General features: G+C 39.2%; 3 protein-coding genes across 3 annotated transcripts; all 3 read right to left on the reverse strand.

Moving 5' to 3' along the window:
- Nucleotides 1-23,945: 23,945 nt before the first annotated feature.
- LOC142176346 (uncharacterized) lies at nt 23,946-24,683 on the reverse strand. The gene has a single exon (XM_075243612.1). The coding sequence runs from the start codon at nt 24,681-24,683 to the stop codon at nt 23,946-23,948; it is 738 nt and encodes a 245-aa protein (XP_075099713.1).
- A 153-nt stretch (nt 24,684-24,836) lies between these two features.
- LOC142176349 (uncharacterized) lies at nt 24,837-26,993 on the reverse strand. The gene is made up of 3 exons (XM_075243614.1): nt 26,558-26,993; nt 25,568-26,262; nt 24,837-25,409 (listed from the first exon to the last, which is right to left on the reverse strand). Exons 1-3 carry the CDS (start codon nt 26,991-26,993, stop codon nt 24,837-24,839), a joined length of 1,704 nt encoding a protein of 567 aa, XP_075099715.1.
- Nucleotides 26,994-27,341: 348 nt separating this feature from the next.
- On the reverse strand, nt 27,342-27,890 carry LOC142176350 (uncharacterized). Its single transcript, XM_075243616.1, has one exon. It carries the CDS (start codon nt 27,888-27,890, stop codon nt 27,342-27,344), a length of 549 nt encoding a protein of 182 aa, XP_075099717.1.
- Nucleotides 27,891-72,089: the final 44,199 nt, after the last annotated feature.

Below are 72,089 nucleotides of genomic sequence, written 5' to 3' on the forward strand. Positions count from 1 at the left end.
CTTAATCGAGTTAGATATGGTAGAATTTGATGTTATAATGGGTATGGATTGGTTGGCTTCTTGTCATGCCAATGTTGATTGTAGATCAGAGATAGTTCGATTTCAATTTCTAGGGGAGCTTGTTTTGGAGTGGAAAGGAAACACGGCATCACCGAGAGGTAGATTTATTTCCTATCTCAAGGCAAGGAAGATGATCAGAAAGGGATGTATTTATCACTTAATTCGGGTTCAGGATGTGGAAGTGGAGTCACCAACCATTCAGTCCATCCCTGTGGTGAATGTGTTTCCCGATGTTTTCCCCGATGAGCTTCCAGGTCTCCCGCCAGAGCGAGAAATTTAGTTTTCTATTGACCTACTACCAGATACTCACCCAATATTTATTCATCCCTATAGAATGGCCCCCGCAGTGCTGAAAGAGTTGAAAGAATAACTAAAGGACTTGCTTGAAAAGGTTTTATCAGACCTAGTACGTCACCATAGGGAGCACTTGTTCTGTTTGTGAGAAAGAAAGATGGTTCCTTGCGAATGTATATTGATTGTAGGCAGATAAATAAGGTGACGATAAAAAATAAATACCCACTCCCGAGAATTGATGATTTATTCGATCAGTTGCAAGGTGCCAAGTATTTTTCAAAGATAGACTTGAGGTCCGGGTACCATCAAGAAAAGGTTAGGGATGAAGATATCCCGAAGACAGCAATCAGGACTAGATATGGATACTTTGAGTTTCAGGTTATGTCGTTCGGTCTCACCAATGGCCCCAGCAGTATTCATGGAATTGACGAACCGTTTGTTTAGGCCTTTTTTAGATCTGTTCGTAATTGTATTTATTGATGATATATTGGTGTATTCTCATTCAGTGGATAAGCATGCTGGTCATCTGCGTACTACGGTCAGAGTTCTACAAGAAGGCAAGTTGTATGCAAAATTTTCTAAATGTGAAATCTGGTTGAAATTTGTAACTTTCCTTGGGAATATCATTTCGGGTGAGGGCATCCGGGTGGATACACAAAAGATTGAGGTAGTAAAGACTTGGCCTAGGCCCACAACACTGACGGAGGTTCGTAGCTTTCTTGGTTTGGCAGGTTATTACAGGAGGTTTGTAGAGGGATTTTCTTCCTTTTTCAACACCTTTGACAAAGTTGACTCAGATAGGAGCAAAGTTTCAATGGACTGATGGTTGCGAACGGAGTTTCCAGGCAATAAAGGACATATTAATGTTAGCACCAGTTCTAACGCTTCCAGAAGGGACCGATGGTTATGTTATCTATTGTGACGCTTCAGTCATTGGGTTGGGTTGTGTGCTGATGCAGCGTGGTAAGGTTGTGGCTTATGCTTCTAGACAACTAAGAAAGTACAAGAAGAACTACCCGACCCACGATTTAGATAAAGTTGCAGTGACGCATGCACTAAATATGTGGAGGCACTACTTGTATGGATTTCGTGTTGATATCTATACGGATCATAAGAGCCTCCAATACATCTTCAAGTAAAAGGAATTGAATCTACATCAAAGGAGGTGGATGGAGCTACTTAAAGACTATGACGTGGATATTTTATACCATCCGGGGAAGGCGAATGTAGCAGCCAACGCCCTCAGCCGTAGATCTATGGGTAGCCTATCGTATTTGCAGCCAGAAAAGAGGGGAATAGCCCATGAGGTTCATCAGCTAGCTTCTTGGATTTTGGTTATTGGACTCAGGTGATATTGGAATTACTATTCAGGATACGGCAACATCCTCTTTAGTAACTGAAGTAAAGGAACGCCAATACGAGGATCATGTGCTAGTTCATTATAGGGATACCACTCTTCAGAAGGAGAAGACACCATTTGAAATTACAGAAGATGGGGTCCTCAGATATCAAGGGAGATTATGTGTGCCTAATGTTGTAGGGCCGCGTCGGCAGGTTATGGGAGAAACTCACTATTCTCGTTATTCTATCCATCCCGGAGCAACAAAGATGTATCATGATATTAGGGAAATGTATTGGTGGGACGGAATGAAAAAGGATATAGCAGAATTTGTTGCCCAGTGTCCTAACTATCAGCAGGTTAAGGTTGAGCATCAAAAACTCAGTGGATTATTGCAGGTTATGGAGATTCCGACTTGGAAATGGGAAGTAATCAATATGGATTTCATCGTAGGCTTACCTCGTACCCAACGTAAGTTTGATTAGATATGTGTAATTGTTGATAGGCTTACAAAGTCAGCCCATTTTCTGCCTGTTAGAACTACATATTCCTCAGAGGATTATGCAAGGCTTTATATTAAGGAGATAGTACGACTGCATGTTGTCCCTGTATCTATTATCTCAGATAGAGGAGCTCAATTTACAGCTACCTTATGGAGGTCCTTCATAATGGGATTGGGGACTCAAGTAAGTCTTAGTACAACATTTCATCCCCAGAGAGACGGACAGGCTGAGCGTACTATTCAAACACTGTAGGATATGTTAAGAGCTTGTGTAATAGACTTCAAAGGTAGCTGAAATGATCATCTGCCGCTTATTGAGTTCGCATATAATAATAGTTACCATTCCAGTATTCATATGGATCTATACGAAGCTCTTAAGGGATAGAAGTGTAGGTCGCTTATAGGGTGGTTTGTTGTTGGAGAATCTGGATTACACGGGCCAGACCTGGTTTCGCAAGCCATAGAAAAAGTAAAGTTGATTTGGAATAGACTATTGACAGCTCAGAGTCGTCAGAAGTCATATTCTGACGTGCGGCAACGAGACTTAGAGTTCGGGGTTGATGACTGGGTATTCTTAAAAGTATCGCCTATGAAGGGTTTGATGAGGTTTGGCAAGAAACGCAAACTTAGACCACGGTATATTGGGCCTTAAAGGATTATTCGGAGATTGGGTCGAGTAGCTTATAAGTTAGAATTGCCCTCGGAATTGGAGTCTGTCCATCCGATTTTTCATGTATCTATGTCACAAAAATGCATTGGCGATCCTACTCGAGTGGTACCCACGAATTATGTACAAATTACAGAACACTTATCATACGAGGAAGTTCCGATTTCCATCCTAGACTGATAAATCCGCAAGCTACGGAATAAGGAGGTAGCCTACGTGAAAGTAATTTGGAGAAACAACAATGTGGAAGAAATGACTTGGGAGGACGAGGAAAACATGAAGTCTAGATATTCCAACTTATTTCCTCCTCCAGATAAGGGTCCGACTGAGACGTCATAATCATAAGGTACGAGTATAAATTCTTTTGTTGGTTATTATCGTCGGTCATGTGAGGCCATTGTCATTATTCATAATCATGGTCCTGTGTATCGTTGGATTATTAAGCTTCTACGGGGAGAGTTGGTAGTGGTGTTCTTATAGAGGTGACCTTGCCAAAGTTATATAGATCACGGGGAGTTGAACATTCGAGGACGAATGTTTCTAAGGGGGGGAAGTATGTTACATCTTGCATTTTGGTACGTTAAAATTTCGTTTTCAGTTAACCAACGTTGACTCGGGGATGAGATCATCTTGACGTTAACGTACTTACGCTATTTATAACAAGCGATAAATAAGTGTTATGAAGGATAAAGGGGTACACGGATTAAAAGAAAACGAGTTTCGTTGAAAGTGGTCAATTTCGAATAAATTACGGGTCGAGCGATAATACCCGACAATTATGAACTAGTACCATGTAAGATACCATATGACCACGATAGTATAATATAGAAAGTATATATGAAGTATTTTAAAATATATAGAATTATAAGTAATGTGTGGTAATTTTTAAATTATGCGGGTAATTGATTAATTACCGGATAACAGAATATTACCTAATTAACTAATAAGCGGAAAAAACTTAACTATTTATGCCCAAAATAAACGTGGCACAAGGCCACTAATTAAGGAAGATGACTCATTAAATAAAGGTATAAGTGTCTAAAGTGACTTAACAAGATAAGTCTCGAAAGGAACTTGATTTAATATCAAAAATCCTTTCTGAAAGTAACAGAAGCTCGAAGCAAAACTTCAAAAACGTGGATCAAGTTTAAACTTTAACTTAAAACCATTCTTTGGTTCACAAAACAGGAAAAAAAAATTCATTTCAGTCCTAGAGTAGGTGTCGTTCATATTTCGCATAAGCAGAAAGCTTCATTTCATTCAAATAATTCAAGGAACATGTATGTTAAGGCCCTCCCTTCTTTATTTTGGCATGATCCAAATTTTACTGAAGAAACGAGAAAATGCACAGTTTCTATAAATTATTCTATTCATAAAAATAGCAGGGGTGTCTATATTCTTGATTCCCCATGAGAATTATTATTATCTTCTGTTCATGAGTCTTAGAATAATACGCAGTTGGAAAAGTTTATCTGGAAGGAATATTGAGATTTTTATGTATTTTTCATTCATTTCACTCATTTATACATGTGCATTGACCTATGACCAGAAGGTGTTATATATGCATATATATGTATATGGGATATGGAAAATGGTTATGGCCTTATATACGCATCACCACCTGATCAGTTGATATATGTTGATGATGTTGGTCATAGTGACCGAGATGATATGATGGGATGCTCTCGGTGGCTATATGATATTATGTACATCCATACCTATGCATGGCATGACATTTATATGCACGTGCATGACATTATAAACGTTTCAGAATTTATAAAGTTATTCAAATTTAAACATGTGTTTCCTTATTCAATGTTTCATCTATGTCTTTTACGTACTAATTTTCATGCCTTACATACTCAGTATATTTTTTGTACTGACGCTTTATTTCACGGGGCCTGTGTTTCATGCCCGCAGGTGCAAGTAGGTAAGCTGACGGTCCCCCTCCTTAGGATCCCTGATCAGCGAGAATTGGCATGCTCCACTTGATCAGAAGCTGCTTTAATTTTGGTACGATACGTTTATATATATATATATATATATATATATATATATATATATATATGATATGAGTAGGTCGGCTTTGTACAGCTATGTTTCTATTAAAGGTTTGTAGACAGTATGTCTAGTTGGGTTGTATATGGCCTTGTCGACTTTCAGTTTTGGATGTATAGTTGTCTATAGCAGCCTTTCCGGCTCGCCCACTGTATTCTGCCTGTATACGTACATATGCCTTGAAGGCAAGCTTCCTTCTTGTATGTTATTTTTGTAATTCAGCATATGTTACTCAGGTTCATATTTTAGACACATGCTTAGGGGTGTTTGATAGGTAGGACTCAGGCTCCCATCACGGACCATCGGTTTGGGTCATGACAATTTTGGACAAGAAAAAGTGTGAAAATAATTAGCAAGAAAATAATCACTATTACTTTAAGCCCCATGGTGGGCGCCAAACTGTTTACCTTTAAAATGGTAATTACAATTAGATTTGATTTTGTGGTTCTAAAAATATGTGATCTATTTTTATGCTAGTTGTTAGGCAATTTATGTTAGGTGAAAGACTCGAAAACAAGATAAGAGCTTGAAAAAAAGATGATAACCGAACCGAATGGCTGATGATCGGGGCCTCGAGCTTGCTTATTCTAGGCCTGGAGGTCGAGTCTTATGTACTATCGAGGGTAGTCGATGGAAAACTAACAGTTATGATAAAATCTATGACGACTCATTATGGCCAATAAAAAGCAATAAATGAAGAACATTAAATGGAACACAATGAATATAAGCAATAAATGAATGTAATGAGATCAAGAGAATATGTTAGAGAGCAGATAGAATGTTCTTATATATTCAATATTGAGCATCAGGTCCCCTGCAAAATGACAAGGATCCCCTTTATATATGAGGGGGAATCCCAACATAATACAAATGCATTTATTACCAATATACATAGTTGATACAGCTAATTAATGTCACGGTACGGTCTTAAGCCAGCCAAATAGACTAGGTCAGCTTTTAGTTATATGCCTTGGGAACTTCCCACTCTTTCACCATAATTATCGATCTGCATTGCCCAGAGGTTGGACGTCGGTAGCCTCTCGGGTGTGAAACTCGACCATATCCACGAGCTTTTGGAAATGTGCTTACGAAGCGTCGTATGACCGAAAATAGAAGTCTCCAATTTAACCGTATACACAAGTCTTAAATGACATTACAGAACTATTACCGGTCTTGAAATTCAATTCGCACCTCGATATCACTAAAACCCACCCTAAACCAAATTTAAAGAACTTCAAAGTTCTTCAAGAACCAACTTCACTATTAGGAGCCAAAACACACTCGGGTCATTCAAAACCCGATCCAAACATACGCCCAAGTCCGAAATCACCATATGAACCTACTGGAACCATCAAATCCCGATTCCGATGTCGTTTACTCAAAACATTGACATAAGTCAAAATTGGCTTTTTAAGCCAACCTTAAGGAACCAAGTGTTCTTATTTCAACCTGAAGTCTTCGAAATCCACAACCAACCATCCCCGCAAGTCATAAATCAGTAAATGCAAGTACGGGAGGTCTTATTCAGAAGAATGAGGTTCTAGAAACCAAAACGACCGAGCGGGTCGTTACATTCTCCACCTCTTAAACAAACGTTCGTCCTCGAACGGGTTTAAATTCGCACTTGAAGTGATAAATAAATGTGGATATCTGCTCTGCATGTCCTCCTCGGACTCTCAGGTCGCCTCCTCGACTGGTTGGCCTCTCCACTAGACCTTTGCCGTGGAAATCCTCTTGGATCTTAACTGGTAATCCCTTCTCCTTTTCATAACCCAAGCTCTCATCTAGCTGAATAATGTTGAAGTCTAGCACATATGACAAGTCGGCATGGTATCTCCGGAGCATAGACACGTGAAAAAACTAGATGAACCCCTGATAGGCTGGAAGGTAAAGCAAGCTCATAAGCAACCTCCCCAACTCGCCTCAACACCTCAAATGGGCGTATAATCCTGGGGATCAACTTGCCCTTCTTTCTAAATCTCATAATGCCCTTCATCGGCAAGACTTTCAAGAGAACCTTCTCACCGACCATAAATGATAAATCACGCGTCTTCTGATCCGCGTAACTCTTCTGCCTGGAATGTGCTATGCGAATTCTCTCTTAGATATAATTTACCTTTTCTAAGTCATCCTTTACCAAATTAGTACCATACAACCTATCCTTACCGGGCTCAAAACACCCGATGGGAGAATGACATCGTCAACAATATAAAGCCTCAAATGGAGCCATCTCGATGTTGGACTAATAACTATTGTTGTAAGAAAACTCAGCCAAAGGCAGGAACTGGTCCTACTATCCTCCAAACTCAATCACACATGCTTTTAGAATGTCCTCCAATATCTGAATTGTCTGCTTTGACTGCCCGTTGGTCTATGGATTAAATGTTGTACTGAGCTCTACACGGGGCTCCAATTTACTCTATACGGTTTTCCTGAAATGTGAAGTGAACTGAGGGCCTCTATATGATATCATGGAAACAGGAACACCGTGCAACCGAACTATCTCCCGAATATAAATCTGGGCCAACTTCTCTGAAGTATATGTTGTCACAACCGGAATGAAGTGTGCCGACTTGGTCAACCTATCGACAATGACCCAAACTACATCAAACTTCCTCAAGGCCCGCAACAATCCAACTATGAAGTCCATAGTAATGCACTCCCATTTCCACTCAGGTATAGTCATCTGCTGAAGTAGGCCACCTGGCCTCTGGTGCTCATACTTAACCTGCTGGCAATTTAAGCACCTAGCCACATACTCAACTATGTCTTTATTCATTTGCCACCATTAATAATGCTGTCTCAAGTCACGACACACCTTCGTAGCCCCTGGATGAATAGAATACTAAGAGCTGTGTGCCTCTTCTAAAATCCTCTCCCTCAATCCATCGACATTAGGAACACGTAGGCGACCCTGGAGTCGCAGAACACCATCCTCGCTAATAGAAACTTCCTTGGCACCACCATGTAGTATTGTCTCTCTGAAAACTACCAAATGCGGATCATCAAACTGTCGAGCCTTGATCTGCCCCAATAATGAAGATTGGGCAACAACACATGCAAGAACTCGGTTGTGCTCTAAAATTTCCAACCTCACAAGTTTGTTAGACAAGGACTGAATGTAGAAAAGCTAGTGGCCTCTCCTCTGCTGAAATGAATGCCAAGCTACCCATACTCTCTACCATCCTTCTTAAGGCATCCTGATAACTAGGGATTTTAGTTTATTTTATGCTCATTTTTGCTTAAGTTTTGGATTTAAAGTGTGTACAAGTAATTCCAAAAGCTAACTTATTGTGCTTGCTTGCAGTGTTTGGTCAAAAAGAGATAAGAAAGTCAAAACCAGCTCAAAAAGAAGTGAAACCTGCACAAGTCAAAAGCTGAGTCAACTGAGAGCGACAATTTGGGGGTTTACAAGTCACCGCTGACCGTGATGATTTTTCGCGGCAACGGTGGACTCAATGCGGTCGCGGTGCATATATCGCCCTCAGATGTAGCCAGATTCAGAGGACCAAGAATGAAGCTAAAAGTTAAAGATTGCGGTCTGCACTTAATTTTATGCGGTCGCGGTAGTCTCAGCGCTGCAGCGGTCCATTTTTTGCTCTCACCGGTAACTCCGTAAGGGCATTTTTGTCAAAAAAATTTAGTTGTGTATAAATACTTCTTGTTCATATTTTTAGGTCATCTTTTGTTTAGCTGAGCTCGTGAACCGCCTACTTTTGGCTTTTGAGTAATTTTAGAGCTTGTTTAAAAAATTAATCTTACACTTTTATCTTGTAATTAATTTTTATGGCTTCTATTTCATCTTAATCTTTGATTTCTTCAGTTATTATGAGTAGCTAGACCCATTAGCTAGGGTTGTGGCTCAACCCTCGTGTGGGTATTTAATGGGTCTTCCATTTTTGGGCTTAGATGTTTATGGGTGATTGATATTTGGCCTGATTTCGTGCTTTTTATGTTGAATTGGTGGTTACAAATACTAATATATGCCTTTTCTACTTAGGATCTTCTTGAGAAAGAGAGCTTAAGTCTAGGAAATTCAGGCCAACAAGGAATTGGGGTGTATTCAAGAGATGAATAGCCCCAATTAAAGGGTTAAACCTAAAGATAGTAATACCCGACTTGAGCCAACTTTGCTTGCACAAATTGAACACCCAATTGGGCTTGAGAAAGCCAATTAGGGCAAAGTCATTCAAACTACCGAGAGGTATAGAGTGAGTAGCTACATGCATTGGCTATATCACGATCTCAACTATAAAAATATTACCCTAAGTTTTAGATCCTATTAGATACTCACCTAAGAGTAAGTCACTTCCCTAGTGCCTTTTTACCAATTTAAAAAACCCTACAAAAATATCTACTTAGCTTAATTTTGTGCATTATTAGTATTAAATTAGCAATATCAAACAAACAAAGAATGATTGTAAGGGCAATCAAGAACATTGCTAGATTAGATAGGAATCCAACTCCAAAAATATCTTAGCTCCCTATGGATTCGATCCCGACCTTTTGGGTAAAAGTTGCATCGACCGCTCTTGCCACTCTATAGTGGTGTAGAGTTGGAGCCGATCACTTTTTGGCGCTGTTGCTGGGGAGCTAAATGGTTTTGGCTATCTATTTGACTAGTTTTGTGTCCTCTTTTTCTTTATTTCTGTGTTACTAACTTGTGTGTGTCATCAATTCAGGTACAAAATGGAAAACAATGATCCTCTTTGAAATGTTCTGCCGAAGGAGGAGGTAGATGATAATGGTGAGAATGAGGTGCCTCTAGTACCTCAAGGTCAAAGATAAGGCCTCCAGGCCAATGACAATATTCCAGACCCTCCCCTGCAAGCTCCAAGAGTGCATATTCGGGTGCTTCCAAATGAAGGATACGCAAGTGCAATTGTCCCACCCCGAATCCGGGAAGGCAATTTTCAAATTACAAATGTGATGTTGACTTTATTGGAGCAGCGATGGAATTTCATAGGTGCTCTCCTTCAGAATGCATATAAACATCTTAAGGGCTTTGTGGATACCTGTTGGGGAAGCAGGCAAACAAATGTGTCAGAGAATGTATTGAGATTAAGATTATTCCCTTTCTCACTTATAGGGAATACTTTAGACTGGCGCGAAAGGCTTCCCAACCATTCCATCACTATGTGGGATGAGTTGGCGGACAAGTTTATAGCTAAGTTTTTCTCACCAGGGCTTATGGAAACTTTGAGTGATGAGATTTTGGCCTTCAAACAGGAACCTAATGAACCACTTCATGAGATCTAGGAGAGATATTGGACAAGGGTGAAAGAATGTCCGAACAATGACATGACCGAAGCAATGATTCAGTAGACATTCTACCGTGACATTAACACGATCAATCAGTGTGTAGTGAACCAGCTAGCAGGAGGAAATTTTATGAACACACCTTATGCTGAGGCGTGTGAGATATTGGATTAGATGGCAGATACTTCCGTAGCTTGGCAAAGTTGAGCCAATGTGCCACAGAGTGACCCCACTGTCATCCACTTGCAAAAAGAGCTCCATGATCATGGCCAGGCAATAGCAGAATTAACTACAACAATGAACCAGTTGGCAAAAGCTCAATTGAAACAAGTTCAAGCTCTTAGAGAAGTAAATGCTATAAAAGGTGTCAACATGTTGGTCAACAAGAGGCAACAAAAAGGTCAACAAGGTCAAGGTAGTCCGGATCAATATGATCAAGGTAGTGGTGGTTTCAATCAAGATGATAGCTATGATGAGCAAAGTGAAAAAGTGCAGTACATGAACAATTATTAAGGCCAAAGGGGCAATGCTCCTAACCAACAACAACAGTGGAGATCCCAAGGAAATTGGGGGAATCAAAACCAACAAGGCAATAACAATTAGAGGAACAACAATCGGAATTGGGGCAACCAGAATAACCAGGGAAACTGGAGTGGCAACAACAACAATTGGAGAGGAAACAACAACCAAGGGGGTTGAAATAATGGCAATTAAGGGAATCAGGGGTAAGGCTTTCAAGGGCACCTCCATTTTCGTCCCAAGGTCCAAACTCATCAAACAATGATATGGGAAGGATCGAGATGATGTTTGAACAAATGATGAAGAAGAATACCGACTATCAATGCTAACTCTCCCTAAGGGGACTCTACCTAGTGATACGGTAGTAAACCCGAAGGGTGGGAACAACACCAGACATGCAATGTCGGTGATTACTACAAGCGGTCAAGGTGGTGATGTGAATGACTCCAACCAAAAGGAAATTATAAGTTATGAGGTTGAAGTACAAGATGATGATGTTCCTATAGTTGAGGCAATTTGAATGCGGAAGTGAGAATTTATATTAATGATAATGAGGCAGAGACTGAAGATAATGTGAACCCATGTAGGGAACACGTAATAGACATACTGGAAATGATAGTGCCCAAGGCTAAGGCTCCCTTGCCAAGGCCTCATCTACCTTACCCTCAAAGGCTTGCAAAGCAAAAGAATGATAACCAATTTAAGAAATTTATTGACAGGATAAAGATCTTATCAATCAATGTTCCTTTGGTGGAAGCTCTTGAGCAAATTTCGGGTTACACCAAGTGCATGAAAGACTTGGTGACTAAAAAGAGATCCATGGATTGTGAGACCAACAAAATGACTCATCAACTAAGTACAATTGTGCACTCGATGGCTCCAAAGCTTGAAGATCTCGGCGCTTTCATCATTCCATGTACCATTGGGAGTGTGGATTTTGCAAAGGTATTGTGTAATTTGGGGGAAGTATCAATTTGATGCCTTACCCCATGTTCAAAACTTTGGGTATTGTTCAACTGAGAGCTACTTCAATGAGGTTGCAAATGGCGGATAGAACAATGAAGAGGCCGCTTAGTATTATTGATGATGTCCTTATTCTGGTGGAAAAGTTTATTTTGCCTGCTGACTTTGTGATTCTGGACTGTGAGGTCAATTATGAGGTGCCGATAATATTGGGAAGGCCTTTTCTTTCAGCATTGGTTGATGTGGAAGCAGGGGAGATCACCTTTCGGGTGGGTGATGAAAACGTGGTCTTTCATGTGTGCAAATCAATGAAGTAGTCGAATAGTACTTAAGTGTACTCTTTTGTGGATCTTGTCACGGAGGTGATAGTTGATGATACTAGTGTAATGATCAATGTAGAGGACCCTCTAGAGGCGGCGTTATTGAACCTTGATGTAAATGAGGATGAAGGTCGGGTGGAGTGTGTCAATGCTTTGCATGGAATGGGCTCTTACTCTTATAAGCCTCGAAAGCTCTCTTTGGATCTTGAGAACAGAAATACTCCACCAACAAAGCCCTCAATTGAGGAACCTCCTGTTTTGGAGTTGAAGCCTTTGCTCTCACATCTCAGGTATGAATTCTTAGGCCCTAGTTCAACTTTACTTGTTATTCTTTCGTCTTGTCTTACTAACGTGCAGGTAGATGCAACACTGGAAGTGCTCCAAAGAAGAAAGAAGGCAATTAGATGGACTCTAGTTGATATTCGGGAAATAAGCCCCGCCTTTTGCATGCACAAGATCATACTTGAAGATGATGCCAACCCCTCCGTGGAACATCAAAAGAGGTTGAACGAGGCTATGCAAGAGGTTGTCAATAAGGAGGTGATCAAGTGGTTAGATGCAGGGTTATGTACCCCATCTCGGATAGTTCTTGGACTCCGCCGGTGCAATGTGTGCCGAAGAAAGGTGGTATGACTGTGGTTACCAATAAGCAAAATGAGTTGATACCTACCAGGACTGTCACCAAATGGCGGGTGTGCATGGACTACTGCAAGCTGAATAAGTGACCCGCAAAGATCACTTTCCATTATCCTTTCTTAACCAGATGCCATATAGACTTGTTGGGCATGCCTTCTACTGTTTTCTGGACGGGTACTCAGGTTATACAAGTAGATTTTGATTGCTCCAGAAGATCATGATAAAACCACATTCACATGTTTGTATGGCACCTTTGCATTTTCTAGGATGGCTTTTGGTTTGTGTAATGCACCGGATACCTTCCAACGATGTATGATGGCTATATTTACCGACATGGTGGAGGACTTCTAAGAAGTGTTCATGGATGATTTTAGTGTTGTGGGTGACTCTTTTGATGAATGTTTTAAGAATCTTGACAAGGTGTTGGCCTAGTGTGAAGATACCAATCTTGTGCTTAACTGGGAAAAATTCCACTTTATGGTCGAGGAGGGCATTGTCCTTGACCATAAGATCTAAAATCACGGTATAGAGGTGGACAAGGCTAAAATTGAAGTGATCTCAAAGCTTCCTCCTCCTACTTCAGTCAAGGGGGTTAATAGTTTTCTTGGGCATGCAGGGTTTTACCGAAGATTCATCAATGACTTTTCTAAGGTAGTGAATCCTTTTTGTATGTTATTGGAAAAGGATGTCAAGTTTGCGTTTAATGAGGAATGTATGAAAGCTTTTGAACTTCTCAAGTACAAATTGATAACCACTCCCATTATTACTATACCCAATTGGAGCTTACTTTTTGAGCTCATGTGTGGCGCAAGTGATGTTATGGTAGGAGCAGTCTTGGGTTAAATAGTAAATAAGATGTTTCACCCGGTGTATTATGCATGTAAAACAATTAATGATGCTCAAGTAAAATTACGCAGTGACGGAAAAAGAGTTGCTAGCAATTGTATTTGCAATGGAGAAGTTTAGGCCTTATCTCATGGGTGCCAAGGTGATAGTTCATATTGACCATGCAACACTCTGCTACTTGATGACAAAGAAGAATTCCAAGGCTCGGTTGATGAGATGGTTTCTATTGCTTCAAGAGTTTGACCTTAAGGTTGTTGATAGAAAAAGGTGTGAAAACCAAGTGGCGAACCACTTGTCCCGCTTGGAGGAGGAGGGGAGGCCGCCTCAAAATTAATGATTCATTCCCTGATGAGATACTCCTCTCTGTATCTGTGAATAGCATGCCTTGGTTTGTGGATGTTGCCAACTTTCTTGTGACCAGTATTGTTCTGTGTGAGCTCTCTTCTAACCAAAGGAGGAAGCTTAAACTGGATATCTTGGATTACTACTGGTATGAGACCTACTTGTTCAAAATCTATAATGATGGTGTGATCCGGAGATGTGTTCCAGAAGAGGAGCAAATGAGTATTTTGGATGCGTGTCATTCCTCCCCCTATGGTGGCCATCATGGTGGGGCGAGGACAGCCTCAAAGGTGCTTAGTTATGGTTTTTTATTGGCCTACATTGTACAAGGATGCGGGTGAGCTTGTGAAGAGATGTGATGAGTGTCAAAGAACAGGTGGAATTTCAAAGAAGGATGAGATGCCTCTCACCACTATTCTTGAGGTTGGCATATTTGATGTGTGGGGCATTGACTTCTTGGGACCTCGTGAGTTTATGTGGAAACACGTACATTCTGGTGGCCATTGATTATGTTTCAAAGTGGGTTGAGGTCGTGGCTTTACCCAACAATGAGTCTCGGAGTGTTGTGGCTTTTCTCAAGAATAGTATCTTTACTCGGTTTTGTACTCTTAGAGCAATCATCAGTGATGGAGGGTCTCATTTCTGCAATAAGGCATTTGACACTTTGCTTGCAAAGTATGGTGTCAATCACAAGGTTTCTACCCCTTACCATCCTCAAGCTAGTAGGCAAGTGGAGGTCTTCAATAGGGAGATCAAGAGCATATTGTCAAAGACGGTTAATGCAAATAGGACTGACTGGTCAAAGAAACTGGATGATGCTTTGTGGGCATACAGGACTGCTTACAAGACTCTAATTGGTATGTCTCCGTACCGATTGGTGTTTGGTAAAGCTTGCCATCCCGATTGATTTAGAGAACAAGGTCATGTAGGCCTTGAGGAAGTTGAATCTTGAATGGGATGTTGCAGTAAATCTCCGGGTGGAGCAACTCAATGAGCCTGATGAGTTCCGGTTTCATGCCTATTCCAGCTCGTCCTTGTATAAGGACAAGATGAAGTACATATATGAAAGTATGCCCGTAGCAAGGAATTCAAAGTGGGCGTCTTGGTTCTTTTGTTCAACTCCCGGTTACGACTGTTTCCGGGAAAGCTTAAGTCAAAATGGAGTGGACCTTTTAAGGTGGTGCTTGTGACTCCGTTTGGTGCTCTTGATTTGAAAAATAAATAGTGAGATCTTCAGAGTTAATGGGAACAGAGTGAAGCACTATCTTGGCAAATTTGATGATGGCCACGTGGTGGCAATGATCCATCTCTAGTGATTGATTGTAACCTGCATCGTGTCGTGACGTTAAATCAGGCGCTTCATGGAGGCAACCCATGTGTTTTTCTTCTTTTTTGACTTTCTTTGTAGTTAAGATTTGTTGGTGAACTAACTGGTTGTGAGATGTGCGTAGGGATGTTTGATGCAGTACAGGTCAAGCTGAAAAAAATTTGCTCTCTGAAGTTGGACCGCTAACAGCGGTGGCCTTATCGCGGGGGCAGAATTTGATGGTGGACGCGGGATTGAAAAGTACAAAAACAAGATTTCTTTGAAGTTTCAACCGCGTCCGCGGTGCCTTTAGTCCGAAGTTTCAACTGCGGCCGCGCTAGGTACGATTGTGTGTGTCACGACCCAAATTGATGGGCTGCGACGGGCACCCAGTACCTTACTTGACCGAGTACCAACGTAATCTACCTTTCTTATTACATAATTATATACATGTGACATATGGGCCTAATAGGCTAACATAGTCATTTATAAACTCAAACATAGGCCGACAAGGTCGTACAATCTTTCACGTACACGATATATGTCTACAAGCCTCTAAGAGTACATAAGTGTCACAAAGGTCGGGACAGAGTCCCGCCCTACCAAACAATAGATGTCTAAATCATACTAACCAAATACGCAACTCCGAAGCAAATGGAGCGCACCATCACCTTCCGCTGAGCTGATAGCCTACTTGTAGGGCTTTTGACCTGTCTATGTGGACCTGCGAGCATGAAACACAGCGTCCCCATGCAAAAGGAATGTCAGTACGAATAATGTACCGAGTATGTAAGGCACATAAATAAATACATAGAGACATGGAAGACATATGGAGTACATGACTCAACCCGTAAGTCTGAATAACTTTGTAAATCATAACTTACTTTCAACGTCATGCATATGCGTATGAATGTCAGGTCGTGCATAGGTATATGTTTCATAACATCATCAGCCTCTAAGGGCATCCCATCATATCATATCGGCCACTGTGGGCAACGTCATAATCGTATACCAGCTGATCAGGTGGTGGTGCGTATATAACGCCATAACCATTCCCATATCCCATATACATATATATACATACATATATACGCGTATATAACGCCGTTTGAATACATACATATATATATATGCGTATATAACGTTATTTGAATACATACCCATATATGCGTATATAACGCCATTTGAATCATATTTCAACCACTGTGGGCAACATCATCATCATATACCAGCTGATCAGGTGATGGTGCATATATAACGCCATAACCTTTTCCCATATCCAATATACATATATTTACATATATATGCGTATATAATGCCATCTGGTCATGTGTCAATGCACATGAATGCAATGCATGAAAAGTACGCCAATAAAATCATCCGGAATGTCATAAGACCATTTTGCCTCTTGAGTAATGTCATAAAGTAACATCTTTTCAACTTTTGTATTTTCTAAGACCCATGAACAACTGATAAAATATTATGACACATGGAAATTAAAGAACAAAGATATTTCTATTACTTCTATGAGTAGAGTCATTCATAGAATTTGTGTATTTGCACGTTTCGTTCGTATCGTATGGATCATGCCAAAAGAAAGAAGGGATAGCCTTAACATACCTGGAATAGGAAAAACTCCGTATAATATTCTTGGAGAAGATTTCACCGTACTTTCTTCAAATGGCAAAACGCCCTTACTAAGATTTTAAGAAATGTTTCGGCATGAACTCTTGAATTCTTGCGTGAAATCTCAATTACCGTTAAATAGCACAAATAGTTTGCTCACGAGGTTGCATCCTCCAATTGCTTACAGCTCCAACTTCTTGACTTCTAATTACCATCAGGTTTAAGTAGTTTACTGTGGGTGTGAAATTTTGGTAACCCATTTGAAGAGGAATTTCGTTCCCCTCACTATGGCATTTGAACCAATTGTCAAAAGTTTAAAAGATTGGAAACTCTTTTAAGATTGAAAATCTGTTGTTGAAGTTTTGTGAAGGTTATCCTGACTTTGAAGGTTATATTATGAAGAGGAGATCCTAAAATACCATTGAATAAGTGTACTTGATGTTGAATAGACATCTTTGAAATGTTAGCTAAAAAGCTAGGTGTCACACTATCTTTATAGATAAGAGTCATCACTTGGAAAAGAGTTTGCTACCACATTCTCATAAATACACGTGGGTTTGCCCCCCTCAATAAGATACAAAATTTCCCAAATAATTCATATATGTCTTCCACCTTAAATTTTTCAAATTTTATGAAAGAGTAAGTTCAAAGACAATCTGACAAAGTACAATGTCCCCATGACGTCGAATTAGATTTTAAGTTGAAAGAGCAATAGTATTTTATTTTTTTTAGATTACAAAAGATTATTTGTTACATTGCCTACTCACAACAAACATTTTACCTTGGGCTTAAGCAAGATTAAGTGGACATACTGGGCCTTCATGTTTTTAATTGGGATCTTTGCATAAATAGTCGATCATGTGGTACCTTGTATGGTACTATTCATAAATACCGAGTATTTTAGCTCTAATTGTATTTTATCCTAATATGCCAAACTTAGACGAAAATTCATTTTCTTTGACTTTCTTCCCCTTTCACCTTTACGAATTTACTTATTATTTGTTTGAAATAGCATAATCCTTATAATCTCCAAATAATCCTTTCCTTGGACTGGTGTCAGTTACCTTACGACAAATTCAACGTACAACATAACAGGGTGAAACATCGTCGTAATGTAGTACTGCGGGACATGCCATCTCACTTCCGGTCTCTCATTAATTTACTTATGGCGTATTTTTATGTACAAAAATATGGGGTGTAACATCATTCCCCCCTTTGGAACATTCGTCCTCGAATGTTGATTGATGCAATTATCGTCCTCACATCCCATAGCTCTTGCGAATACTTTAGTAGTCCTTTTGCCATCTATGCAACTGTTCTGTGAATAAATCCAAAGGCCAGGGCATTCCCCCTTTTAGGCCTCTTTCCCACGCTATGACTTGTGATCGAATTCCTTCCAATCTCGTAGCTGTTGCTACCTCCTACCATGTTGCCTCTATGATACTGACCTTTTCAGTGTGCCTATGCAACTCTTCTCTCCTTTTTCCTCTAGCTTTTAGCCAATCTCTAGGTCTTACTTTGTAAACATATACAAGGTTTAATAGGATGCCTCTCCGGGCATCTACATGTGTACTGAAGTTCTTCGCTCGATACTTTGTAGAACTTGCGAATATGGCTATATCTCATTTCATTTACCTAGTTATCCATCTTTATGGCTTTACTGCATCTACATAGGTCATACTATTCCATAAACCTTACTTCGATTTATTGTTACTAAGGTCCGCGACTAACTTCAGGTTACTCTCGTTGCTTATCCTTAAGACTGATGGTCTAATCTCATCTCATATTGTTGATCTTTTATCTATCTATTGTCGATTTACCTTAAGGTTGATCCATCATCTACCACCATAACTTGATCTCTTATGTAACACCGCCACTGGGGCTCGCGTCTTATATGGACATTCGGAGTAATTAGATTGATCCACCTAGGGGTGATACTATACTTCCATAACCATATTTCATAGCATTCCAACGTGACTCACCTTATATGGGTATTTTAATCTCGTACAATCCATTAAATCCTTTCCAAATCATTACTCACTCGAAGGCCTAAATGCCATCCTTTATCCATCCCAATTACACTGTCATTGTACTATCAGGGCATCATTCCATCTTTTCTACATGCTACTAGTTTTAGACTCCTTTAAGTTCATTCAGGCTATACTAGGCTTTCTATAACTTAGAGAAACTATCAGCTCTTCTTGTTTTCATGGGCTTAATCCCGAGGACTTATCCATTTTTGTCACCTTCTCACTCGCCTTTTCTTATCCTTACTCCTGTCTTCCTAAAACCTTGTCGCTCCACCATACTTTAGCTTGCAACCTATACATATCCATTTATACTACTTGCAACCTTTCTTCAACTTGCTTGCACCATAGATTTCCTTGTGCTATTTGGAAACATCAAGCGAGACATCACATCGTCTCTAACTCTTCTATACTCTTTTAACTACACCTCTTGATACGTAGAAACCATAGGCTAGAAGATATGCCACTAACGATACCGCTATCATTCCTGGATATTGAATCCTCGCGCTTATAGCCTTCTATCCGAATATTACCTTCGATCTTTCTCCACATTCATTAGACACGGTAGGTGTCACTTTCTTTTAGAGGACATACAATTTTTGTTGTGAGACTGCTTTTACATGACCATTTCTCCTTTAGGTCGTTGTGCTTAGGTTGAAGCCTTCTTCCTTATTTACTCAGCTAGTCTTTCATTGTAGTACTTAGGGAGAACCCTTAACTCTCGTAAAGTTGTAAGCTTATTACCGACCTTTTTGATGTCCTCCCTTGCTATAATCATCCGTAATTGCTTACCTTCGTACCCTTGTGCTTGTAAGGTTGCTTCTGAACTGATATTTTGACTGCCTTCCCAGTGGCACTTTCTTTTATCCTTGTAACACTCATATGATACATTTAACTACTCTGACTCATATTTGAATATACCTCAAGTATTATAATGACATTACTGCGAGGCTAAATTTTCCATGTTGGGGTTTACTACATTTATCTTGCATGAGTTGTTGATTTGTCTGTTGTCACACCTCCTTTTTCCGCCCACATGAGGGTTGAAGGAGTTTTTCCAATTAAAGGACAATCGAAATGAGATTTGTTTATTTATTTCAGAGTCGCCACTTGGGAGATTTAGGGTGTCCCAAGTCACCAATTTAATTCCGAATCGAGGAAAAGAATGACTCTGTATTACAGTCCGCGAACCAGAAATCCGGATAAGGAATTCTGTTAACCCGAGAGAAGGTGTTAGGCATTCCCGAGTTCCTTGGTTCTAGCACGGTCGCTCAACTGTCATATTTGGCTTGTTTATCTGATTTTATACAATTATGAGCTCATGTGAAAATTTTAACTCTTTACCGCTTTTATTATATTTTTAAAGGAATGTGAACATCATTTAAAAATATGTCTTTGGATTGCGTCACATGAAATGCACCCGCAATCCAGAACATATTTTTATTCAATATTTTGGGATTTGGATTTGGGTCGCATGAAATGCACACCCGAGTTTAAGAAGGTAAGACTATTAAAATGCGCGCCTAAAGTGATTAGCATGTTATTATTTCTGGGTAAGGCCGTGGAATTTAGCTAAACGGTCCATCCCGAAGTCTAAGCAATTTTAAAGCAAATAGTTACCGAGGGCCCCGCAATTTTGTATTTTTATTCGGCGAGGCTCATCTCAGTCTTATTTTTTAAAGGAATTTGCAACGTCATGGACATGCATCTCGGACCACGTCACAATAAATGTACCCGTGATTAGAGACACATTTCGACTCCGTTGAGATTTGGATTTGGGTCACATAAATGTGCACCCGAGTTTTCAGAAGGTAAGATTAATTAAATCGCGCCTAAAGAGTCTAACGCGTTATTATTTTTGGGGAAGGCAGTGAAATTCACTAAACAGTCTATACCAAATTCTAAGTATTTATTATGACCAATTATTGAGAGCCCCGCAATTTGCATTTTTATTTGGCGAGGCGCAAGTCAGACTGACTGTTTCCAGTTGCGCTTATTCAATTGACTCGTTCTTGTACGGTTCCTGCTGTTTCGGTGGAGGGGACGAAGCGAAGGAGATCCAGTTTACGGTTCCTTTGATTGCGTAAGGCTCGTCTCATTATTTTTTTTAAAAAAAAGGGATAATCTTAGAATGACTACATTTTTTATTTTTCGTTTTTCTCTAAAATAAATGAAGAAAAGGTCCTACTTTATTTACATACTTTCGAGTTATTATAGTTAAGTTTCGAAAGTGAGTCGTTTAAAGAGTTTACATGGGTAGCGCATAGAATGTTCTACATACAGACAGTAAAACAAAGAAAAGACTACATTAAACTACAACTTCAAATCTTTCTCATTTTTTTGCATTCATGCTTCGAGTAGCTTACAAGACGAACCAGTGTATCAATTTGTGTACCTGGTATTTTGAAATCAAGGAAAGAAGATGAAGATCAGTAGAAGCAGCAGTAGTGTAAATACACAGCAACAACAGGTTCAGCAACACAGCAAAACCAATGACGACCAGTAGAATAACCCAGAAACAGATTGAAAAATCAACAATACCAAAATGCAATCGCAGTCAAAGCAGAAGAGAGACGGATACAAGATGCAGTAGTTTATTGATTTTGGATAACACTCAAGGAAAGGCAAACGGAAATTATTCAAGTAAAAGTTCAAATTGTCTTTCTCTTTTGCTCTCAAATTCTGGTTTCTCAAAATTCAGTCAACTCTCTCAACCTTTTTCTTCTTCTAAAAGTCTCTTCCTTTTTCTCTCTATGTCCAAGTTCTTCAAGTCCTCTTTTTGTGTCAAAGAATGACTCTATTTATAATAAGACTCTTGTCTTGAACCACTCCCCGAAATATTCCCCTCATTGCATGCTTTGTTTCCCACTACCTTAAATAAATGAATTATTCCCCACTATTTTATGTCTTGTCCCCCCACTATATTAAACTAAAGAATTATTCTCCCTCCATTATGTCTTGTCCCCCATGCTTAACTTAAATAATTATATTATTCCTCCACTACATTATGTCTTGTCCCCCACTATATTAAACAATTATATCACCTCCCACTAATTTATGTCTTGTTCCCCACAATGTATTATTTTAATATTGTTAATGCCTAGTGGACAAAGCACTCAGATTAAATAATTGTTCAAATGTTCAATTCCAAAAATACCCCTCCTATCTTACTGAAATTACCATTTTACCCCTGAACGTACTGCAATTTACCAATCTACCCCCATCAACTATAACCAGTTCACCTAATCAATTCCAACAAAAATACAGCAAATATGACCAATTTCTAAACAAATTCAAACAACAAATCTCATGAACACAGATTGAATCATACAACATCAAATTAATGGGAATAAGTTAACCATATTGGGAACCAATCCTGGTTAACTTAGACAAAAATGAATGAGCAAAGAGACAACAATATTAACAACAAAAATAAACTGGAACAACATGAATCACAATTAACGGAAACAAAAATGCAAACTGAAATCATATGATGAACAACAAAGAGCAGGAAACCAAACAATACACAAAACGAAACCATTTGAACCAATACAATAATAAACAACTCATGGGAATAGCCAACAGTTTAAACCAAACATTTGAACTTCCTAACTTGAAATATGCAATGATACAAAGAAGGAGAAAAATCAGAATAAACCAAACATTTAATTTTACCCGGAACGAGAATTGAACAAAAGATGAACGAAAGCTAACAACAACACAAAAATAGGTCAGAATCCTACCATATTAAAAGGTATTGGGTTCGAATGACAACCTCGACGCACTGTAACTCGACATCCTCGACTGTGTATAGACTGCTTCGACAAACCCCGACCAAAGCTCGAACAAACGAGATGGTTGAGTCTCATTTTTTTGGACTGAAGGCGACGAAAAAAGGGTGAAGCAGTAGCGATGGGGTTTGTTTGGGAGCAGCTGCTCGACGTCTTGGCTGGATGCAGCTAAAGCAGCAGAAACGAGCTGGAAACGAGTGGTCGACGACGTTTGTTTGGACGTAGCAGAAGATGAAGCAACAGGGAGCTAGCCATGGTAGCCATGGCGGCGGGTTGACGACGAAGACGCAGCAGCAGCAATAGAAACGAGCTCAATGGAGGAGAAAAATGGCAGTGGAAAAGAAGACGCAACAACAGCCATGGGTGTCGAGCTCAAGCTCGAGCTTGACGAAGAAGATAAAGTAGTGGCAGCGGGGTCTGTTTGGATGTAGCAGAAGCAACAGTGGTGACGCAGGGGTGCTGGTTCATATCTTCCATGGATGTCGAGACAGAACTCGAAGGTGGTTGCTTGGTGACGATGGAGATGGTGTTGGTTGTTTGTTCGAGCTGGGGTCGTGAGAGCGATGAAAAACGACGTGTGTGTGTGTGTGTGTGTGTGTGTGTTGAGGGTGAGTTGATTCCTTTGCTCTCCAGCATGTGATGTCTCCCATGCCTTCCCCATTAAACCTTGTGTGGATATTAAAATATTATTTAATCCGAAAGTGGATTGTAGCATGCGTTAATATAACATATTGGCCTTTGTTGCTTGCCTTTCTCGAAAAAAAAATATTTGTTGCACATGCTAGTTGTGTTTCCAATGCCATTTGCTTCTTGTTGTGATCGAAATAAGGAGTAATCATTTTTATATTCCTAGATCCTATTTCTAAATGAACCATGCGTGTGATATTAAACACTTCTGCACCATGCTGGTTGTATATCCAATGAACTGAAAGCTTGCTTTCACCCCATGCTGGTTGGGTTGCCAACGCCATTAGTCTTTTTTGTTGTGCTCTATTATTGATGTGTTTTTGTTTTTTAGCATTAGTTATCTCAAAAGTTGCATCATGGAATGCCATAAGCATCGTAGTTGCACCTGCATTAGAGAAAAGATAGTTAGAAATACCAACCATTATATCCTCCTCCCTTAGGATTTGAAAATATTGGTCGATTAATTTGACATGTCTCTTGTTCTTCCTTATCTCTTTGCTTCCTATATCTTGTTCACCTTCACCCTTAGATTTGGACATTGCAGCTTATCTTCATTAACCAACCTCCTTCCCTGTGGATCTAGATGCCAGAATTGTTGGCATTCTATTTCTCCTTGATCTAAAGCATAGTTAGCCAAGTGATCTGCCAGCTTGTTTCCCTCCCTATGAATATGAGTAACTGTGTAATTGCCCCCATTCATTAGTTACATCATTTCCTCTACCTGCTCAGATATGGTCCATGGTGGTTTCCAGATCCCATCCATTATCTTTTTTAATAACATTGAGTCAGTTTGAAGCCATACATGAGAGTATTGTTGTACTCTGCAGAACCTTAGTGCTTCTACCAATGCCTTCGCTTCAGCTACTGTGTTTGTTGTCTCCTCAATCTCTATCCCTACTGACTTGACTATGTCACCATTTTCATTTCTTATACAAAAACCTATTGATCTCCTTCCTGGATTTCCCCTCGATGCACCATCCGTATTAACTTTTAGCCATCCTGCACTTGGAAGTTCCCATATGACTTTTGTAACCTTAAGTTTAAGAGTTAAATTTTCCATCATAGCTAATAGATCTTGCCATTTGTGAGGTACCATGTCCATCCTAGGCTTTCTCACTTTCACCAATGCCTGGAGATGTGATGAAACTTGATAAATCACCCTGCTAGTTGTCACGGCATCCCCATACTTCATACTATTTCTTCTTTTCCAAAGTTCCCAGACTACGCATGAGGGGAGTGCTTGCATTACTGGTTTTAGCCTTAAGCACACATTTGCAGTCCAACATTTTGTAATTGCTTGGTGCAATGTAAGTCCCTCCACAACTATTCCTGCCCTTGATAGAAAATACTTCCAAGTTGTCTTTCCAGTTTCTGATCTAAAAAACAAGTGCTGAAGAGATTCCTCGTCATTCTGTACACAACACCAATATTTTGATGGCATTCAGTAGCCTACCCTCTTCAAGAAATCATCTAAAGGTAGCTTTGCTTTCCACACTTTCCACATGAAAAATGCTATTTTAAAAGGCAGTCCCTTTACCCAAATTATTATATAAGCTGTTCTTGGTTCATCTCTTTTTCTCGTATACTCCCATGCTTACTTAACTCTGAAATATCCTCTTGTTTCCAGCATCCAACAAGGCATGTCAAGAACCTGCAGCTTTGAAGGTGGTTTGATTTTCTCCAGAATGTGTACTGCTAAGTCTTCAGGAAGCATTTCAAATAGCCTGTCCACATCGCACTCACCATCTAAGGTAACATCATGTACATTATGTACATTTTCATCAATGCCAAATTCCTGAGGAACTAAAAAATATAGTGCCCCAAGACCTGTCCAGTTTTCATACCAAAATAGCGATGATCCCATTTTTGTTTGCCAAAGTATTTGATGTTCAATCATATCTCTGCATTCCAACATTTTTCTCCAGATGTGAGACCCCCTTTTCCACAGAACAATTACAGAATTTAATTTTTTACAGTATTTCTGACATACGAAAGAGCTCCATAAGCTTGGTTTTGTTCTGAAATTCCACCACAACTTGCTGAATAATGCCTTTGCTACATCATGCAGTGACCTGAAACCTATTTCTCCTTCCTCAACTGGCATGCATAAAGTATTCCATGACGCCCAATGCCTACTAGTTCCTCCTACATTGCTGCTCCAGAAAAACTGAGCAAACAATTTGTGCAACCTATTTATCACATACTTTGGAGGGTTTACAGCTGATAGTAGATGCATAGGCATGCTTTGCAATACATGGTATATGAGAACTGCCCTGCCCCTACTGATAATAACTTGCCCTGCCATGATTGCAGTTTGTCCATTACCTTAGTAATTAGGGGCTGATAGAATTCCAGCTTTCTCCTTGCATAAAATATCGGACAACCTAGATATATGATAGGGAAATCATCCCTATGAATGCCTGTGATCCTTTCCACCTTGCTGACCACTTCCATGTCTGTTAAATGATGCAGGTACACAGCTGATTTGGTCTTGTTAACAAGCTGCCCAGATGCAGCTTCATATGCCTTCAGCACTTGCATAATCAGCATCAGAGATGTTTCATCTGAGGATGAGAAAATAATCATGTCATCTGCATACGCCAAATGATTGATCTTTGGACTCCACTTTGGCATCCCAAATCCACAAAAATACAGGTTAGTATGTAGTGCATTAAGACCCCTAGATAATGTTTCTGCTGCCAATATGAACAAAGTTGGAGATACAAGATCACCTTGTTTTACTCCCCTTGAGGACTTAAAGAAACCATGAGCTTGACCATTGATTAGAATAGAGTACCAATTGTTTGAAACTAATCCAAAGACAATCCCTATCAACCTTTCTGTGAATCCCATCTTTCTCAGTACCTTGGTTAGGAATAGCCAAGATACTCTATCATAAGCTTTGGTCATATCTAGCTTCAGGATGACATTAGGTCCAGCCTTAGTTCTAAGCCAAATATCAGTCACTATCTCCTGAGTTAGAAGGATGTTTTCTACTATATTCCTTCCCTTGACAAAACCTGCATGTTCCTCCGATATCAAACTTGGGAGAAATTTCACTAGCCTTTCATGTACCACCCTTGATATAACCCTATTTGAAAAATTACTGAGGCTTATTGGTCTTAAATCATAAAAAGTAGTAACTTCTTTTTTCTTTGGGAGCAGAACTAGGTTTGTGTGTGTTACACACTTGGGTACCTCATGACCATTGAAAAAAGCCCTCACCATGTCGTACATGTCATCCCCTATTAAGTCCCAACAAGAATGATAGAATTTTCCTGTCATACCATCTGGCCCCCCCCCCAACACTATCACCATTAAGTCCAAGTACTGCCACTTTAGCCTCCTCTTTTGTTGGCTGCCTAATCAATTCTGCATTTTGCTCCGTGTTAATCAGATTAGGAATATGCTCTAAGATATCAAATGATGAAGGAGTATCTGCTTCTGTGAATTGTTCCTCGTAGAATTTGATAGCCTCTTCTGCAATTTCTTGTTCTTCTTCAATCCAGGTACTCTTTTGAATTCTGTTAAGCTTAAGTCTTTTCCTCCTACCTCTCACTTGTGCGTGGAAGAACTTAGTGTTCCTATCCCCTTCCTTGAACCAAGTCATGCCTGCCTTTTGTTGCCAATATTTCTCTTCTAGTGCAAGACATTTGATCAATTTTGCCTGAACCTTTTGTAATCTTTCCCTGTTCATCCCTGTAGGATTTGCTTCAAATTCTGCTTCATGAACCATCACTACCTCCTCCATACTTGCTATCTTTTGGAAAATATCTCCAAATGTAGCCTTACTCCACAATGAAAGGGCCTTTCATAATTTTTTTAACTTGTGATTATAAAGAATATAAGGATTTGCACTGAAATCAACATTCCAATTCTCTTTCACCACATCTTTAAAAGTCGTATGTTCCACCCAAAAATTCAAGAACTTAAAAGGTTTTTTTATTGGTGGAGTCTCAATATCACACTTCATTAACATTGGACTATGATCAGAACCAGTATTTGACAAATGTTGCACCTCTATTCCTGGAAATGTTTGTTGGAACTCAACATTTGCCAAACATCTGTCTAGTCTTTTGAATATACAGTCTTCCTCTGCTCACCCATTCCACCATGTAAATATGCTGCCTTTAAATCCAAGGTCGAATAGATTGCAAGTGTTGATGCAGTGTCGAAAATCATCAATTTCATTCAATGACACAGGTAACCCACCAAACTTCTCTTCTTCGTCCCATATTACATTGAAATCACCTCCTACAAGCCATGGTGCATCCATATCCCTTGCCATTGCATATAATGAATCCCATAATTCTATCCTCTCAATTGCATCACATTTTGCGTATATCAATGTTAGGACAAACTCCACATGCGATTCAGTATGAAATAATCTTAGTGTTAATTGTTGCACCATATTGTACATAACAGTTACCTCAAATACCTCATCTATGAAAGCCCAGATTTTGTTGGAAACATTTGAAATTGCCTGTGCAAGTCCTATCTTGTTTCTGTACCTTTCCAGTTTTTTTGCTTGTTGCTTTGGCTCCATTAATCCTAGAAAATCATAGTGATTTTGCCTATGCATTTTTGTCAACCTTTCAAAGGCCTGCTGTGTGTTGACTGACCTTATATTCCAAATGAGAGCATTCATCACTGATTGTTGGATTTAGTTATCGTTCTCTTTGTGTGCATCCCAGCTTTGGTTACTGCAAAATTATCTTTTTGTTGCTTCTTCTTACCTTTTGCTGCTGATTTTGCCTTTTCCACTTGCGTAGGTGATAAGTCACCTTGCCTTGCCGCATTCATAAGGTGTTGGGTAATTGATTCTTGATCCATATCGTATCCTGATTTACCAGGTTCTTCTTCTTCTTCATTGTCTTCCTTCCCTCCTGATGTAGCTCCAAATGTATTAATTTTATGGACCAAGGCCTTCTCTTCTCCTCTTTTTAACAACTGCAACTAATTTTTCTCCAATGTAACAGTAATATTTACTATTTCTATTTTTTGTTTTGGTTGTTTCTCTTTCTCTGTTCTGTTGTGTCCTTGTGGGTCTTCTTGTGATATCTGAATTTGATCATCTTCTGTTCCTCCAGGACCATTTACCTCTGGGCCTCTTCCTTCATAGTTTCTAATTTATATGATTTCAGTTGTGTTATTGTCATTGGCATGGGGCTCTCCATTTACACTTTGCTCATCTTCTTCTTTATCCTTCTCATTTGGTTCCTCATCAGCTTATGCTCCTGGTGGTACTTCGTTCTCCTCTGAATCGTATTCCCTTTGTGTATCCCATAGCCTGCCTCCATATTCTTGCACTCTTTCTTTAAATGTAGATGATTTTGACCCTTCTGCATGAGAATTTGGTGTTTTATTAAGTACCTTGTTCACTAATGTATCTTGTGATGGGATTTCCTGGCATGGTTTATTGATCTTCACTATTCCTTCTCCTGTTTTATTCTTGAAGTTCTTTCTACCCATTGTGCAGTATCATTTTTTTGCTTTTGATGCCTCCTTTCCATTGACTAGACCATTAGTCGAAATAATCCCCGATGAGTTAAGATTAAAAACTTGTGCTGCTGGATTTAACTTTCCCTCATTATTGACCATATTTTTTTGTTTTTGCTTTGTAGATGTTTGGTTATGAAGTGCTGAACTGCTTGTTGCTGCATTAGCTGCCACCATTGCCAATTGATTAATATGTTCTTCCTCTTCCTCCATCCCTTGTAATATTGCAAACTTGTTAGCTACTTGAACATGATCATTATCTTCATTGTCTACTGCCACCAATTCCTTACCACTGTTGCTTTGTGCTTCCTCTTGTCTCTCTACAATGCTTGTACCCTCCTTATTGTTATTGTTTTCAAACTGCTTAGCTGGTGCCATCTCCATTCCATTATTACTGAGACTAGTATTTTGATTTACTACATTTTTAAATTTGTTGTCCTTCACTTCCTTCCATTGCTCTTTTGCTGTAACATTCATATTACCCACGATCTTTCCACTAGATAACCTCTTTATAGGCTGTGAGTTCCATGTGTCATGTTTCTTAGCTGTATCTGCTTGGTCATCATTCTCCTTCTCCACATATAGTTCAGGGTGTATCCTCCAGCATTCAAATTGATCATGCCCTTGAAGTTTACAATGTCTGCAATATTTAGGCAGCATGTCATATTGAATTCTCACCCATTCAGTTCTTGTTGTTCCTTTAACTTCATTGAATATGTCCATCCTCACCTTTTGAGGCAAATCTTCAAGTAGATCAACTAGTACCTTCACCCTAGCACAACTAGGTCTAGTTTTATTAATTATTTCCATGTCTAGATGCATAGGTTTACCTACTGCTGAAGCTAGCGAAAATAGACATTATTTTACAAAAAAGGTTGGCAATAGACCTGGGAATGAGATCCAAGCCATTGCCTTGGGTGTTTCTTCATCTGCTCTAAACTTTGAGTCATAAATTAACGGCCTAAGCTGATATTGATAGCCATCCCTATCCTTTATGTAATGAGTTTTTTATGAGAAATGAAGATAGTCCTGCCTTAACGTCATTCTAATCAAAATATGTCTATCCCTTAGAAATCCAATGTTACATTCACCTTTAATTCCACATTGAATTGGTATTAACTTACGCAGTTGTTGAATTTCTGGGCTGCCATAAGAACATTTACCAACTATTGCTTATTGTAATCCTTCGATGATATCCATCCTTTCTACTTCTGCTTCTGTGAACTGAATAACAGTTCTCCATTCAATATTGTAGGTGTGCGAATATGAATTGGCTCAACTTCCTGTTGCTCCTGGATTACAGCATTTAAAGTGCAAGGTTTCAGAAATTTGGAGTAATCCATCGGCTGTTTGTTGTTATTTGTGTTCCCTGATGTTTGTGCAATATTTGGAGGAAGTTGTGTAGGCAGCGCAGCCACCAACTGTGGATGGCCACCTGCCTGTGTGTCCATTACAGTTGTAATTCTTTAGCACTTTACTTACATGACAAAGGTGCAGTATCTTTGCAAGAAAACGAGGCTACTGTAATTTTAATTAGCTTCACGCAAGCTATTGTGCTTAACAGTAGTGCTGGTTAGCTGAATTGCTTAAATTGAATGAAGAACTCTGTCTGTTACAGTAACTCGTGAAAATGAAATTAAGATCTACAAAAATTGACTATAGATCTGAGGTTGAAACCAATTGGGTATTATTCGTAAGGAAATTATGTATCTTTTGACACCAAGTATGGTTAGTTCCACCACCGAATTTCGGAGTTATGACCGGAAAATGATGACGAAATTACTATTCCTTCTCTTCCTAGAGAGAAGGCAGAGAAAAAAAGGTTTTTGTTAACTGATTGGTTTAGGTTTAGGGTTTTTTTTTGTTTTGTTTTGTGAAATGTAAGATAGGGAGATGGGGGTGTTGGGTATTTGGGTTATGGACTGGGCCGACCCGGTTTGAAATGGACCAGGTCGTAGGGGAAGGTTGGGTATAAGTGTTTTGGGCCTCGGTTAAAAATTGGAGAAGAGTCAATTCCGATTTTCTTTATATTTTTGCTCTCTTTTCTTCTTTTATTTTTCTTAAACTAAATTCTAAAAATCCTTAAATTGTCATATAGAACTAAATTAATTTATAAAAGCGCAAATTAACTCCCAATAACAATTAACATACAATTAAGTAATAATTAAGCATAAAATTGTACAATTGGACATTAAATGCTAAAAATGCAACCGATGCATATTTTTGTAATTTTCATTCTTCTAAAACAAGCTTAATTATTTCTAATTGCAGAATTAAATCCTAAATGCAAATGCAACATCTTTTTACATTTTTATCATTTTAACAAATAAACATGCACAGACAGATACAAATAATTATCCAAAAAATGTCACAAAAATTATCAAAGATTACACTTAAAGGAAAATCGTTTTATTTTGAATTTTTTAGGAGTAATTCTTTCATAGGGCAAAAATCACGTGCTTACAGCTGCCCCTCTTTGCCCGAAGACACGAAGGGTTTTCGTGCAAAGATAAAGTGAGTGATTTTTGCCCATCCGAGTACTCCGTGTGAAGCATTTTATTTTTTGAAAAAAATTTAACCGAACCTTTACTTCAAAGGTTTCCTACATATCTCTGGCTAGAAGGGAATCAGGTTAATGTAGTTCGGGAAGTTTTGGTAGCTGGGACTACCATGGGACTGTGATCTTGCTGTTACTGCTGCTGTATGTTATTACCACTGCTTTACCGATCTCTTTATTACACCGTGCTAAAAAAAAAGGCTAGGCTAGACTATGGATCATAAGATCTCATCTATCTTCAACTTGTTATTGTTGCCTTGCTTTCTTGTCGGCATGTGTTTCTTCCGGTGCTTTTCTTCCGAGAACTTGGGGATGACACTAGCCTTTTGCTTTTTCGAATACTAGTTTTCATCGTTTTGTTCGGTCCGCTGGGGATATGGCTTCCTTCATTAAACTTTTTGGTGATTCCAATGGGGATACGACTTTCTTCATCAAAATTTGTTATGCCGGGGATTTTTGTTGTAACCTTCTACCTTCCGGTGGGTTACCGATTTCAAGACCTGAAGCATAAGACTGAAAAGTATTCATCTCGTTATACACATGGGCGCCTGAATGCAAAAATATGAAATGTATTCCCTCGTTATACTGGTGGGCGCCTAGGTCATGAAATGAAAAAACAAAAATGTATTCCCTCGTTATACTGGTGGGCACCTAGGACATGAAATGAAAAAAAAACAGAAATGTATTCCCTCGTTATACTAGTGGGCGCCTAGGACATGAAATGAAAAAACAGAAATGTATTCCCTCGTTATACTGGTAGGCGCCTAGGACATAAAATAAAAACAGAAATGTATTCCCTCGTTATACTGGTGGGCGCCTAGGACATGAAATGTAAAGACTGAAAACTATTCCTCTCGTTATATAGGTGGGCGCCTGGGACATGAAATGAAAAAACAGAAATGTATTCCCTCGTTATACTGGTGGGCACCTAGGACATGAAATGAAAAAACAGAAATGTATTCCCTCGTTGTACTGGTGGGTGCCTAGGTCATGAAATGAAAAAACAGAAATGTATTCCCTAGTTATACTGGTGGGCGACCTAGGACATGAAATGTAAAGACTGAAAAGTATTCCCTCGTTATACTGGTGGGCGCCTAGGACATGAAATGAAAACAGAAATGTATTCCCTTGTTATACTGGTGGGCGCCTAGGACATGAAATGTAAAGACTGAAAAGTATTCCTCTCATTATACAGGTGGACGCCTGGGACATGAAATGAAAACAGAAATGTATTCCCTCGTTATACTGGTGGGCGCCTAGGACATGAAATGTAAAGACTGAAAAGTATTCCTCTCGTTATACAGGTGGGCGCCTGACTTCAACAATAACCTTGAAAATAAAATGCCATTCCTTTCTTTAGGCTGGCGAGATTTCAACAACTTTTAAAAATAAAACGCCTTTCCTCTCTTCAGGCGGGCTCCTGACCTCAACAACAAAAATAAACCGCCTTTCCTCTCTTCAGGCGGCTCCTGACTTCAACAACAACTTTGAAAATAAAATGTCATTCCTTTCTTTAGGCTGGCGAGATTTCAACAACTTTTAAAATAAAACGCCTTTCCTCTCTTCAGGCGGGCTCTTGACTTCAACAACAACTTTGAAAATAAAATGTCATTCCTTTCTTTAAGTTGGCGAGATTTAAACAACTTTAAAAATAAAACGCCTTTCCTCTCTTCGGTGGGATCCTGACCTCAACAACAACTTTTAAAAATAAAACGCCTTTCCTCTCTTCAAGCGGGCTCCTGACTTCAACAACAACTTTGAAAATAAAATGTCATTCCTTTCTTTAGGCTGGCGATATTCAATATCCTGTTTGAGGGCGGATGAACCCAACATATCCTATTTGAGGGCGGATGAACCAACATATCCTATTTGAGGGCGGATGAACCCAACATATCCTATTTGATGGCAGATGAACCCAACATATCCTATTTGAGGGCGGATGAACCCAACATATCCTATTTGAGGGCGGATGAACCCAACATATCCTATTTGAGGGCGGATGAACCCAACATATCCTATTTGAGGGCGGATAAACCCAACATATCCTATTTGAGGGCGGATGAACCCAAAATATCCTATTTGAGGGCGGATGAACCCAAAATATCCTCAAAACTTGAAAATGTCTTACCTCAAAACTTGCTGGGGATTATTTTGCTAGGGATGAATTTCCTCTCCTTCCTTCCCCACTCTGGGTTGTCCGACCCTCTTGAAACTTGGTCGAAACTCTGTTGAGGATGCTTCTACATCTCAATGATCTGCTGGGGATAACCCTGCGAACTGCGGAGTAACACTGCTGGGGATAACACTGTTGAGGATAACTCTGCTGAGTAAAATATGTTATCTTACTCCTGCCAAAACTACTTCCTTTTGAGTAGGATGTTTCATTTCTATGCAAGCTGTTTCCTTTTGCAAAACTGTTTTTTTTTTAATTTTATTTTTATTTTTCCTTGTTTTGCTAGCTTTTCCCTTCGAAGACTACCTCCCTTAAAACTCGTTTTGCCTTTCCCCGAAAAACCGCTGAGGATACCGATTTTCACCAAACTTGTGTTGGACTCCTCGAAAATTTTCGAAATGAATGAAAAAATTTCTGCCCCAGTTTGACAATCTTTCTTGCGGTGCATCTTTCTGTCATCGGTAGCATTCCCTGTCCCTGCTTCAAATCAAAGAAAATTTGGTCAGTTTAAAATGTGGCGGTTGGTTGTGATACTCCTGCTGGGGATGCCATCAACCATTCTCCATCTATGCGTTGTCTCCCAAAAACTTGTTGGGGATGATATTATTTGCTGGGGATGATCCCTTTCTGTTGGGGAAATCCCTCTTCTTTTGTGGCATAGCTCGGAAACTGGCATTTCCCCGACCTCTTAGTCTCGTATGGATTTCCCAAATCATGCTCATTACTTTCCTTGATTTGTCCACGGGCCTTCGCCTTGAGGTTTATAACCTTTGATTTCGGCAAGGGTATCCCTCTTGACACTCGTCAATCCTTTTGTCAATTCCCTTTTACTGGGGATATCTTTCTTGACACTGGCCCCGCGCTTGTTCCTTGCTGACTATACCACTTGGATGTACTAGCCAGATCTCATCTTGCATAATTGGAAAGTTGATGGCATATTTTGAAGTCATTTCTCACTTGTTCTGACCAAACAGACTCTACTGGGGAATTTTTCTATGAAAGGAGAAAAATAAAAAGGATCAGAATAAAAGACAAAGGAAAAAGATGACTCTTTAACAAAAGAAACTATAAATAAAAACCTATCAAATGCAGATACCGACTCTAATGGTCATGACATGCACATGTGGCCTATCCTCCGCCGTCAATCGTCTTTCAAGATCTTCATTTGGCGATTCCCCATCTGATTCTCAATCTTATTCAACTTGTAGTGCCCGAAGGGTTTTCACTATCAAGTCTCTCTCATTTTGGTTTTTCTCTCAATTTTCATCGCCTTATGGTATCCGTGAAGATTTTCACCGATAAGACTCTCTCATTTTTATCATTTTCCAGCTGGGGATTTGGAGTGTTGCCGATTTGACTCTCTCTGCTGGGGATTCTTTTCGGCTATCAATTCATTTCCAATCCATGATCCTTTTCTCTGTTGGGATTCGGGGTGCTATCCCTGACATCCGTTTGTAAGACTTGGCATCTTTCGAAAACTGGTCAAAAGGTCTTTCTTTGGACCGTAATGTGGGGTTTTAGATAGGCTAGAAATAAAGGGTATTAAAGGCTCAAAAACAAATCAATTTGGGGTTCAAAATTACAACCTTCGGAACCATATTTGTTTACAACAAACGCAACCCTTGCCCCAGTTTCTTTCTTGGGGATTTTAAATTTTTTTTTTTTATTACACTATGACCGAGCCGTGAGGCGCCTACGTATCCTTTTTGAGGAATCAGGTCAAACGTAGTTCCCAATTCCTCTTTATTCTTCTGACTTTCTTTTGTTTTGTTTTTTTGTGATCATTTTTCTTTACTTTTCTCTTTTTTTTCTTCTCTTTTTTTTCTTTTTCTTTTTCTTTTCTTTTCTTATCTGTTTATGTTTGTTTTTCTACTCTTTTCTACTGATTCCGAAAGAGGGGTATGAAAGAAAACAAATAAGGCTCAAAGGGTTAATGAAGGATAAAGTGTTTAGATAGCAGAATAAAATGCCTTCGTCATTCCAGTCTTCAAAACATGCCAAGTGCAAACAACATAATTTAAACAAAGATTTATAGCCTCATCTAATGGTGCTGGACTTGACAATTATATTCACACATTATCATGAACGACCCTTATGTCAATTTGGTGAAACTTGCCTTTAACGGTTTTCTTTATGTTTTACTTGTCCCAGTTCCACATGACTCGAGCTCCGAATAATCTCAAACCGTCCTTATTTCCTTTAAATGTTCTGATAACCTTTCCGGGGTTTTATGATTAACTTTTAAGATTAGGCCCAAACTATGTGCGCATGTCCTGTCACTTGAATCGGCGCTGAACAAAATGATAAATGGACTAAACAAAATGATGACTGGAAATAATAAAAGACCGGATTTTGCATTAGACTAATGGTGAAATGGTTTGAATAACAAAGTAAGCAAAGCAAACTAAAGTACACCATAAAACAAACCTGGACAAAACTAAATAAACCATTGTGGCGAAAATGGAAGGATAAGAGGGTTTGACACAAGACAATATCCGGATTACAACCCTAAGAATAATCTAGAGAACAGAAATGACAACAAAACAAGCCACCAAAAGCTTCTCTCCTGCTAACCAAGGAATGGAGCGTCCTCCCAATTCTCGAACCTGGCATCTTGGCCACTGAGCTTTGCATCAATATTGCCAAGACCATTACCAACTTCAATATCATCAACCTCAGTAGACAAGTTCCCAATAGGATTCGAGTGCTCCATGTCACTGTCCTCGATCATAATCAGATTTTCCTAGATCATCCTTTCTATTTCTCTTTTCAAATTACGACAGCTCTCAATATTGTGCCCTCTGACGTTGGAGTGGTATACGCATCGTGCAGCAGGATCAAATCTTCTTGCACGTGGATCTGGAGTATATGCGGGGAGCGGCTCAATCAGGCTAGCATGCCTTAGCCTTTCAAACAGACTTGCATAAGATACTCAGATAGGGGTGAGACCCTTTCCTCGCTTCAGCAACCTCTTGTTCCTAAATGCTTGATTGGGCCGGAAACCTGATCCAAGGGGCTTCCGGTAGGCTTGTGAGGGTGGATAGGCCTTTTGTGGAGCTGAGTATTTGGAAGGTGAAGCATGTCTTTGGGAGTCTCGTGGAGAGAAGTAGTGTTGGGTAGGGGAGTAGCGTTGACGAGTGATGGAGCTACTCGGGTAGCTGGGAAAACTACTATAAGTGGGTTGGAATTGTGAGTATGGGGGATCATCCGTTATGGTGTTGGGTGTTTGGGTAAGGACAGAGTTCAAGAAGCTTGGCGGTGGCGGGGGTGGTGATTTCCCAGTCATCCATGCCTGATACATGTCTGTCACATGCTGTCTCAGCATTTTCACTTCTTCAACCAACCCGTTGTTCCGTTCGACCAGTTTTTGTCGGTCATTGGTACCGACCCACTCGGTTTTGAAGTTCTGCGTCATTGTCCTTTGACTTTGCTTTGCAGGGAGGAGTTACCACAACCAACCACTTTTCTATATATGAACACAGCAAAGTGAAGCCATCGCGTTAGTGTTATGGCATTTGACAGATAATCATATATCAGAGATGCAGTGCACCTAAGCAGTTAAACCGTTCTATCACGCATTCCCTTCAGTTACGCGCGTCATTCCGGCTTCTTGTAATTGTGCCCCTTTTAAAATCTCCCGCACTTTCCTTTATTTCTTTTTTTTTTTCTTTTTTTTTATTATTCCTTTTTTTCAGTGGTGGTCGAATCTTATGGAGATTGCCTACGTATCATGACCCCGCATGAATCAGACCTTGCGTAGTTCGGACCCATAAAAAGTAAACAACAATAAAATATTTTTGGAATTATTTAAAGACGAACAACAGGCTCGAAAGTCAAATGGCTCACATTCTCTAATCCAAAGAAAATACAAATTCAAGTAAAATAAAATGACAGATTCCTCCCCTTATATGCTGATTTTGACCAAACGGCTGTTTTTGCAAACATGGCCCCTTCCCAATTTCAAATGAATTTTGAGGCCGGGAAGATTATTTTATGACATTTCACAAACTTGTCCGTTCTTTTACGAAAATAGCCTTCTAAGGCTATCTCGGCAAGAACGGTTTAGGACACTGCCGAAATTGGCTCGGTTTTTTTTGACTAAAAATCGAAACATCATTCACCTGGCCACTGACTCTTTATTTATTTTTTAATTAAAAGAAACCTGGTGTTGCAAACACAGCCTTTCAGCGTCTCGGGGACAAATATTTTAAGGTTGCGTTAGCTAACCAGCCAAAATTTTAAAAATGACCCAAGGTGGTTGTTTATACAAAGTCAACCTTCCGGCGTCCCTTTCGGGAACATTTGGCTATTTTTGACAAAAACAGCATCACCCGACTTATTTATGACTCTTTTTATTGTTTTTTCAAAATAGAAAACTCAATATTGCAAACACGGCCTTTCAACGCCTCAAGGACGAAGATTTTTAAGGCTGTGTGGGTCAACTGGACCAAATCTAAAACATGACCCAAAGGTGGTTGTTTATGCAAAGTCAGCCTTCCGGCGTCCCTTTCGGGAACATTCGGCTATGTTTTGACAAAACAGCGTCACTCGACTACTTTATGATGAAATTAAAATTTGGCATATTTTTTGGCTATTTTAGCAAAAGGGGAGGTTGAACCCGATTAGGGCTGCCTAAGTATCTCACATCCGGTGAGAATCAAACCAGCGTAGTTCGTGCGATCATGAATAAAATAAATAAACTAACTTTTTATTTTATTTTATTTTATTTTTTGAAGGAAAGACTTATAAAGAAGAAAGGGAGCATTTTTGCAAAGAAGGATTTCTAAAGAAAAAAGATTTTAAATTTTTTTTTTTGAATTTCAAAAGAAAAACTTCTAAAGATGAAAGAAAATATTTTTCGAATTTTACTTTCAATGAAAGAAATGCTTCTAAAAATATTTTTGAATTTTGAATTTTCTTTTCAATTTTGAAAGAAGAATGAAAATATTTTCGGATATTTTGGAAGAAATTAAAAGAAATTATTTTTATTTTTATTTTTTAAAAAAAAACAATTAAAAAGTCTTTCTAAAGAAATCAATAATGGGAAAAATTTTGAATTTTTTTCTTGAAAATTGGGGGTCTAAAAAAAACTTTTCTAGAAAGAAAATAAAGAAAAATACTTTTTGGATTTATATATATATATATATATATATATATATATATATATATATATATATATATTTTGCAACAAATAATAAAACCACGTTCAACGCACGACTCTTTTTATTTTTATTTTTGGCATTTTCATAAACAAATAAAAAAAATATTTTAAAAACAAGACTCTTTTTCATTTTCATTTTTTCATGGCAAGACAAACTATTTTTCTTTTCTTTTTTTTTATTTTGAAAACAAGACAAAGTGAAGATTTTTTTTTCTTTTTCGTTTCACCAAAATGACCAAACTATTCTTCCAAACTTAAAATAAAAAACTCTTTTTTTTTCTTTTTGAGTGAAATAAAATAAAATATTTTTCTTTTCTTCATTTTTTCCAAGATTTTCGGCAGAATTTCGACAGTATTTGGGTATTTTTTTTTTCTCTTTCTAAAATAGGAAATTAATTCTCTACACTATTACTTCGCTCTTTTTTTCCCACAATTTTCCAATATTCCTGATTTTTCGAAGCCGGTCAGCATGCAAGTCTGAAGCAAATAAATGCATAAAGCAAACAGGATGCAGCAGGATGGTCTTTTCATTTCAGGTTGCTAGTCCTAGACGGACCCAACCCCTGTGTTGAGTCCCTTAAGTCAAATGCAACATGATGCAGATAAGCGTTCCTACTAGGGATCCGGCATGAAGTTGAGTTATTCTAGGTTCAGAACCTGGGTGTTTGTTCTAGACCTGGCTTACCCAAGCGGACAGCTCGAGCCGAGGGGGAGGCAGCAATCCAGGAATACAGAAGCTTTGTTGGCTTTTCAACTTATCCAAACCTCGTTCTAAATTGGGATTTGACACTATACAAAAAAGAAGTCGTACGAAGTACACCCTTCTTCATGATTTAGAAGACTTAGAGAGGAGATGGGTTTCGATACAGTTTATATACAGTTCACAAAATATCAAAGCGGTAAAAGCAGTTAGTTAGCACATTATGCACAGATCATGTAACAAAATCAGATAAAACCAAACATAACAATTTATTTAAGCTCGAATTTCTAACGCTGAACCAGTGGTTCTGGGTCTCTCTTCTCCAGCAGAGTCGCCACAGCTGTCACACCTCCTTTTTTCGCCCCCGCGAGGGGTGAAGGAGTTTTTCCAATTAAAGGACAATCAAAACGGGATTTGAGTATTTATTTCAGATTCACCACTTGGGTGATTTAGGGTGTCTCAAGTCACCAATTTAATCCCGAATCGAGGAAAAGAATGACTCTGTATTATAGTCCGCGAAGCAAAAATCCGGATAAGGAATTCTGTTAACCCGGGAGAATGTGTTAGGCATTCCCGAGTTCCGTGGTTCTAGCACGGTCGCTCAATTGTCATATTTGGCTTGTTTATCTGATTTTATACAATTATGAGCTCATGTGCAAATTTTAACTCTTTACCGCTTTTATTATATTTTTAAAGGAATGTGAACATCGTTTAAAAACATGTCTTTGGATTGCGTCACATGAAATGCACCCGCAATCCGGAACATATTTTTATTCAATGTTTTGGGATTTGGATTTGGGTCGCATGAAATGCACACCCGAGTTTAAGAAGGTAAGATTATTAAAATGCGCGCCTAAAGCGATTAGCGTATTATTATTTCTGGGTAAGGCCGTGGAATTTTGCTAAACGGTCCATCCCGAAGTCTAGCAATTTAAAAGCAAATATTTACCGAGGGCCCCGCAATTTTGTATTTTTATTCGGCGAGGCTCATCTCAGTCTTATTTTTTAAAGGAATTTGCAACGTCATGGACATGTATCTCGGACCACGTCACAATCAATGTACCCGTGATTAGAGACACATTTCGACTCCGTTGAGATTTGGATTTGGGTCACATAAATGTGCACCCGGTTTCTAAGAAGGTAAAATTAATTAAATCGCGTCTAAAGAGTCTAACGCGTTATTATCTTTGGGGAAGGCAGTAAAATTCACTAAACAGTCTATCCCAAATTATAAGTATTTATTATGACCAATTATTGAGGGCCCCGCAATTTGCATTTTTATTTGGCGAGGCTCGTCTCATTATTTTTTTTTAAAAAAAGGGATAATCTTAGAATGACTACATTTTTTATTTTTCGTTTTTCTCTAAAATAAATGAAGAAAAGGTCCTACTTTATTTACATACTTTCGAGTTATTATAGTTAAGTTTCGAAAGTGAGTCGATTAAAGAGTTTACATGGGCAGCGCATAGAATGTTCTACATACAGACAGTAAAACAAAGAAAAGACTACATTAAACTACAACTTCATATCTTTCTCATTTTTTTGCATTCATGCTTCGAGTAGCTTACAAGACGAACCAGTGTATCAATTTGTGTACCTGGTATTTGGAAATCAAGGAAAGAAGATGAAGATCAGTAGAAGCAGCAGTAGTGTAAATACACAGCAACAACAGGTTCAGCAACACAGCAAAACCAGTGACGACCAGTAGAATAACCCAGAAACAGATTGAAAAATCAACAATACCAAAATGCAATCGCAGTCAAAGCAGAAGAGAGACGGATACAAGATGCAGTAGTTTATTGATTTTGGATAACACTCAAGGAAAGGCAAACGGAAATTATTCAAGTAAAAGTTCAAATTGTCTTTCTCTTTTGCTCTCAAATTCTGGTTTCTCAAAATTCAGTCAACTCTCTCAACCTTTTTCTTCTTCTAAAAGTCTCTTCCTTTTTATCTTTATGTCCAAGTTCTTAAAGTTCTCTTTTTGTGTCAAAGAATGACTCTATTTATAACAAGACTCTTGTCTTGAACCACTCCCCGAAATATTCCCCTCATTGCATGCTATGTTTCCCACTACCTTGAACAAATGAATTATTCCCCACTATTTTGTGTCTTGTCCCCCCACTATATTAAACTAAAGAATTATTCTCCCTCCATTATGTCTTGTCCCCCATGCTTAACTTAAATAATTATATTATTCCCTCACTACATTATGTCTTGTCCCCCACTATATTAAACAATTATATCACCTCCCCACTAATTTATGTCTTGTCCCCCATAATGTATTATTTTAATATTGTTAATGCCTAGTGGACAAAGCACTCAGATTAAATAATTGTTCAAATGTTCAATTCCAAAAATACCCCTCCGACCTTACTGAAATTACCATTTTACCCCTGAACGTACTGCAATTTACCAATCTACCCCCATCAGCTATAACCAATTCACCTAATCAATTCCGACCAAAATACAGCAAATATGACCAATTTCTAAACAAATTCAAACAACAAATCTCATGAACACAGATTGAATCAAACAACATCAAATTAATGGGAATAAGTTAACCATATTGGGAACCAATCCTAGTTAACTTAGACAAAAATGAATGAGCAAAGAGACAACAATATTAACAACAAAAATAAACTGGAATAACATGAATCACAATTAACGGAAACGAAAATGCAAACTGAAATCATATGATGAACAACAAAGAGCAGGAAACGAAACAATACACAAAACGAAACCATTTGAACCAATACAATAATAAACAACTCATGGGAATAGCCAACAGTTTAAACCAAACATTTGAACTTCCTAACTTGAAATATGCAATGATACAAAGAAGGAGAAAAATAAGAATAAACCAAACATTTAATTTTACATGGAACGAGAATTGAACAGAAGATGAATGAAAGCTAACAACAACACAAAAATAGGTCGGAATCCTACCATATTAAAAGGGATTGGGTTCGAATGACAACCACGACGCACTGCAACTCGACGTCCTCGACTGTGTATGGACTGCTTCGACAAATCCCGACCAAAGCTCGAAAAAACGAGATGGTTGAGTCTCGTGTTTTTGGAGGGGAGGCGACGGAAAAAGGGTGAAGTAGTAGCGATGGGGTTTGTTTGGGAGCAGCTGCTCGACGTCTTGGCTGGATGCAGCAGAAGCAGCAGAAACGAGCTGGAAACGAGTGGTCGACGACATTTGTTTGGACGTAGCAGAAGATGAAGCAACAGGGAGCTAGCCATGGAATCCATGGCGACGGGTTGACGACGAAGACACAGCAGCAGAAACAGAAACGAGCTCAATGGAGGAGAAAAATGGCGGTGGAGAAGAAAACGCAACAGTAGCCATGGGTGTCGAGATCAAGCCCGACCTTGACGAAGAAGATGAAGCAGTGGCAGCGGGGTCTGTTTGGATGTAGCAGAAGAAACAGTGGTGAAGCAGGGGTGCTGGTTCATATCTGCCATAGATGTCGAGACGGAGCTCGAAGGTGGTCGCTTGGTGACGATGGAGATGGTGTTGGTTGTTTGTTCGAGCCAAGTATGGTTAGTTCCACCACCGAATTTCGGAGTTATGACCGGAAAATGATGACGAAATTACTATTCCTTCTCTTCCTAGAGAGAAGGCAGAGAAAAAAAGGTTTTTGTTAACTGATTGGTTTAGGTTTAGGGTTTTTTTTTGTTTTGTTTTGTGAAATGTAAGATAGGGAGATGGGGGTGTTGGGTATTTGGGTTATGGACTGGGTCGACCCGGTTTGAAATGGACTGGGTCGTAGGGGAAGGTTGGGTATAAGTGTTTTGGGCCTCGGTTCAAAATTGGAGAAAAGCCCAATTCCGATTTTCTTTATATTTTTGCTCTCTTTTCTTCTTTTATTTTTCTTAAACTAAATTCTAAAAATCCTTAAATTATCATATAGAACTAAATTAATTTATAAAAGCTCAAATTAACTCCCAATAACAATTAACATACAATTAAGTAATAATTAAGCATAAAATTGTACAATTGGACATTAAATGCTAAAAATGCAAACGATGCATATTTTTGTAATTTTCATTCTTGTAAAACAAGCTTAATTATTCCTAATTGTAGAATTAAATCCTAAATGCAAATGCGACATATTTTTACATTTGTATCATTTTAACAAATAAACATGCACAGACAAATACAAATAATTATCCAAAAAATGTCACAAAAATTCTCAAAGATTACACATAAAGGAAAATCGTTTTATTTTTAATTTTTTGGGAGTAATTCTTTCATAGGGCAAAAATCACGTGCTTACATCTGTAACTTCTTGTCTAGCCATAGCTAGGCTCTTCCTGAATCAACTACTAACTATTTATCGGCCCCGTTCCTGTATCAATATCCCGCGTAGTCTCTCTTAGGTTATTTTCTTTGTCTAACTTACCTCTTGCACTGGCTCCTTATTTATCAATAAACTTCTGGGCAGGAACCCTTACTTCATTTTGTTGACGTTGTTCTTACATAATGTTCTGGAATCATAGCATATCTGTAGGATTCGGATAAGTGCAATCTCATACCTTTCTCATTTTTATCGTATTCTTCCTTTATAATTCCATATTTCCCCTTTAGGTGAGTACTAAGACTTGGAGCTACGACGACCTACCTATATATGTTTTTCCTCTCCATATTTGGTGTCCTTTTGCATCATCAATGACCCTTACTCGCCTTGCGGTAATCCTTATATACCAAGGATAACAAAATTCCTCACTTGCAATGTTGGAACTTAGTGTAACTGGCACATATAGTCCCTTGAGCTTAACTTTGCTTACATTGCTTGCTTTAGGGAACCTTCTTCTTGACTGACCATCCTCTGAATTCATCATGGATATTCTTCTGTTGTCCATTCTATTACTGTCGTACCGCAATCTGAAATTCTCATGATGTTGACTATTATCAAATCACTCAGTTCCTCATTTATGTTTAGTTTATCTTGTTTACCAGTCCATACTGATTTCTATTACTCTGGGAATTAATTCTCCCCTCTGGTAGTCGCATTGGAGTCACGAACTTATTTCTCAGAATGAGGATATAACCTTATGGCCTATATTCTTTTGTTGTCTCAAGGCCCATCGCCTTTTGTCTTTTCCTTCATTGACTATAGGTTCTGTAACATTCTACCATTTTCATCCATGTATCACACCTTATTCATAATGCTTCCTTATCTCTCTCTCATTATTCTGCTAATATTTCTGCATATTCCTTTTCTTGTGAAAACTTCAATACGACATTCTTTGGCTCTTAGCTTCCCTTTGCTCCATCCAGTGGCTCTTCAAGTGGCTTAACGTTCTCGCTTTACTAGGGACACGAGCAACACTAAGGTATTATTTATCCCTTCAAGGCTTATAGTGCATGTCTTTGTAGTACTCATATTTGGCTGCACTATTTTAAAGTGTACCATCTGGGTATCTCACAAGGAGATCTATTAGCACATTTGTCATATCCTTCGAAAATGTCAACTAACACAAACAATTCATCCATCATATCTTCTTATACTATTTTTATTAACCCTCATAGGTCATATCTGGAATGGGTGCGCCAATTGTATATACCTCTATTACATTTGAATATAACTCAAAAAGCTTATGTTCCTCTGCCTGAATTATAACCACTGTTAACCTTTGTTAATTGGGCGCCTTGTACCCTTCTTCATCTTGCTTCTTTTACTTGCTGAAACCTGTACTTATCTTCTTAATTTCTCATTGTCCTTTACCATAAAGATGTGATAGGCATTCTTGCCTTGATGCTTCTTATCAAGAGGCTTACACCTTTCAGCACACACATGATCTGCTGAAGACCTCATATTTACTTATCATAAGCATCATAAAAAGTTGAGCTCCACTAATCCAACACTTTCACAGCTATAGCTCTTATCGATCATCTTTCTGAACGTAGGCATTGTCTTATTACGAATAAAAATAGAAGCTCGGGACTTGAATTCTTATAAGTGAGCTCTACCACACGATATAGAGTAAGAAGAAAGAGTGACAGTCTTAAATGCCTTGTAGCCTCCTGCTTATAAGTGTGGTGCATGACACACCCATAAACAAGACTCTACTAGACACGGCTTGTAGACTTCCTAGGACAGAACTACTCTGATACCACTTTTGTCACGACCCAAACCGATGGGCCGCGACGGGCACCCAGTACCTTACTTGACCAAGTACCAACGTAATGTACCTTTCTTATTACATCATTATATACATGTGACATATGGGCCTAATAGGCTAACATAGTCATTTATAAACTCAAACATAGGCCGACAGGGCCGTACAATCTTTCACGTACACGACATATGTCTACAAGCCTCTAAGAGTACATAAGTGTCACAAAGGTCGGGACAGAGTCCCGCCATACCAAACAATAGACGTCTAAATCATTCTAACCAAATACGCAACTCCGAAGCAAATGGAGCACACCATCACCTTCCATTGAGTTGATAGCCTACTTGGAGGGCTTTTGACCTGTCTATCAGGACATGCGAGCATGAAACGCAGCGTCCCCAGGCAAAAGGGACGTCAGTACAAATAATGTACCGAGTATGTAAGGCACATAAATAAATACATAGGAGACATGGAAGACATATGGAGTACATGACTCAACCCGTAAGTCTGAATAACTTTGTAAATCATAACTTACTTTCAGCGTCATGCATATGTGTATGAATGTCAGGTCGTGCATAGGTATATATTTCATAACATCATCAGCCTCTAAGGGCATCCCATCATATCATATCGGCCACTGTGGGCAAAGTCATAATCGTATACCAGCTGATCAGGTGGTGGTGCATATATAACGCCATAACCATTCCCATATCCCATATACATATATATACATACATATATATGCGTATATAACGCCATTTGAATACATACATATATATATGCGTATATAACGCCATTTGAATACATACCCATATATGTATATATAATGCCGTTTGAATCATATTTCAGCCACTGTGGGCAACATCATCATCATATACCAGCTGATCAGGTGGTGGTGCGTATATAACGCCGTAACCTTTTTCCATATCCCATATACATATATTTACATATATACGCGTATATAACGCCATCTGGTCATGGGTCAATGCACATGAATGCAATGCATGAAAAGTACGTCAATAAAATCATTCGGAATGTCATAAGACCATTTTGCCTCTTGAGCAATGTCATAAAGTAACATCTTTTCAACTTTTGTATTTTTCTGAGACCCATGAACAACTGATAAAATATTATGACACATGGAAATTAAAGAACATAGATATTTCTATTACTTCTATGAGTAGAGTCATCCATGAAATTTGTGCATTTGCACGTTTAGTTCGTATCGTAGGGATCATGCCAAAAGAAAGAAGGGATAGCCTTAACATACTTGAAATAGGAAAAACTCCGTATAATATTCTTGGAGAAGATTGCACCGTACTTCCTTCGAATGGCAAAACCCCGTTACTAAGATTTTAAGAAATGTTTTGGCATGAACTCTTGAATTCTTGCGTGAAATCTCAATTACCGTTAAATAGCACAAATAGTTTGCTCACGAGGTTGCATCCTCCAATTGCTTACAGCTCCAACTTCTTGACTTCTAATTACCATCAGGTTTAAGTAATTTACTGTGGGTGTGAAAATTTGGTAACCCATTTGAAGAGGAATTTCGTTCCCCTCACTATGGCATTTGAACCAATTGTCAAAAGTTTAGAAGATTGGAAACCCTTTTAAGATTGAAAATCTGTTGTTGAAGTTTTGTGAAGGTTATCCTAACTTTTAAGGTTATATTATGAACAGGAGATCCTAAAATACCATTTAATAAGTGTACTTGATGTTGAATAGACATCTTTGAAATGTTAGCTAAAAAGATAGGTGTCACACTATCTTCATAGATAAGAGTCATCACTTGGACAAGAGTTTGCTGCCACATTCTCATAAATACACGTGGGTTTGCCCCCCCCCCCCCCCAATAAGATACAAAATTTCCCAAATAATTCATATATGTCTTGCACCTTAAATTTTTCAAATTTTATGAAAGAGTAAGTTCAAAGACAATCTGACAAAGTACAATGTCCCCATGACGTCGAATTAGATTTTAAGTTGAAAGAGCAATAGTATTTTATTTTTTTTAGATTACAAAAGATTATTTGTTACATTGCCTACTCACAACAAACATTTTACCTTGGGCTTAAGCAAGATTAAGTGGACATACTGGGCCTTCATGTTTTTAATTGGGATCTTTGCACAAATAGTCGATCATGTGGTACCTTGTATGGTACTAGTTCATAAATACCGAGTATTTTAGCTCTAATCGTATTTTATCCTAACATGCCAAACTTAGACGAAAATTCATTTTCTTTGACTTTCTACCCCTTTCACCTTTACGAATTTACTTATAACTTGTTTGAAATAGCATAATCCTTATAATCTCCAAATAATCCTTTTCTTGGACTAGTGTCAGTTACCTTACGACAAATTCAACGTACAACATAACAGGGTGCAACATCGTCGTAATGTAGTACTGCGGGACGTGACATCTCACTTCCGGTCTCTCATTAATTTACTTATGGCGTATTTTTATGTACGAAAATATGGGGTGTAACAGTGTGGGTCCCAGGGTTTTTCTAAAAATAGAACTTCAGGGCATCTTTTACATTTTTCGCTCATTTCACTCTCAAACAAAATACACCACTATTTATCCACACCTTAGTTTGCACAAACACAAGAGCTAGACTTCATTTTTCACCACTTATCTCACATCTGGTAATTCCACTAATTCCTTAGTCATTAATTTTGTAATTATTTACTTTTAATTGATAGTCCTTACTTCTTCTTCTTCGTTTTTCTTTTAATTTTGACTTAGGGTTCCGTAGTATTAACTAGATTAGGCTTAAAATAGTTAGGAGTTATTAATGACTACCTAGTGGAATTTAAAAATGTAGAGAATATTGCTAAATGCATGATCAACTGAAACCCTAGGTTTGCTGAGCCCTAATTTGACGTCCGCGACCGCGGCTGATTTTCCACGGTCATATGTTTTATCTGAGATTTTTAGTCCTGATAACCTCGGTCAGCGGTTGAAAATTCCGCTGACAGCGGTGCCTCTCCGCGGCCGCGATGCATTTTCTGCGGTCCGTAGTGCTCAAGTTCAGAGAGGTCTAAACAAGTGTCTGCGGATAGCGGTGCAGCTACCGCGGCCTCCCTGCTTTTTCTGTGATGCGTAGTGTAATAGAATCATAGGGTGAGCAGTCTGATCCCCACACCTCTACGGCCGTGATGCATTTTCCATTGTCCGTGGTGCAGCCTTCGCAGTCGCGCTCCCTTTTCTGCGATCCTCAGTCTGCTGTTTTGTTCAAGCACCGTCAATTGTTCTACTGCTTTTCTGCGTTGCTTCTTCTAGTATTCGTACTAACAATTTTCAACTAATTATACTTGCAGACAATGGGTAAATCTAAAGGAGGTGGTGAAAAACAAAAAGGGAAAGCGGAGTCCTCCCGGGGCAGGGGACGGAGACAGATTAAATTGACCCCAACAGTTCGAAAATCAATTGGGAAAATGAGTAAGAGCATCAAAGATGCAGATAGAGTTGCTTCCCATTTCGAGGGGAGTGAGTATTTGTCCTCCCAGGAGGCCTCAAAGTCTGATTTAGTGCCTACTCATGTTCCTGACTTCTCGGGATGATTCTGTTTGACAGATGAGCCTACACCCCCACTCTGTCCTACCTATCCTGCTACCTCTGCTACTGAGTCATCTGATAGCTTAGCAGAGGGTAGTGAGTCTTCAGCTTCAACCTCACCTACAACATCGTCACTTGGACAGGATCCCATAGATGATGAGGTACCGAATGACAATGAAGGGGGTGAGACCCAAACTGGGGGTGTGGAAAGGATAAGAAACCCTGAAGTATGGCAAAGGAGGTTTGTCGGTAAGCTGGTATATCACAAGTTCAGGGAGTGGTGGCTTCAAAAATCGCTTATTCATGAGCGCCAGCTCATAGAACGGGATCTTCTTCCTCATAACCCCAACGTGAAGCAGCACTTTAATGAATGAGTGGGGTGGGATTAATTCACTAGTAAGGTGTTGGATACTAATGACCACCTAGTCAAGGAATTATACACCAATGCCTCCCACATCAAAAAGGACACAAAAGTGACTAAAGTGCGGAACTTGAAAGTCAAGTTTGATGGGAAAACAATCAATGAATACGTGGGATTCAATGATGAAGATGAGACATTGTACTTGGAGAAGATGGCGATGGATGAGGCATCCCGCCCATGATTGGCATCATACCTGGCTCTCCCGGATACCACTCTAGCACGGTGGACAGTAGGGGTTCCTATCTTGAGGAACAGGGGTTCCTATCTTGAGGAACACCCTGAACTTTGAGGAAAAAGGTTGGGAGACCTTTGTATGCAGCAGACTAGACCCCACTACTCACGAAAACACCTTACCGGTCTCCCAGGCGATTATAGTGGTGGCTATTATGGTGAGGTTCCCGATCAATATTGGGAATATTATGTCTAGGGTGATTACTAGAGTGGTCAATGAGGGTGATAGATCGTACCCCTTCCCGAACTTCCTCACCATGTACTTGGAAGATCATGAGGTGGAGAAAAGAAATTTTGATGTCAAGGTAAAAACCAAGATGCCCTTTTCATGGTACAGCCTTAAGGGTCCAGACAACCCCAAAGCTAAGGGATCCAATGGCAAAGCTACTACTTCTCTTGTCTAGTGTGATGAGACAGTAGTGGTAGTCACTACTTCACAGCCTCCCACTATTATACCAAATCCTGTCTTCGGACCATCTACTTCCATGCCTTCAGAAATTCTATCCTCCTCAACATACCCATTGACTACCCACAAATTGAGCCAAACACTCTCCAGTATCAACAACTGGATGCAGGCAGCAACCTCTAGGTTGTCTGTGCTATCCAGTTCTGTGGTAGCCCAATCAGTTCCCCCATAGCCACAGGTGCCAGCTTCGGTAGAGGAGTCTCTTAAGGAGCTTCTGGACAACCAGAAGAAGCTCCTGGAGAACCAAAACCTCATAATGGATACTCTAGCAGTTCAAGGAAAATCACTTCAGGAGCTGAGCAAGCACACAAAAGAGCTGAAAAAGATTCGGGCCTCGAAGGAGTTTGTGAAGGAATTGAGGGGGGAGGTGTAGAAGATAAAGGCAGCATACCACTTACCATTGGAGCTACTATTACATGACCAGCCTCCAGTGGCTCAGACAGAGCAGGTTCAGGAGCAGGGGATTGAGAGAGAGCCCAAGAGGAGGATAGTGGTGCCTCGGGTTGATGATGTAGAGACTAAGCTGGCAGAGATTGAGGAAATTGCTTCTGTCCAGCCACAGGCCCCCGATACAGGTGATCCAGGCACCCAACCACAGAACCCCATGCAGCCACAGGACCCCATGCAAACATAGGACCCATAGGGAGTTTCCTTTACTCTTTATCCTTCTTTTTGAGCTTATTTTTGGTTAGTTAGCATTGAGGACAATGCTAGCTTTCATTTGAGGGGGTGGCCCTACTTTGATGATTTGGTAGTTGGTTTGTAATCATGATACTATTTTCTTTCTTTATTCTTATTTTTCACTTTTGGTATGTATATAACTTTATCTTTTATTTCACTTTTCGTTATTTTTTGATCTTGGTCTGTATATAAAGTTACTCTCTCATTTACATATTCATTCCCTCTTATATATATTCATCCAAACCCCCTATTGTACATATTTAGTTTACTTTCCGCATTTTGCGTCATAGCTTTTTTTGCAATTTACCTTAATAGCATAGCTTCTTATTTTATTTAATAGCTTCTTTTTCGGTACGTAGCTTCTTCTTTTACAAATTTCAATGATCAATAAGCCTTTGGTTTTCTTAATGTCACAGTTCTTTCCAAAGGTGGAGTTTGTGTGAACCGGGTGGCTCTTCCCGATGATGGATAACATGACAACCTTCTTAAGGGTTTGAGTCTGTTTTTCTTTTTGTTTTGTGTAAATAGTAGCTAGTGAGCAATGGTGCCTCAGGTAAAGCTTCACTTGGGCCTAACATATTTACCTTTGACCTTATGGTTAAAAATAAATTGGTGTGTATAGGATGGTGATAGTTGTGACCTTGAGACTTTTGTGTTGACTAAACAATCATCGAGTGGTTTCTCTGAACCATTTGTGTTGCTCAAATCTTAGATAAGTTTGTTGTGGGCCCCCGACTCTATTTCTTTAGAAATCTTATAGCTTGTGTGGTGAGGTATTGATTTGCAAGTCCAAGTCTCGGGCCAATGAGTCTAGAACTTTTCCTGAATGTTTGTCTAGGTGAAATCCTAAGTGAAGCTCGACTTGAGAAATGATTATAGGCTCTCCTTGATCCTAATTGAGACTTGAAAACATCCGTAGCCTACCAATGATGATATCTCTAGTCAACCCCGCTGAGCCATAGCCCTTATTCTTTCAATAACCATGATACAAGTCTTTATTCGTTCTAAAATGATCCTCTTTTGGCACCCTATCTTTCCTTAGCACTAGGAAAAAGTATAAGTTTGGGGGGGAGAGACGAGGAATGCAAAAGTTATAGAAGGTACAAAATGAAGAAAAGGAAAGGCAAAAAGAAAAAGAAAGAAAAGTCAAAAATTCAAAAAGAAAGTGAACAATGTAGAAGAAATAAAGGGAGTCAATAAAAGCAAAAGATGAAAGGCATGGAAAGATTGGAAAGGAGAAAAAGGATTGAAATGAACAAGAAAGAGTAACAATGCATCTCTCTAGCCCCTAAAGATGAAGTAAATGACTTAAAGAGTAAAGAAAATGTGTGCCAAAATGAAGCAAATGAAGTGCTTAAGGGAAGATAAAACCTTCTTAGACCAATAAAAGCCTTCATTAGATCACCACAAAAGCCATATATGATCTTGAGTTGGGTGAGCTTACATTAGTGATGACTCACAGAAAGGGGAAGCTTATGGTACTTAGAGTCTAACTTGTGACCTTCCTTTGAAAGAGATAAGTGTATTGTCCACAATCCTCGTTCTGAGTGCTACAATCCAAAAGTGAGGTTTGTTTATGGAGAGTTGAGGAGTATGAGTTTGGGTTCCACAACGACCAATGTAACAGAAAGAGTTTTCTTTTGATGAGTTGAGTTAACTCTTGATGCTTTTGTGTTGCACTATAGCCATGGTGCTAAAAGGTTGTGTATTGTTGATAATGCATTTGAGTTGAGGGTAATTGTTAGTCCCAATTGATTCTTGATGAGGTTACTTTAGGATAGCTGAATTTTCCTTTCTTTTATCTTGAGGAGGTGGGAATTACTTTGTTTGCTTGAGAACAAGCAAAAGCTTAAGTTTGGGGAGTTTGTAACTAGGGATTCTAGTCTATTTTATGCTCCTTTTTGCTTAAGTTTTGGATTTAAAGTATGTACAAGTATTCCCAAAAGCTAACTTATTGTTCTTGCATGCAATGTTTGGTCAAAAAGAGAAAACAAAGTCAAAACCAGCTCAAAAAGGAGTAAAACCTGCACAAGTCAAAAGCTTAGTCAACTGAGAGCTACAGTGGAAAATCAATCGCGGATGTAGAGGATCCACCACTGAGGCGGTCTTGATCTCACGGTCCACGGTGACAAATATTTAGAGAGCTACAATTTGGGGATTTAAAAGTCACCGGTGATCGTACTGATTTTGTGTGGCAGCGGTGGACTTAATGCGGTTGCGGTGCATTTATCGCCCTCAGTGGTAGCCAGATTCATAGGACAAGGAATGAAGCTAAAAGTTGAAGACCACGATATGCGCTTGATTTTATGCGACCGCGGTAGTATCAGCACTGCAGCGGTCCATTTTTTGCTGTCAGTAGTACCTCCATATGGGCATTTTTGTTCGAAAAATTTAGATGTGTATAAATACTTCTTTTTCAGATTTTTAGGTCATCTTTTGTTTAGCTGAGCATGTGAACCACCTACTTTGCCTTTTTGAATAATTTTAGAGCTTGTTTAACAATTAATCTTAGACTTTTATCTTGTAATTAATTTTTATGGCTTCTATTTCATATCAATCTTTGATTTCTTCAGTTATTATAAGTAGCTAGACCCATTAGCTAGGGTTGTGGCTCAATCTTAGTGTGGGTATTTAATGGGTCTCCTATTTTAGGGCTTAGAGCTTTATGGGTGATTGATATTTGGCCTGATTTGTCCTTTTTATGTTGAATTGGTGGTTGCAAACACTAATTTGTGCCTTTTTGACTTACGCTCTTCTCGAGAAAGAGAGCTTAAGTCTAGGAAATTCAGGCCAACAAGGAATTGAGGTGTATTCAAGAGATTGATAACCCCAATTAAAGGGTTAAACCTAAAGATAGTAATACCCGACTTGAGCTAACTTTGCTTGCACAAATTGAACACCCAATTGGGCTTGAGAAAGCTAATTAGGGCAAAGTCACTCAAACTACCGAGAGGTATAGAGTGAGTAGCTACGTGCATTAGCTATATCATGATCTCAACTATAACAATATTGCCCTAAGTTCTAGATCCCGCTAGATACTTACCTAGGAGTAAGTCATTTCCCTTGTGCCTTTTTACCAATTTAGAAAACCCTACAAAAATATCTACTTAGCTTAATTTCGTGCATCATTAGTATTAAATTAGCAATAGCAAACAAACAAAGAATGATTGGAAGTGCAATCAAGAACACTGCACATTGCTAGATTAGATAGGAATCCAACTCCAAACATATCTTAGCTCCCTGTGGATTCGACCCGACCTTTTCGAGTAAAAGCTGTATCGACCGCTCTTGACACTCTATAGTGGTGTAGGGTATGTGCCTATCACATATGCGACCACATTTTCCTTACCCGGATGATAAAGGATGGTGATGTCATAATCATTCAGTAACTCAAGCCATCTACGCTGTCTCGAATTGAGATCCCTTTGCTTGAACAAATGTTATAAGCTACGATGATCAGTATAAACCTCACATGATACCCCATAGAGATAATGCCTCAATATATTAAGATCATGAACAATTGCGACAAACTCCAAATCATGCACACGGTAATTATTCTCATGAATCTTCAGCTGACGTGAAGCATATGTAATAACTTACGCCTCCTGCATCATGACACAACCTAAGCCAGTACGTGAAGCGTCACAATAAACTATGTACATTCCCGAACAGGAAGGCAACACTAGAATTGGTGTTGTGGTCAAAGTTGTCTTGAGCTTTTGAAAGCTCGCCTCACAATCATCGGACCAACGGAATGGAGCACCCTTCTATGTCAATCTAGTCAAAGGTGACACAATGGAGGAAAAGGCCTGCACAAATCGGCGATAATAACCTGCTAACCCCAGGAAACCCCTGATCTTAGTCACCAATGTGGAACGTGGCCCACTCTGAACTGCCTCAATCTTCTTGGGATCCACCTTAATACCCTCTCCGGATACAACATTCCCCAAGAATGCCACAGACTCTAGCCAAAACTCACACTTGGAGAAGTTAGCATATAGCTTCTGTTCTTGCAATGTTTGAAGCACCACTCTCAAATGTTGCTCGTGCTCCCCCAGGCTACGCGAGTAAATCAAGATGTCATCAATGAAGGCAATAACGAATGAATCAATAAAAGGCCTGAACACCCGGTTCATCAAATCCATAAACGTCGCTGGGGCGTTAGTCAGGCCGAATGACATCACTAAAAACTCATAATGGCCATATCTAGTATGGAAGGCAGTCTTTAGAACATCTGAGCCTCGGATCTTCAACTAATGGTACCCCGATCTCAAGTCGATCTTAGAAAACACCCTAGAACCCTACAACTGGTCAAATAAATCATCAATATGCGGCAGCGGGTACCTGTTCTTGATGGTAACTTTGTTTAATTGGCGGTAATCAATGCACATCTGCATAGTTCCATCTTTCTTATTCACAAATACCACTTGTGCACCCTAAGGTGATACACTCGGTCTGACAAGCCCCTTTGCTAATAACTCCTCCAGCTCATTCAACTCTTTCGGAGCCATACAATACGGTGGGATAGATATAGGTTGGGTACCTGGAGCCAAATCAATGCAGAAATTAATATCATAATCTGGCGGCATGCCTGGAAGGTCAGAAGGAAACACATCAACGAACTCCCGGACTACTGGCATTAAATCAATCGTCGGAGACTTTGCGGTGGTATCCTAAACATAAGCTAGATAAGACAAACAACCCTTCTCGACCAAATGTCGAGCCTTCAGAAAAGAGATAACCCAACTAGATGTACTAACAGAGGAACCCTTCCACTCCAATCTCGGCAACTCCGGCATCGCTAAAGTAACAGGTTTTTCATAACAATCAAGGATGGTATGATATAGGGATAACCAGTCCAAGCCCAGAATGACCGCAAAGTCGATCATATCAAGTAATAGAAGGTCCGCTCTAGTCTTGTAACCAGAGAATGTAACCACACAGGACCGGTAGATACGATTCACAACCATAGAATCGCCCACAAGAGTGGACACAAAAATAGGAGTACCCAAGGATTAACAAGGAATATCCAGGAAATGAGCAAATAGAGATGACACATATGAATAGGTAGACCCAAGATCAAATAATACCGAAGCATCCCTACTGCATATAGAAATAATATATGTAATCATGGCATCTGAGGCCACTACATCTGGTCTGGCAAAAAAAGCATAGAATCTAGCTGGAGCGTCGGCTGGATGGCCTCCACCTGGCTGAACAATAGCTGGCTGACCTTCCCCTGGCTGTCCTCTACCTCTAGGATGGCTCATACCAGCCTGTCCCCTACCTCTGGACGGTCGGGTGTCTAGTGCTACAATCATGGGTTAATGACCCTACTGTATTGCCTTGACCCGAAGTCCGGGGCAGGTCCTCTTCATGTGACCCGGAACTCCACACTCATAACAACCTCTCGGTACCATAGACGATTGTCTCGAATCATGACCTTGAAGGCCTGAATACCCACTAGAAGAACCCGGAATGGTTGGTGGGCAGTATGAACTCTCTATAATGGCACTGAAATAGGCAGTGAAAGAACCCTAATGAACTGGTGGGTGATACAACCCCTCTAGCATAGAACTGAAATAGGGTTGCAATGGAGCACCCCAAGGAGGAGGTGGTGGTGCTAGATACGTGGGCCTGCTAGGCTAACCCCTCCCAAACTGACCTCTGCCCCTAACCGGGGCACCTCTAAACTTTCCTGAGAATCGGATCCTCTTGTCCTGCCACATCTGCTTTCTACCCCTCTGGCGATAGCCCTCAATCCTTCGAGCAATCTCCATCACTAGCTGATAATCAGTACTCATATCAGCCTCTCGGGCATGCTAGCTTGAATACTAGGGTGCAAACTTATAACAACCGCACTCTCTCTACGTCTGTAAGAAGTATCATAAGTTAATGGCGAGACAACTCAGAAAATCTCGCCTCACTAGCAATCACAAACATCTGACCCTTCTCGATTTGTTCAAACTAACACTGCAACTCTTCCCTCTAAGAGGGTGGAATATACATGTCCAATAGAAGCCCTTTAAACTGGTCCCAAGTCGTGGGAGGAGAACCCGCTGGTCTGCCAAGAAAGTAAGACTACCACCGTCTACGGGCCCTGCCCTCCAGCTAGAAAGTAGTGAAATATACTCTAGGGGACTCTAATATCCTTATGTTGTGTAGTCTGTCCCTGCACCGATCAATGAAGTCCTGGGGGTCCTCATGCCGCTCATTCTCGAAGATAGAAGGGTGTAGCCTAGTCCATCTGTCCAATAGCTTATACGGATCACCGTCCATAGTTGGTTTAGGTTCAGGTGCAGCTGAGGCCACTAGCTAGGCACCGCCCACGGATAGTGTACCCGGATTCTGATATACTGTAGTTGCGTGCCTAGGAGCCTGAGCAGTAGGGGTTTGTGCTCCCCCTCCTGCCTGATATGTGGCTGGGTCTGCTGGAAATAAACTAGCCTGAGTCATGAATCACAACATACAGTTCATGACCTCCTGATAGCTTGGTGCTATCATGAAATCTATCGGGGCTAGCTCTAGAACAGGCACCTCGCCCTGCTCCTCCATAATGGGATCCTCCACTGGATCCTCTGGTGGTGCTACTGGGGCATCTCTAGGATGCCCTCGTGCCTTCCCTCAAGCCGGTGCCATCCCTCGACCTCTGCCTCGGCCTCTAGCAATGGGGGGAACAGCTTCTCTCAGATCTGGAATGTCCATTGTACGTGTCCTCACCATCTGTGAGAGAATAGAAGAAGGAAATTTAATATACCATCAACTGCACAATAGGAGATAAATAAAGAGTAGTTTCCTAACACCTTATTTCCTCTCGAAGATAAGTATGGACGTCTCCGCACCGATCCACAAGACTCTACTAGGCCTGCCTATAACTTGTGAGACCTACGTGAACCTAGTGCACTGATACCATGTTATCACGACCCAATTCCATTATAGGCCGTGATGGCTCCCAACACCGTTGTTAGGCAAGCCAACACTGATCAACTAGTGATTTTCCGTTCTAAATAATTTAGTAAGTAGTAGCTTTTCCTTATTTAAAAAAAAGATAAGAAGTTTGCAATTTTAGCATAAATAAATGGAAGCAATGTGTACGAATCGTAATCATGAAAGCAAACCAAATCATAAGTCTACTAGTGTGTGTGCCAAGACCCGGTGTCACAAGTATGCGGGCAATCTAGTAAAATATACAAAACAAATGCTAGCCTACTGTCTGAAAGGAAATAGACAGAAAGTAAAAGCATAAGAGAGACTCCAGCTGCTGCAGAACTGCCCAAAAGGGTAGCTAACAGTAAACTCAGAACAGGAAAAGAATAACTAAACAATTCTTCCATCATACTTAAGAACAACAATAAAACACTTCCTTTATTAATAACAAGTGATATCTCAACAACAAATTTATACGAATTGAGATTAGTTTCCAGTTCTATTATCACACACTAATACCACCGAGGACGTTGGGCCCGATCCAACATAAATGTAAATTGTGCATTGCAGAGGGTCAAACGGCGCGAACCATAGATGCATCTATTCACTCTGCTCGCGAATCATACATGCGACGCGGTCAAACATAAAGTTAAAGAATTACCCAATTCGCGGATCATACGTGCGACGCGGTCAGGTCTAAAGTTAATCATTTAAGTCATAATCCTTTCATGAATCATTTGAAAATAAAGACGATTTAACATGAAACCTTTAAATCCTTAGGAATCCTCAACTAAATCACATTTGTTACAATTAGCAAGTATAATCAAATAATGGTGTCCACAAAGCATAGTGTAAACCTAGAACTACCCGGACATGACAAGCATAGTAGCTACGTACGCACTCTCGTCACTTCGTGCGTACGTAGCCCCCACAACTAATCACATACAGATTAAGTTCACCTATGGGGAAATTTTCCTCTTACAAGGTTAGAAAAGAAACTTACCTCACTGCAAGTCCTACTTTCCGGTCCAAGCTTATACCCAAACCCTCAATGTGGCGTCAAACAATCCAAAACTATCCAATTAGTGTAAAAACTAATCAATATAGGCTTAAAATTTCATATCCCAACTATTTAAGTAATTTCCCAACTCTAAATGCAAGATTCCTAAAATTCATCCCCGGGCCCATGTGCCCGTATTCCGGAAATATTCCAAGAAAGTTGTTACCTATAACTTTAGAAACATAAATATATGATTTTCATTTAGTTCCATAACCATTTTCGTGGTAAAACTCCATTTTTATCAAAACCTAGGTTTACCTCTAAGCCCATAATTTTCACTAATTTACATGTTATAATCTACCCATAAACTATGTATTAAGGTTATATTAGGTAGAAATTACTTACCTCACAAATTTAGGTCAAAATCCCATCCTTAAGAGATCTCAAATTGCCTAAGAGTATAATAACTGGCCCTAAAAATGCCTATATCCGATTTTAAACTCACTGCCTAGCTGCCTCCTTCTTCGCGAACGCGAAAGAGGCCTCGCATTCACGAAGGCAATTGACTCAGGCCCCCTGAAGACCTTTCACCGCAAACACAACCAAGGTCTCGCGAACGTGGAGGATGCCTTGGCCTACCCTTCGCGAATGCGAAGCACAAAGCGGCCCCCAGCCCAGCCCAACTACTCTACGCGAACGCGAGTCACCTCATGCGAACGCGAAGGTCACTGGAACCAAACCTTTGTGAACGCGGACTAGCTATCGCGAACACGTTGCACATTCCCGCCCCAACTCCTTCTATGCGAACGTGATGGTCCCTTCGTGTTCGCGAAAAAGGAAACCAGAATTGGGCATTTCTGGTTTCTTGCATATTGCTCCGAGGAGTCCGAAACTCACCCATGCCATTCGAAACCCCGTCCGAAGGCACTAATACGGACTTGCTCAAACTCTTGAAACATGAGAAACAACAACGAAACCAAGAATCATACCCCAAATCCAAATTGAATCAAACTTTGAACTGCAAGTTTTTCAAATTCTCCGAATGCGCTGAATCATACTTAGACCATCTCGTAAGTATTACGGAATTTTGCATGCAAGTTTAAATAACATTACGGAATTATTCTCCATCTCGTAATTCAATTCTAACCTTGATATCACTAAAACCCTCCCCAAACAGAATTTAAAGAACTTCAAAGTTCTTAAAGAAGCAACTTTCACTATTAGGCGCCAAAACGCTCCCGGGTCATCCAAAACCCGATCTAAACATACGCCCAAGTCTGAAATCATCATACGAACCTATTGGAACAGTCAAATCTCGATTCTGAGGTCGTTTACTCAAAATGTTGACCAAGGTCAAACTTGGCCTTTTAAGCCAACCTTAAGGAAGCAAGTGTTCCGATTTCAACCGGAATTCTTCAAAATCCTGAACTAACCATTCCCGCAAGTCATAATGCAGTAAAAGCAAGCATAGGAGGTCTTATTTAGGGGAGCGGGGTTCTAGAAAGTAAAACAACCGGTCAAGTTGTTACAGTGGCGTGCATCCTCGATCCACAATAAATAAATAAGCTCATAAGGCCTGCTGCGTCGTGCATCCCGATCCACAATAAAGTAGTAAAGACAATATGCATGCTGCGGCGTGCAGCCCGATCCACAATAACACTCACAACGCGGCTCTCAGGCCTACCTCAATCATCAATCTCTCAAGTCTCAAGGGCTCCCATCTCATACCACTCAGCCCAGCAACTCCACATATGGTGCAACAATGATAACATGTGATGTAATGATGAATGATGAAAAGAGACTAAGATATGATACAAAATGACGAATCATAAAAGCAAGTAACTCAAAATAGCATAATTAACCTCATTAGGTCTCAACTGAATAAGTACATAGCATAAACATGATTTCTAACATGAATCACAATCCAATTACTCTAACAGGTAAGGATTTCACGGATAGAACAAGGCTAGATAACAACACGGTACAAAAGAATCAACCGGATCATGATTACACGGCGCACGCCCACACGCCGGTCACACAACATACATAACACATTTTCCAGGGATAAATACCCTCAATTCCAAGTTTAGAAGTGTTACTTACCTCAAAGAGCACAAATCAATGCTCCAACAAAATGCTCCAACAAACCCTTGCCTCGTGAATTGGCCTCCGAATGACTCGAATCTAGTCACAAACAACTTAATATAATCAATACAAGCCATGGGAATTGATTCCATACTATAAAGCTATGATTTTTAACCAAATTTCAAAAATTTAACCTCGGGCTCACACCTCAGAACCTGACAAAATTCACAAAATTTGAATACCTATTTAGTTACGAGTACAATCATACCAAAATCATCAAATTTCATCCACAAATCAACCCGCAAATCCCCATATCTTACTCTCCAATACATAGATCCAAAATCCCCCAAATTGCACCTCAATTACACATAATCTAGGTGTAGAAATCAATAGATATTCAATATATATAGACAAAAGTGATTAAAAGTCACTTCACTCTTGAATTATAGTGAAATCCCTCTCAAACATATCCCCTAGCCGAGCTCCACAAGTCTAAAAATGAGATAAAGCTCGAAACTCATCGAAATATGACACTGCCAGGCATTTCACATCTGTGATCCATTCTTCGCATCTATGAAACTGCTTCTGTGGTCCAATTTTTCGCATCTGCAAAACTCAGTTAAACTCCGACCCACTGCATCTGAGGTCTAAATCCCGTATATGCGGGACCATACTAGCGGAACTTCTCCGCTTCCACGACTCATGCTCTCCAGTCGTCTTCCGCTTCTGCGGAAACAAAATGCATATATGGGCGCCAAACTTTAAAGCCGTTAGTAAAATATGAGGAGATCAAAATAACACTATAATTGTCTATGTCTCACGGTCGGCGCCAAACTGTTTACCCGTAAAAAGGTTCTATTGAATTTGTATATATGATTTATAGACACGTAAATTAAAATGATCTAATTAGTAATTTAACGAAGAATAAAAGAAATAAAATAAAGATAATTTAGTAAAGAACAAGCTTGGAATTCAAATTGATACTACCAGAATCAAGGGTAACTCGAAAGTTTCGATTAAAGCCTTGTATAACAACAACAACAACAACAACAACAACAACATCCCAGTATAATCCCACAAGTGAGGTCTGGGGAGGGTAGTATGTACGCAGACCTTTCCCCTACCCCGAGGGGCTCGATTAAAGCCTTGTATAAAACATAAGGAAATGAGAGGAAGAGAGATAGCCTTTGTGATTCTTGCATTTAGTGTCCTTATAATAAGTACAAATATTACTATTTATAGTTAAATACGAGGAGACAAGATCCTCAAATCACGCACTCTTAAAGATGAATAAAAATCCCTCTTGATGTTGCATAATGTTGTGAATAAATATTGTGATTTTCTGTAATGGCTTCTCTTCTAATGCTACTCTCTCCAACCACTACCTTACTTCCAAATCTCTTCCCCGATCTTTGTTTCCTCGGAATTTGCACAATGCAGGTCATATGACTGTATCTGGTATTAACTATCTGCTGACTCATTTCCATCATGTCATCACCGCCATATGTCTGCTCGAGAGATGTCCACCTATAAACTGTAAATTTTATCCAATACAGGTTGGTATTGACTTGACATGATTAGGGCTGGGCATATATTGGGTAAAATCGATAATCCGAACCGTTAATTATTTATTGGGTTACTGGTATCGGGTTATTGGATTAACGGTTCGGTAATGATTTAGAATTTTTTTACTACTGGGTTATCGGTTCGAGCCTCGGTTTGCCAATTTTGTTAATGGATTATCCGATAACCCAATAAAAATTAATAAAATTACGACTTTACCCTTAAGTATATACATATGCTAGGGCTTCAATTAATTCTCTCATTTCTCAGCCGCACTCTTCAGTTGCTTTATCTTCATTCTCCATACACCTTACTAGTTACTCCTAGCGTAAGTCTTTAGTCTTATACATTAGGCTTTTAATTTCTATAACAAAATTCATCTTCATATTGGTATTTTTTAATGTTAATGATTATTTATTTTTTTATTTTCGTTTCTTAATTTTGTGAGCTCGCGTTGTGCTGCCTATACCTACTACTAGTTTTTATTCGCACTTATCAATTCTTAATCGATAATCTTTGTCAGTTTCGGGTATATTTTTGAATATTATTCTTCTATACAGTATGCTGAGCTTTGACAATAGGACAATATTTTCTTGCCTGCTAGGTGTTTTTCATTTCTGTGTTAGTATTTCTCATGCACAGATCAAGGTTTTGCTTTATGGTTTCTTTTTTCAGGTTAGGCATTTGACAAACAACATCCAGTTTATCTTGGACTATTTGAGAGCTTCAACGTTTGTGGAAGTGCAGGTATTGTGTGAAATAAAATCTAAATCAACTCTTGTTGTTATCATATCGGAGGAGGAAGCTAATGCCTTGAAACATTTTGTGGGAATTGCTGCAGTTTGATAAGTATTTATCCATTAATATTTTGGGTCACTATTTTTTGGGTTTAATTCTTTTTATATACGAGCATTTGGGTGTTTATTGACATCTTTTAGAATTAGGACATGTATTCTTTTACTGTTGATTCTTCTATTTCGTTTTTGGATACTATATGTTTAAACTTGTTAATTTTAAGGTGAAATTGCTACTACTTTGTATTATAATTAATGTATTTGAACAACTATTGTTGAAGAATTAGTACTATTCCAGTTGTGGCCACTGGACAGAACGGAAAAATGGGTAGTATACTATATGTAAATTCTTCTCTTTTTTTGCTTAACTCCAGTGAATTGTCTTCTCTTTTTTCTTAACTCTAGATTGAGTTATCTTATCGGGTAAACTGATAACCGAATCGATAATAATCGATCGATAATGGATAACCGATATCTTATCGGTTAATCAAACTTGTAAACCGATAACCGATATGCTAAGCCGATAATATTCATAACCGAACCGAACCGATCGATGCTCACCGCTAGACATGATCTAATCGACGTGAGATAATTTTAACTCTTAACTACTTTTTCATTGTAGTATACTTAAGGGAGTGCCCTCATTATCAATAAAATAATTTGAGAACTATAAAGTCTTAAATTAAAGTTTCAGTAAGAGAAAAAAAAATTAGGTGATTTCTTCCTATTTGCCCTTGTTTTGACATAATTAAAAAAAAGAAATTAAAAAAAAAAACTAATAACTCAGAAATGTTAGGAATAGCTTTTCTACGAATCTTACTGTAGACATTGAAACTTTAACGGATCAAGCCAAATCCTAAATTAAAAATACTGCAGGACTCTTGAAATCCTAGGAGTTTATTAGGGTTTCTTGGAGGTTACTTTACCTTAAGCCCTAACTCACATCTATATAAACGGATATATATTTCCTTTGAGAGGCATCTAAAAAATCCCATAAATCTCGGGATATTCACAAAGGGATCAAAGCATAAAATTATGCCGTGATTAATAAATGTTCTTCTTAATGATCAAGTACTTCAAGAAGAATATTCATACAATGATCGACTTTCATGGAGATTAAATAATTCAGAGATGTCTGTATCATCCTACGTTCGAGAATACGCTGATCTAGCATGTGGATCTCAAATGCCGGTATTTCGGATCAAAGGAAGTACTAAGTGCTAACTAACGATGTTCAGTTGTAGAGAAAATTAAATTTATAGTTTTATCGATATGGTAATAAATAATTTAAATTAAAATCATCTCTTAAGTTTGATAATTGTTTAAGTTAATCTGCTGCCTTTCTAAATTAATCAGGTGTTTCTCTGATTTTTTTGAATCATTTGATTCAATTTAGTGGGCGTTTGGACATGAATTGTAAAATTCCAAAAAAAAAAGTGAAAAACATTTTGAAGTGAAAATGGTATTTGAAAATTAGAGTTGTGTTTGGACATGAATATAATTTTAGGTTGTTTTTGAAGTTTCGTAAGTGATCTGAGTGAAAATTAAAAAATAGCTTTTTGGAGTTTTTAAAATTTTTAAAAAATTCTAAAATTTATTTTCAAGTGAAAATTAAAAACTTAATTGCCAAATACTGATTTCGAAAAAAAGTAAAAACAATTAAAAAAACAAAGTAAAAAAATTCTTATTTCCAAATGGTCTTTTAGAGTGTTAGCGAATAATACTCACTTTCGAAGGACGTCATCTTGGTTGACTGAGCTACGCTTTGTACCAATGGTTCTTGCAAAGTTGCAAAAAGTTTCCTACATAAGAAAAGCATATATGAAATGATAAATTGGGTGAATTGATGTGTCCTTTTCCAAACTTGTCTTTTGAAATGACACCAAAAGAAAAATTAAAAGATCCATTCGTTCTTTTCTCCGAAAGGGTTTCGTTAGGACTTGATGCTTTCAGTCGTCACTCTTACATCAGTTATTGGAGTTTTGTACTGATCTTGCCTTTGATCTTTCTTGCCACACACAGAGAGCAGTGGTAGGCCAAATTTCACTAGAAATAAGAAGCTTTGATTTGTGATTACGGGGCTCTCTGTATAGATACGTGAAGCCATGACATTACGGTATACACGACCAAATGATTGTAATCTTCTTTTTCTATTCTTATTATGAAGGCTATTTTTTCAACTTTGCATATAAATATCTGTAAATAATACTTAAGTTATCTATGTTAATTCATAGGTCATGCATAGAGTATTTAATGATACGCAAAATAAGTCAAGAATCTACCTGCATGTGACATAAATTTTACTCCTCCATAGTTTAACTTATCTACTCCTAAAGTTTCATCTTCTTCCGCTCCCATGGTCTTATATATTTTTATATCACAAATACAATCAAACCTCTCTATAACAGCCTCGTTTGTTCCGATATTTTTTTACTGTTATAGTGAAGTACTGTTATAAAATTATAACAATAAATAATTGTTATATAGGGATATTGTTATAGAGAGTCCTGACTGTATGTTTATAAAAAAATCAATTACCAAAAATTCTATAAATTAGACATTATAACTACTTATCAGAATTATTAATTTGAAAAAAAAAAGAACTGAGAACAAGGTATAAAATCGAAAGAAAAATCTACAAGTGCTAAGTAAGTTAAGAAAGATTCATGGGTTGTTTGGTAAGCAGATTAAATTATTTCGAAATTATTTCAGGATTAATTTACACCACATGAGAGATGGGATAAAATATAATTTCACATTTGATGAGATAAGGTGGATAAGATGGGATATCTTGAACTAAGTCTGAAATTAAATTTATCCCTTGTTTGATTGGAGGTATAAATTTATCTTATACCGCCAACAAAATACAATATAAATTTAATCTTACATCTTATCTCACTTTATCCCACCTTATCCTTCGTACCAAACGATCCATCAAGGCTTGCTATTTCTAACGGAAACACCTTCACATTGACCCACATCTAAATAATTAATCCGTTTTTCTTCTTCTTCTTCTTCTTCTTTCTTCTTTCTTCTTCTTCTTACCTAGAATCTAAAAGAATTAAAGAAATGAAGAGATTCATTAGACACAAATACCAGGTAACTGCCAGAGATAAAACTTGTGAAGTTCAATCTTAACTACAATAGTGGGATTGACCGTGCCTTCTCGAATTTTAGGGATTTTGTCAAGACCCGAATTTTTCACCGTCGGAATCCTAATGGCACCTACTCTTGAAAGCTAGGCAAGCCAACCGATACAACTTTACCACACTTATTATTAACCAAACCAGAAATAAGTAATAGCTAAAACTAAACTGATATAAGGTGCGGAAGTGTTATAATAGTTCAGCAATTCTAATACATGACTACCCCAATGATCTGGTGTCGCAATCCACGAACGTCTAAGAAATTCTACAAACATTGGTTTTAAAGAAGTACATATGTTTTCAAAATAGAAAGAGACAGGAAAAACTAAAATAAAGGAAAAGAGGGGACTCTAGGATCTGCGAATGCCGGCAGATCTACCTCGGGTCTCCTATGGACTGAAGGCAGCCACCCAAACACTACTCACGAGGTTTGTCACTGAAATCTGCACCGAAAGTTCAGAGTGCAGTATCAGTACAACCGACTCCATATACTGGTAAGTGCCGAGCCTAACCTCGGCGAAGTAGTAACGAGGCTAGGACACGACAAACAACATAAACTTTTGCAGTTAAACAATATACTAACAGAATAACAATAATAGAATCTAAATAGAAATTAGCGGTAAGGGGAAACATGCTATGGGGGTACCAGATTAGGAATCACAGTAGTAACGGAAATTAAACAATTTGTGCACTTGAACCAATAACAGCAGATAGTCACAACAAACAGAAAATGCACGGCATCACCCTTCATGTTTTTACTCTCAATCCTCACCATGCAGTCAATAATAGAAATGTGCACGGCGTCATCCTTCGTGCTTTATCACTCTTCCTCACCATATGAATGATAGAAATATGCACGCGTGGCATTACCCTTCGTGTTTTATCTCTCTTCCTCACCATATGTATAAATATAAATGTAAATGTGCACGACATCACCCTGCGTGCTTTATCTCTCTTCCTCACCATATGCATAAATATAAATGTAAATGTGTACGACATCAACCTTCATGCTTTAACACTCTTCCTTACCATAACAACAACAACAACAACAACAACCACAACCCGGCAAGGGCATCACAATCAAACAGCATTGTTTCATCATTTAATTTCACAATAGAAATCCCAAACTTGAGCCAATACTCAACCAATATCCAAACCAGGAACAACATAGTAAAACTTGTTAACATGAACAAGAACTAGCTTAAGCAAAAAATATACGTATAAAGAAACACAACTGTCACAAGTATATAATTCACTCGTATGCTATGACCCGACAACGATGTATAGATACTCGTCACCACACCTATACGTCGTACTAAATAAATAACAAGTAGCAAATAGGGCAAACAATACCTAATCCCTCAAGCTAAGGTTAGCCACAACACTTAGGGCAAACAATACCTAATCCCTCAAGCTAAGGTTAGCCACAACACTTACCTCGATTCTACGGCCACAATCAAACCTCAATTACCACTTTAACTCACGGTTCCACTTCTAATACGCTTGTATCTAGTCATAATTAACTTAATAACATCAATAACTGCTAAAGAACTCAATTCCCATGCTTAATTATAGAGTTCCCAATATTTTCCCCAAAAAGTCAAAAATTGGCCTTGGGCCCGCTGGGTCAAAACTCGAATTTCGGATCAAAACTTGATTACCCATTCACCCACGAGCCAAAATATGCAATTGGTTTTAAAATCTGACCTCAATTTGAGTTCTAAATCCCCAAATTGTGAAATTCATAAATTTTACCCAAAAACGCCTAATTTCCCATAAAAACCCCTAGATTTTATGATGAAATCTTGTAAAAAGATGAAATAAATTAGATGAAATATGTTAAGAATCATTTACCTATGATTTGGGGAAGAACTTGCTCTAGAAAAATCGCCCCTTGGAGTTTATGTTTTGAAAATTTGAAGAATGAATGAAAAATTCCGTCCAAGACCTTTTTACTCAGTTGCAGATGTCGCATTTGCGACCTGAGCTTGGCAAATGCGAAAGTACCAGCGCAAATGCGAGGAACCTCACACCTCTACTGCCTTCACAATTGCGAACTCAAATACTCCGCAAAAGCGACCAAAAGACCGCATTTGCGATCACTGCCTTCCCACTTTACTTCGCAATTACAAAGGTTTCCTCGCAATTGTGAGGTCTGCCTGGCCCAGCTTCTCTTCGCATTTGCGATGACGAGCTCGCAAATGCAGAACCTGCAGCCATGCCTAATGTCGCAAATGCGAGATTAGAGGCCTGCAACAAGTTCAGCTATACCAGCAAAATTTTCTAAGTCCAAAAGATTTTGTGGCCTATCCAAAACTCTCCCAACCCTCAGAGCTCCAAACCAAACATGCACACAAGTCTAAAAACATCATATGAACTTACTCGTATGACCAAATCGCCAAATTAACATCTAAATAACGAATTTAACACCAAAACTCATGAAATTCCCAAGATAGTTCAAAATTTTTATTTTTTAAACCAATGGTCCGAATTACGTCAAATCTCTTCCGTTTTTCACCAAATTTCACAGATAAGGTCTAAATATCATAACGGACTTGTACCGGGCTCCGGTACCAAAATATGGTCCCGATGCCAACGAGGTCACACACTATTCCATTTCTAGAATCCTTATATTTTCCAACAAATAATTTTCTTCAAAAATTTATTTCTTAGGCTAGGGACCTCGGAATTCGATTCCAAGCATACTTCCAAGTCCCATATTTTAATAAAGACCCTACGGGATAGTCAAATCATGGGTCCGGGTCCTTTTACCAAAAATATTGACCAAAGTCAACATTAGTCAATTTTAATGAAAAATTTCAATATTTTTCTTGAATTTCACATAAACACTTTCCGGAAATGCGCCCGGACTGCGCACACAAATCAAGGAGAAATAAAATGAGGTTTTCAAGACCTCAAAACCTGGATTCAGATTCTAAAACAAAAGATGACCCTTTTGGGTCATCACGTTCTCCACCTCTAAAACAACCATTCGTCCTCGAATGGACATAAAAAAGTACCTGAGTTGATTAAAAGATGGGGATATCAGCTCCGCATATCAGACTTGGACTCCCAGGTAGCTGCCTCAACAGGATGACCTCTCCACTGAACACGAATCGAAGGGTAACTTTTCAATCTCAACTGACGAACTTGCCGGTCTAGAATAGCTACCGGCTCTTCCTTGTAGGTCAAATCTTGGTCCAATTGGACAGTGCTGAAGTCTAACACGTGGGATGGATCGACGTGATACTTCCTAATCATGGACACATGAAACACTAGATGCACAGCTGATAAACCTGGCGGCAACGCATGTCTGTAAGACACCTATCCCACTCGATCAAGGATCTCAAAAGGCTCGATGAAACTAGCGCTCAGCTTGCCCTTCTTCGCAAATCTCATCACACCCTTCATGGGTGACACCCAAAGCAACACTCGCTCTCCAACCATGAATTCCACATCACGAACCTTACAGTCGGCATAACTCTTTTGCCTGGACTTGGCTGTACGAAGCCTATCCTGAATGATCTTAACCTTATCCAAGGCGTCCTGCACTAACTCTGTACCCAACAACTAAGCCTCTACTGGCTCAAACCACCCAACCGGCGATCGACACCATCTACCATATATTACATTATAGGGAGCCATCTGGATGCTCGACTGGTAACTGTTATTGGAGGCAAATTACGCTAACGGCAAAAACTGATCCCAAGAACGTCCAAAGTCAATAACACATGATCGGAGCATATCCTCCAAAATCTGAATAGTACACTCGGACTGCCCGTCCGTCTGAGGATGAAACGATGTGCTCAACTCGACCCGCGTACCCAACTCACGCTGTACTACCCTTTAGAAATGCGAGGTAAACTACGTACCTTAGTCAGAAATGATAGACACGGGCACACCATGAATATGAACGATCTCCAAAATATAGATCTAGGCCAACCGCTCCGAGGAATAGGAATCCGCCACAGGAATGAAAATCCACAATAACCCACACTGTATCGAACTTCCTCTGAGTCTGTGGGAGTCCAACAACGAAGTCCATAGTGATACGCTCCCACTTCAACTCAGGAATCTCAATCTTCTGAAGTAAACCACCGGGTCTCTAATGCTCGTACTTTACCTACTGACAATTCGAACACCGAGCTACATATGCAACAATGTCCTTTTTCATCCTCCTCTACCAATATGTTGTCACAAATCCAGATACATCTTGGCAGCGCCCGGATGGATAGAATACTGGGAACTATGGGCCTTCTCTAGAATCAACTCACAAAGTCCATCCACATTAGGGACACAAACACGACCCTACATCCTCAAAACTCCATCATCTCTAACTGAAATCTGCTTGGCATCTTTGTGCCGCGGTGTGTCCCTAAGGACAAGCAAATGAGGATCATCCTACTATCGATCTTTGATACGCTCAAATAATGAAGAACGAGCTACTGTATACGCTAGAACGCGACTGGGCTCAGAAACATCCAACCTCATGAACTGATTGGCCAAAGCCTGAACATCCAAAGCAAGCAGTCTCTCATGGACTAGAATATACTCAAGGCTGCCCATACTGGCTGACTTCCTACTCAAAGCATTGGCCACTATATTGACCTTCCTAGGATGATACCAGATGGCAATATCATTGTCTTTCAATAGCTCCAACCACCTCTTTTGCCTCAAATTTAGCTCCTTCTGCTTGAACAAGTATTGCAAACTCTTGTGATCCATGAACACCTCACACGACACTCCGTATAAATAATGCCTCCAAATCTTCAGCACGTGGACAATGGCTGCTAGCTCCAAATCATGAACTAGATAATTTTTCTCGTGAATCTTCAACTACCGCAAAACATATGCATTAACCTTGCCATTCTGCATCAACACTGCACCAAGTCTAATACGAGATGTGTCACAATATATTGTATATGGTCCTGAACCTGTCGGCTATACAACACCGGTGTCGTAGTCAAAGCTGTCTTGAGCTTCTGAAAGCTCGCCTCACACTCATCCGACCACCTAAACGGGGTACCCTTCTGATCCAATCTGGTCATCAGGGCTGCTATGGATGAAAACCCATCCACAAGCCGACGGTAGTAGCCTGCCAAACCCAAGAAACTCCAGATCTCTATAGCTGCTGTGGGTCTAGGTCAGTCCTTGACTGCTTCAATCTTCTTAGGATCCACCTGAATACCCTCCATTGATGCAACGTGACCCAAGAATGCAACTGAACTCAACCAGAACTCATATTTTGAAAACATAGCATATAACTGATTGTTTTTAGAGTCTGAAGAACTACTCGAAGATGCTGCTCATGCTCCTCTCTGTTGCGAGAGTAGATTAAGATATCATCAATGAAAACAATCACAAAGGAATTCAGATAAGGCTTGAACACTCGGTTTATCAAATCCATGAATGCTGCTGGGGCATTTGTCAACCCAAATGACATCACTAGAAACTCATAATGCTCGTACCGAGTGTGAAAAGCTGTTTTAGGGATATCAGATGCCCTAATCCTCAACTGATTGTAGCCAGACCTCAAATCAATCTCCGAAAACACCTTGGCACCCTGAAGCTGATCAAATAAATCATTAATTCTCGGCAATGGATACTTATTCTTGATGGTGAGTTTGTTCAACAGTCGATAGTCTATGCATATCCTCATCGACCCATCCTTCTTCTTAACAAACAACACTAGTACACCCTAGGGAGAAACACTAGGTCTAATAAAGCCTTTATCAAGCAAATTCTACAACTATTC

Source organism: Nicotiana tabacum, chromosome 3, assembly GCF_000715075.1.
Source record: "Nicotiana tabacum cultivar K326 chromosome 3, ASM71507v2, whole genome shotgun sequence".
NCBI classification, from domain to species: Eukaryota; Viridiplantae; Streptophyta; class Magnoliopsida; order Solanales; family Solanaceae; genus Nicotiana; species Nicotiana tabacum.

Excerpts from the sequence above, each read along its gene's own strand:
- LOC142176346 (XM_075243612.1), bottom strand. The coding sequence starts at position 24,683 with ATGCCATCAAAATATTGGTGTTGTGTACAGAATGACGAGGAATCTCTT.
- LOC142176349 (XM_075243614.1), bottom strand. The coding sequence starts at position 26,993 with ATGGAGGAGGTAGTGATGGTTCATGAAGCAGAATTTGAAGCAAATCCT. Across the intron at positions 26,263-26,557 it reads GGCAGTACTTGGACTTAATG|GTTTTGTCAAGGGAAGGAAT; the intron begins GTGATAGTGTTG and ends AGGAACATGCAG. Across the intron at positions 25,410-25,567 it reads ATCAGCCCCTAATTACTAAG|TTTTTCTGGAGCAGCAATGT; the intron begins GTAATGGACAAA and ends TTGTTTGCTCAG.
- LOC142176350 (XM_075243616.1), bottom strand. The coding sequence starts at position 27,890 with ATGAATGCTCTCATTTGGAATATAAGGTCAGTCAACACACAGCAGGCC.